Source organism: Falco biarmicus, chromosome 7, assembly GCF_023638135.1.
Source record: "Falco biarmicus isolate bFalBia1 chromosome 7, bFalBia1.pri, whole genome shotgun sequence".
NCBI lineage: Eukaryota > Metazoa > Chordata > Aves > Falconiformes > Falconidae > Falco > Falco biarmicus.
The window spans coordinates 3,785,762-3,856,879 of NC_079294.1; the positions used below are offsets into that span (position 1 = coordinate 3,785,762).

General features: G+C 41.0%; 2 protein-coding genes across 5 annotated transcripts; one reads left to right on the forward strand and one right to left on the reverse strand.

Moving 5' to 3' along the window:
- Positions 1-2,203: 2,203 nt before the first annotated feature.
- On the reverse strand, positions 2,204-8,862 carry GPR65 (G protein-coupled receptor 65). 3 transcript variants are annotated; one of them, XM_056346958.1, is made up of 3 exons: positions 8,770-8,819; positions 6,669-6,758; positions 2,204-3,773 (listed from the first exon to the last, which is right to left on the reverse strand). In XM_056346958.1, the coding sequence occupies exon 3, from the start codon at positions 3,650-3,652 to the stop codon at positions 2,612-2,614; it is 1,041 nt and encodes a 346-aa protein (XP_056202933.1). In that variant the 5' UTR covers positions 3,653-3,773; positions 6,669-6,758; positions 8,770-8,819; the 3' UTR covers positions 2,204-2,611. The 3 variants fall into 3 exon arrangements, with proteins under 3 accessions (XP_056202933.1, XP_056202932.1, XP_056202934.1); XM_056346957.1 differs by lacking the exon at positions 6,669-6,758 and having other exon boundaries at positions 8,770-8,862; XM_056346959.1 differs by lacking the exon at positions 6,669-6,758 and having other exon boundaries at positions 2,204-3,770; positions 8,764-8,852.
- Positions 8,863-12,398: 3,536 nt separating this feature from the next.
- Positions 12,399-49,395, forward strand: GALC (galactosylceramidase). Of its 2 annotated transcripts, XM_056346205.1 has the most exons (17): positions 12,400-12,637; positions 13,620-13,688; positions 16,255-16,318; positions 17,734-17,847; positions 19,242-19,381; positions 21,629-21,667; positions 26,196-26,323; positions 35,177-35,332; positions 37,116-37,240; positions 38,450-38,577; positions 39,050-39,139; positions 40,401-40,490; positions 40,833-40,977; positions 41,471-41,651; positions 43,056-43,219; positions 44,956-45,032; positions 46,770-49,395. In XM_056346205.1, exons 1-17 carry the CDS (start codon positions 12,470-12,472, stop codon positions 46,911-46,913), a joined length of 2,022 nt encoding a protein of 673 aa, XP_056202180.1. In that variant the 5' UTR covers positions 12,400-12,469; the 3' UTR covers positions 46,914-49,395. The 2 variants fall into 2 exon arrangements, with proteins under 2 accessions (XP_056202181.1, XP_056202180.1); XM_056346206.1 differs by lacking the exons at positions 26,196-26,323; positions 44,956-45,032; positions 46,770-49,395 and adding an exon at positions 30,061-30,191 and having other exon boundaries at positions 12,399-12,637; positions 43,124-43,219.
- Positions 49,396-71,118: the final 21,723 nt, after the last annotated feature.

Sequence of the window (71,118 nt, forward strand, 5' to 3'; positions counted from 1 at the left end):
ACGGGACTGCCTGGCTTCTTGGTGAGGATGCTGCCCAGCCAGCCTGGCTGTCACCCCCAGCTCCTGCCTCCCCATCCCTTGCACAGCACTCGGCTCTCACTACTCCCTAACACACAAGGTAAATTTGACTCAGTTTTGTTGCTTAGTTTTCATTATTCTTTATTTGAAATAAATTAAAAGTCCAAAAGAATTAACTTTCTAACCTTTCTGGCATATGAAAGGTCTAGAAGTGAACCACTGAGTACTTTTTTTCCATGAAGTTACAGTGAAGCTTGGTTCTGCTTTTATTCCAGTGCTGTAGTGAAATTTCACATTCTGTAGCAAAATATATATATTAGCACAGGAAAAAAAATCTGTGGTGAAGTAACCTGCATGCTGCTTGCATATTTTTTCCTTTGTGATATATAAGAAGGTATTACAGAAAAAAACCCTACATCAAACCAAAGTCCAGCAAATGGAAACAAAGAAGGGAAGCGAAGATGCTTTCTTGGGGAGGATGGCAACAGCCAGAATCGTGACATGCACAGTTCATAGGATCACAGGATAATTCTGGTTGGAAAGGAGCTTAGGAAGTCTCTAGTCAACCTTCTGCTCACAGGAAGGTCAGCTATGTGGCCAAACCAGGTTGCTCAGGGTTTTGTTCAGCTGGGTCTTGAAAACCTGTCAGGATAGAGCATGCAGAACATCTTGGTGCAACCTGCTCTGCTGTTTGGCAGTCCTCATGGTTTGGAAGTTTTTCCTTATATCAACTCTGACCCTTCTTGCTTCAAGTCATGCACATGATTTCTTGTCCTGCTGCTACATGCTCTGGCGAGGAGCTTTCCTGCTGCTACATGCTCTGGCGAGGAGCTTGGCTCCATCTTCTCAATCCCCTTCTTGCAGGTAGCGCAAGGCTGCCCTTAGGTCGCCCAAAGTCTTCTCTTCTCCTGGTTGAACAAGCCCAGCCTCCTCAGCCTCTCAAATTCCCCTCTCAGAATGTGAAATCAAAGTATAAATAGACATAAAGAGGAACTAATGAAAACAACAAAAGTGGCTTTTCGTAACGGAGATGTTCATAATTTACATGCTAAGGGATCTTCTCAGAAGAATTTCCATGTTGCTTGTGACCACTGTATGCTCCCCCTCTAAGTATACTGCCAGACCTAGAAGTAAGTGCTGGTCAAAAATCTTTCCACTACACAGACTTGCTAGAGGGGGATTTTTTTGGTGGTGGTGGTGAAAAAAATAATTTCCTAGGAAACTAGACAACCACCATACCCAAATATTCTTCCTGGCATGACAAAAGGGAAAAGTGGTGAGAGGATTAAAAAAAAAAAAAAAAAAAAAAAAAAGACTTTCCGTGGTGTTTCAAGTCTTTTCAGAGTTTGGGTGCCCGCCGCTAGCAGCAAACCACACAGCCATTGCAGGGGCTGCGCAGGAGCTGGTCCCTGAATTAAGAGCTGTGCTTTTGATGCATGCTGTCTTCAACCCTTTCAAAATGTGTGTGCTTTTGTTGCCGTTCTTACCATTTGTTGGTACACACATGTTCTTTGCTTGTTTGTCAGTATTGCTTGCAGGTTCGTTGTTTGATATTTTTAAAACTGGCAGACTCAGAACCCTGGAACCTTCAGCCGAGGTTAAGTAAACGGATATAAACCTTCTTGCTCAATTGACTCTGCAAACGTAAGCACACTCCAGATTTCAGTCATAATAAGCAAAGTTAAAGGCTGGTCCTTTATGTTGTGGAGCTGTGAAACCTCACCTTTCAATCCTTCTCTTTCCTCCCTGCATCTATCAGGAAAAATTTCATCTGAGTTAAAGCACTGGTGGCTAGATTCCATTCTTTATAGAGTCTTGCAGTAATGAATCTTGCAACTACCTGAAACCCAATATTGATATTGTAACGAAACTGCATGATATGGTTATACATTAGAATGCTATTTTCAATGACAGCAAAAGCTGAAAAGCTTAAGAGCAGGCAAGTACCCGTCCACATGAGGTAAACAGTTTTAAGAAGTGGTTAATTGCCAGGGTATGCAGAAGGAGAACTCGAGTCATTACTGAAAAACAGGAACCATCATAGCAGCATAAATTACACCACAAAATTAGCGAGAAGATTTACCACCCTCCCTCTGCTCCTTTGTCAATCATTTGAATGATCTCTGTGTGTGTGTGTGTTTTATTCATCTCTATCACAGTACTGATTTTTTTTTTTTTTTTAAAAAAAAAAAAACAACCCTTTTGGGACTCCTTCACAGCTAAGATTTAGGTTTCTACTAAAGCTTGAAAACAAATGACTAGGTTAAGAGGACTCCAGCTGAGCATGCCCAGCACCCAGGCTAGCCAGCAAGCTGTGACAGGGGCAGTGCTGTGGGGGGTCCTCAGTCATTTTGTTGTGTGTCACGATCATCTTTGTTGGCTCTGTGTGTGTGTGTTGATGTATGTTTATCTACCACACCTGATTTAAAGATACATGTTGATAGTCCATTGAGTTCATTGATCCTGTGATAAGCTCTCAGTAGCTCCAGCTACTGGTTTCACTTAGATTAGTATCCGTGACTTTTGGGGTATTGTCTAGGTACAGACTGGGGAAGCATTTTTCTTTCTTTCTCCGTTAGGTTATCTGATTTTTCTATGAATGTGCTTGCTCAGTCTCTGTTTCACCTGAAGTTCTGTGGGTGATCAGCACACTGCTCTTTGTAGCAAAACTGCACAGAGCATGGTCTTTTGCTTGGTCTCCCTTCTGCTTTCGTAGGCACAAGCGACACCTGAGCAAATTCAGTATGTCTGTTCGTGCCGTTTCGCTCACGAAGCAGTAAAGAATGGGATCAGCAATGCAATTGAAACTTGTAAAGGCCTGTGTGACTCTGTAAACCTTATACATCAGCTGCAAAAGCTGTGGGTCAGTGCTGTAAGGTTCTTTAATGCTGCGAATAAGCAACATAACGTGATAAGGAGTGAAGCAAACAATGAAAGTAACTGTGATATTCAGAATAAGTTTTCTCACTTTTTTCTTTTCTTCGTCTAGTGTGGCTTGATTACATCTCACTACCTGGTAGATCTTGTGGTAGCAAAACACGATGATTATCAAAGGGACCAGGTACCCTGAACATATCCGGAATAAATTCATCCATGCCTGCCACCATTCTAGGGGGTATTTATCATAGCATAACGTGTGATTAGTGAAATTGCAAGGATCATTGAATACTTCGTTGTTCATCAATATGGCTGAATTCAAGATGCTTTCCAGAAGCCAAACAATTATGCTGACAATCAATGAAAATCTTCTTGTGCGCAAGTGCTGGAGCTTCAAGGGGTGAACTAATGCCAGGTACCTGTCAACAGAGATGCAAGCAAGGAACGCAGTGCTGGTGTAGAAATTCATATACATAAGGAAGGCAGAAATCTGACAAAGCAAGGCAGAGAGCCTCCAGTTATCTCCATTCCAGGCATAATCGATCCATAGGGGCAGAATCAGAGAGTACAAAAGGTCAGCTAGGGACAGGCTGAAGATGTAGACTGCTAACTCATTCTTTTTCCTCACCTGAATGCAAGATGCATACAGGGATATGCAGTTGATGGGAATACTGATCATCATCACAATGCTGTACACACTTGGAAACAAATACTTGTCCAGGGTGTGATCATCATGGCACTTAGCAGTGTTGTTCATCGTTCACCCTGAGTAGTATCTTCCAGCTAATTCCAGCCTGGATGCAGTAAAAAATCCTCTGTACTCTGATGTGTGGTCATCTGTTAGTTCTTCAGGACAGGGTTGGTGAGGTTCCAGCCTTCTGTTACCAAAAAGGAAAAAAGTCAGCTATAACAACATTTTGTTCTTTATTTTTTTTAAATTGTTTTAAAGAACATTTATAAATGTTCTTTAAAGAAGAACATTTTTTATGTTCTTCTTGGTGCATGTCTGGGGTTTTTTTGTTTTTTTGGTTTTTTTTTTAGAAGAAAGAAACTATGTTTCTCGGAGATCAAAGGTTTTAAACACTCCCAGAGTTAGAAGTGCATAGGAAGAGGAACCCAAATGCCTGAGGAGGTCAAGGTCAGTTAGATGCACAGCAAGAGCAGGATGAATAGTTAAGAGACTTTCATAGGGCTAGGGTCCTGCAATCCCAGTTCTCCCCTGTGGGAGAGCCGAATGAGGTCACAGAGTGCACCACAAATAACAGAAGTGCGCTTTTTATTATTCTGGTGAGCAGAATAGGGTTTTGGCCATATGAATATGGCAGATTTCTTATCCCAAATAACCTCCTCCCCTCTAAGTCAGTGGAGACACAAGGCTAGTAAGACAGTGATTCAGGTACCACTAGATGTTGGGATCTGCTCAGAAGAGGAGAAATGTGGTTGGTAGATCTCCCTGTAGTGAATTACTCTCTTGTTGCATTCTCACACTTCCGTGCTTCCCTTCCGCTTCTTTGTATGCAAGCCCCCAAGAACTTCCCATCAACTGTGCCATTCCAGCAAAGCTTGCTGTATGTCCCAGGCACTCTCATGAGTCAGGCTCGTGTGAGGTGGTGACTCTGGGAGTACAATTTTTCATTTACACTTCTTTCCTCTAAGCATTACAGTTGCTGTGCATGAGTTTATAAAGTCATTAGCAATGAAGCTTATCTTAGGCACTATCAGGGCTGTAGGTGTCAACAGCTTCAACATGAAAATACCAGTAAAATGGCAGCCCTGACTAAAGCAGTGGGACTGGAGGAGTCACATGCATGAGCCTTAGAAGCACTCAGGAGAGATGACCTTTTAAGCCTGTACAGCCTTAGCTATGAGACAGCTGGTAGTCACTGATTATATCACAGCTCTAACGCTTGGTAATTCACTTCTCCAAAGATCTAATTGTTAACTTCAGGAGATGCGAGAATAGGGAATATTCATTGTCGTCCAGTTCTACTGCCAAATACACTCACTGCTTCAGAGACTGTCTGCGACAACTCATCTGTGGTTTGAGCCCAGACTGCCGAGGAGGTGAAGAGGTTGTAGAACGATAAGTCTGCAAGATAACACCATCTACAACTGTTCCCACATAGGGAACAGCTTAAACTGAAGACAACTTGGGTGCAGGGAATTTCCCTTGTGGTAGGCAAACTCATTCTGCCTTTTAGGGGTTTGATGCGTGCATGCGTATAGGTTTGTGGGTTTACCAGAGAAACCCAAGTAAGTTTGTTTCTTTTCCATAAAAAAATGCAACCTTAATGCATATTCAGAAAAAAAAAGGAACAATGACAAAAGTAGTCAGAAAGTGCATATTTAATTTTACAAGCCACTGCTTTATTTGAAGTTAGCTAACTTTTCAGTTAGAGCTAAATTCATTCACAGGTTTGAAAGACAAGGAAAATTCTTGAGAAGGACTTGCCAATTTGATCCACTGAGCAGTTTGACTTACATGATGAATAAACAAAAACCTGCAGTGTCTGTATTTAAGAAAAACATAGGATGTCAGCTTTTCAGTGTGGTTTAATAAAACCACACAGTAAATAGGGCATTGTGAGCTTAGCAGTATAGACAGATACCACAAATTAAAAATCTTGCTCTAGAAATTGGACCCAGGGTTTTGCTGACCTACTTCTCACCAAAAGCAAAGTAAACATACGCAGACTGACCAGACAAGGAAAAGATAAAATACCTACCTCTTCCTCTAATGACATTTTAGCAACTTTTTTCCTATGACAGGTCTCTTCATGTCTAACAGGGAAACGTGCCCTTTCAGAAGCATGTGTGTAATGTAGCAAGTGTATGAGGCAATGTTTACTAGTCGCGTGACTGAGAAACTGGAATTCCTTCTTCCTCCCCCACAAACTCTTTTTCCATTGTTATTTGACTTGTATTACAGACTCATCATCCTTATAAGCTCCTGACTTGTCTCCATGCTAGTCACAACAGCTCCTCTCATAGTTACTTTTATCAGATCTTTCACATGTACTCACAGACCAACATGCCAATTTCTTCATACCACCCACCTTTCTTTCTTCAGCTTTCTCTCTTTAGCTGTTTATAAATGTTTTGCTCTGTTGATCTCGCTGATCATAAGGTAAAACACTTGACCTTGTACTGCCCTTGTCTGAATAGACTGCATGTTCTCTGGGGCAAGACCTTGCTTTGTTCTTCTGCCATCTGCCTTAAAGAACTAACACCTTAAGATAAAACTGGGTAATGTCAGGCTGGGACACTGAAGATGGGATTCAAAGATGAGTTGAGACCACACAACATTTGCCACCTCAGCAATTTTTTTCTGTCCTTCATGTTCACGGGTCACCGTACACTGTGGTTTTATTTTTAACCAGTATCATCAATAGCTTCTATGAACAAAGCCCTGGAGGCTGTCTAAAATTCCCCAGGTGATCCACGTCCCAGCTTTGATGGCACAATGATGCTACTTATACAAGGGCATGCTTCCAAAGAGGATAACAACAAGAAGTGTGTCATTCCGGCATGTACTGATGACCTGTCTTGAAGTGTGTCAAAGAGCCAGCAAATGAACTATGCCACAACGTGTGCTGCAGTTCCTCGCACAGAAGCGTAAAAGCAGAAAGCACTGTTTTGGCCCCAATATAACATGCTTCATTACAGTCCCATTCATTACCTGGGGACATATCTCAGGGGAAATGGTCCCTTCCTTGCTTCATTTTTTTTTTTCTGATAATTAGGACTATGGAATGCAAAATGATTTGCCTTACCTGAATGCATGATCTGAAGCATTCCCAGGTTTTCTCTCAGCTACTGAGCGTACTGCTGCTTTTACCCAGGAGGATGGTTTTGGTTTACAGCTAACATAAAAAAGTGTTTCATAATTTTCCCCACTGATTGTTATTTTTTTCTAAAAAAACTCTCGAGGAATTTCTGTTTAACAATATAGTCTATTCACTTGACTTTCATGGTCCAGACCCACTGTGACTAATTTTGTAGACTTGTGACTTATTTTATAGACTTCTTTTGGTATCAGATATATTTCAAATGAAAAAAAAAAAAAACAACTCAACAGTAATATTTTCTTTTAGCCACATCATTCAATTATTATCATTGTCCCTGTCTCTTTCATTTTGCTACAGAAAACCTGCTGTACAAGAACTTTGCAAGAAGTCAGTCAGACATAAAATTTAGAGAAACTGATTAGCAAATGCTACGCTTCAAGTTATGTATGCAAACAAGCCTGTAAAGGAACCTTCAAAAGTTTCTGAAGGAAAGTATCCATTAGAAACTGGTTTTGTATTGATGTATTCCTACTGTATCTTTTTCAGATTCAAAACTAGCTTTATGTTGTCTCTCAATTTATGACATTTTTAAAGCAACAAAGTAAGTGTAAAGTCATGCTTTCATAAGCAAAAATACAACATGATATTCCACACTCTTATCCCTAAAAACTATCTAAGGGAAGAACAAGAGTTTTCTATTTTCCATATAAATGAATGCTACTAGAGTTTGGGAAATTAGGAAAACTAAAGAAGACTGTAAGGATTTTGTTATTAACAGAAAAATTTAGTTGCTAATTAAAAAATATATTATTATTACTACTCTTCCATTAGCTAATAAACACTAGTTTAATTCTGGAAACATCTGCAACTGATACGTTTCACCCTTTATTTCAAACTCAAGGTCATAAAAAGGCAAGTTGCTGTAAACAATTTTCATTATAATGTGGTAAGTTTTTACAAATACTTTGCTTTTTAAGTTAAGTTTCAGGGGAAGAAATGTTGTGCGAGCTAGTGCAGTAGCTGCTACACTGGTCCTATTCTGTATCAGCCATAAGATGGAAGGACAGATGGTTTTCTTGGTTTCTTTTCTCTCTCAAGGCAATTTCAATGAAGTAGATTGCTCTGTGTTCTTAAAGTAACTTATAATGCCTGGTTGATTTCCTCAAGCACAAGGACCTTCCATAGCTGGGATCATTTTTCTGATGAGCAGATCTCAAAACTTAATTCTGAAAAACTTCACAGTTTAGGAGAGTCAAAATATGCCTTTCAGTAACATGGACGTTTTTACCTAAAGAGCATTTTTCCTCATGCAACACTAAATTTCACTCCAATGTCTCCGGAAGACTTTGTACTCTCAAACAGGTCAAAAAGACCTCTGTCTTTTTAGCTTTGAGATACACTTTATGGACTGTTTCATACAGCATAAAAATTTTGTTGACATGAGAAAATAGAAAAAAAAAGATGCTATGTTTTTCTGGTTGTAGGCCACGCAAGAAAGTATTATTTTGCTATATCTTTATGTACATCATGTTTTCTCTACGCACACAGAAAGATGCTGTACAAGATATTTTAATGTACATGATACTTTGTATTCTAAAAAGCTACTTTTAGGACAACATTTTTCTGCTGAATTAAGCATTGTGTATAGTCATATAAATAGCGCTGAGTACCTTGTTAGTGCCATAAAATATTAAAGAACAGTAATAGAAGAGCTACTGGAACCCCCTGTGAGGCCTGAGGCATTTTTCTGCAGTGAAGACAGGACAGCTCAGAATCCTGAAAACTCACCCCCAAATCCTGTTCTTCTCCATCCGCCCCCTTTTCCTATGCAAGATGTATTTTGATCATGGCAATTCCATTACAATAAATCAACCCGGCATGTTTTTCCTAATTCAATCTTTCAATGTCATTTGCCCTTTTGCCTCACATTTCACTTGTGCTGGGAGGGAAATATTCCTTCTCCCAAAGCAAGCTTTTCCAGCCCCTTTTATACCCTTTCTTTTTGTTGTATGATGTGAGCATCACATTAAGAGAGAGCCAGGCTGAAATCTGTACCAATCTGACTCCTCGGATTTTGAACGCTTACCTAGGCAGCCATGTGTCCCCACATTGCAGTTTCGCTGTGATGCCATCGGTAATGTAACGCGTGTCTGCTTCTGAGAAGAAAAACTGTTCCATCAGATAAAGCAACAGGAAGCTGCCCTTGATTACACCAATGAGGCAACAGCTCACACTTCTCTCAATTTTTTTTGACCTTTTTTTTTTTTTTTTAAATGACTTGTTAATCTAAACTTGCCCATGGGAAAAAAGGCAGTTGTGTAGAAGTACGCACAAAGAATGGTACCAACCTTGGTAAATCTAGGAATCTCTTTCGTAAGTTTATGAACTTTTATTGAAAATATTGCCTAATATGGAGCACATTACAAACCTCTTATCTAGGACACAATGCATTTTGCAGACAAACCACTCCACAGAAGTAAAAGACTATGGAGTGTTTATGTATTTTTTTTTGTGTTTACTTATATATGTTCAAAACATACACTTGTTTTTTTTTTTTTCTGACTGAAGGACTTGTCACTTGCCTTTCCTAACAATCACGTAATCAAGTAAGAATCCACCAAAGAAGAGCCCATAAAAATATATCACAATGACTTTAGGAGTTTGTGCAGAAATAATTCATTATTTTCAGAATCTGTATTACTGTTTTTTCCCATTTGCCTACTGAAGGGAGGAAGTTTGTGAACAGATAACAGAATTTTATGCACTGCAACAAGCTGCAATTGATATATTTTTATATAAACTGAATCTGAGGTTAGATGCAGCTTTCAAAGGGGTGATTCTTTTAACAGATAATTCTCTTCAGTTAGACAGGTGGAAAGTTGTTACAAGAGGATAGTTTCTCTTTTCCCACTGTGATCAGAACAATTTATTATGTGCTCTGATTTTTTTATTAAATTCTGTTTGCAATGATTCAATTCTGCTTCTAAGAAAATGGGTACAATTTCACTTTAAATGTACATCTATTGGGCAACACAAAAACTGGCCTGTTTGCTGTTTCAGAAGCTAAGGAGAAATGAAACAGATGAGCAAATTTAAAAGCTCTGAAATAGGACATACTGACTTCCTTGATAACGACATCAAGCAGCTCTATAAGATTTAACCACTGGATGCAGAGATTTGGTTCCTTCTTTTTTTTCCAGCCAGAGCACGACCTTTTCATCCACAGTTTTACTACTGATGTGGTTGTTATATGAAGCCTAAAATTAACTCTGTACTTAGGGTCATTTTTGAACTGGTGTCATAGCCCTCTCCAGTTTGGTGAAAGGGAGGCTTTCTAACCATTTGGTGAGATTAGTTTCTAAAACGAATTTCAGTCAAACCTTTATTTTCACTGAGGGAAAAGTCATTAAGACCTGTTTTAGCACTTTTCACGTGCTCTTTCTTGGTACCTACTGGTGAGCTGGCTCTGTTCTGTTGAGGGTTCCTATACTTAAAAAGCAGTTCTTACCAGTATTAGAAATAGACAAACATAGTTGATACATTTCTGCAGTCCTTCATGCTAAAAATCGATAGTGGGACTGAAAGATCAAAGGAAGCAAGATGGGGGATGATGCATTCTATACATTCTGGAAGTAAAACTATACACAAAAAGAAAATCTTGACTGTGTCCTTATGGAACAGTTTAATTTCTGATGCAAGCAGCACAGTTTTCCAGGTGGGTTTTTTATTATTATTATTTTGAGATCTGGACATACGTAGTATTTCAAATCAGTCATCTTGGAACAAGAGGTGCTCTTTGGGTTGGCTGGCTGAGATTAAAGTACTATTAAGAGTGGAAAACTATCTTATCTACAAAAGAAGCAATGATTAGGTCCTCAATAATTTTATTGGTTATGTTTAGGGTTACAAAGAGTCCAGATCATACATTCTTGGGTCATGGACATAAGTCCAAAGAAAAAAAAAAAGGCAAATCGCAAGGTTGAGATTCCTAATGCAGAATAAAAGTCCTCAGAACCCCACCAAAATATCCTCTTCTTTCCACCAAAACATTCTAAGAATGTTTTTCTATACCAGCTGAACACAGGAGGCACTCAGCACATCATAGGGTGGAAACAGAGTTTTGAAAGCTGGTACTTTTTGGCTCCTATGAGTAAGAGACTGAATTCCACAGCTGAAGCCTTCTACCTGGAATAAACTAATGCATTAACATAAGAAATTATCAAAATTAACCAATTAATAATACATGAAGGTTTTGCAAACCTTCCAGGTATACAGTCTGCTGGAATGAATCTGAATTAGGACTGTGAGCATAATTCTACCTCTGCCACTGACTCATTGTAGCCTTGAGGAAGTCACTCTGTCCTGCATGTAATAATGACATTGTATAGCTCACTTGGGTGTGAGCAGGTTCATTAGTTAATGCTTGATATTGCTGTAAAGTGCAAAATGTTTTGTGTTTGGTATTGTTATTAAAAAAGACATAAACAGGAAACGTTAGTCAGGTATTGTCATCACTGAGACATTAGATCCCTCAATGACCTGGGCAAGACAGGCAGTGGCTCGAATAACAGCATTCTTTATGGACAGAAATGCACAAAACCTGGGCTTTTCCACAGCTCTAACACACTGCCTGCATGATGTCCACCACTGCATTTTGAGGTGCCTCGCTCCTCCTTTAAGCACACAGAGCATTGCCTCTGTAGAACACTGAGGTCAGCAGGCAGACAGTTCCCCTTTAAAGATTTTTATAGGGTATCCAATTTGATTCCTAATCTCTTGATTACTTTTGAGCTGAATGCTTTCATGTGCTGGAGTCTGAGGAGCACCTATCCTCACAGAAACCTTTACTGCATGGCCCAGCACCATCTCAGCTGGTCATGTTTTATGCAGCCGCCTGGCAGCGTGCCCCATGAAGGCTGTCAAACAGAAAGGCTCCTTCAGCCCTGCTAGCGTTGCAGGTCAAAATCCACTTTTAGGATCCCTCTCTGGGGTCCTGCTGACGCAGCTGTGGATCTAACTGGAGCCAACCGTGATCCCCAGGGAAGCCTGCGAGGGAGGCTGCTGTCACCCCTCTCCTTGGCAGGGCCTCTCTGGGCCTGGCCCTGTGCTGCAGGGCCACTCCCTGCCTGTTCCTGTACAGGCGATCAAAGGTCTTTCTCACAGCAACGGGCTCGAGTTTTCTCCTCCAAAGTGCCCATTTTTGCCTGTTTTCCAAGTGATTTGGAGACAGCTGGAGAGCGGACCAAAACCAGGGAAATGGCTGGTGGGTGCTGGCAAGGGCCTGGCAGTTACGAGATTCATAGTGAGAGATTCCCTGCGTTCCTCTCCCAGGAAAACTGCTGTGCCTTGCCACAGACCCCGGAAAAAAAGGTTTGTTTGGCGTAGCTCTTGCCCGCTCACGCTGCGCTAACACTTGCCTCGGTGTTCGCAGGAAAACCCTGCCCAGCCGTGACGCCCACACCCCGCCTCCCCTCGCAGCCAGCCACCTTTCCAACACTCAAGATGGCTCCGCAATAGCTTCACTCGCCGTTCAAGTGCCCAATTCCAGCATGGCGGTACGCTTCCCACCAACCGGAACTTGCCTTGCCCTTTCTCAAAATGGCAACCACTAACTTCATCCCGGGCGTGGGTAAGAGCTGCATGGCTTTCCCGTTACCAAAATGGCGGCGAGGGGCGCTCACGCCCCGCCCCTAGGTGGCTACCAGGTGGTGCGGTCACGTGAGGCGCGGCGGCGGGCGGCGGCGCGGTGCAGCAGGGAGGCTGTCGGCGGAGCGGAGCGGAGCGGGATGGGGAGCGCGGCTTTGCTGTGGGGCTGGCTTCTCCTTGGCTGCAGCTGTGCGCCGGGCCCCCCCGGGATCGATGCTGCTGCGCTCTTGACGGCTACCTACGTGCTGGATGATGCCGGCGGGCTGGGCAGGACGTTTGATGGGATCGGGGCTGTCAGCGGCGGCGGGGTGAGCGACGCTGGAGGGCGTGGGGGCATGAGCGCCGGAGGGGGGTCTCCGAGGGGAGCCGTGAGGGCTGGGGGGCGTCTCTGAGGGGAGCCGTGAGGGCTGGGAGGTGTGTGTCTCCCAGGGGAGCCCTGAGGGTTGGGGGGGTGTCTCCTAGGGAGGCCTGAGGGCTGGGAGGGGATTTCCGAGGAAAGCTGTGAGGGCTGGGGGGGTCTCTGAGGGGAGCCGTGAGGGGGAAGGCGGGATATGTGAGTGGGGCCCTGAGGGGGGCTCCTGGGGGCCCCGAGGGGCGCTGTGTGGGCAGTGGTCCCGGCAGCTTCGTGCCTGCCCTGCGGCCACCTGCGCTGTGGCTCCTGCTCATCAGGCTGCTTGGGGTGCTGAGGGTCGGCCAGGGCCTTGGTGCTGTTGGAGGAGAGCCGAGCCAGGGTGGTTTTTTTCAGTAGAGGGTCTTCCTAGCGACTTGTCCCTGTGAGTTTTAAAATGTGAGACGAACCAACAGCTGGTTGTATGCTTTCCTGGGGTCCAGCCAGCGGAGCCGTGAGATCCTGCAAGTTCTTACCCACTGCAGGACCTGCTGTGCTGCTTGCCTTGCCCTCCTGCCTGTGCACCCCGTGAGCTCCCGTTGCCTTTGGTGTACGGTGAGCCAAAGCAGGGGGGTTCAAGCAGAGTGGGACAAACGGTGCTGGGAGGGAGTTGCATTTTCCTTATTATATGTCTGTGAGATCTTTTTGTTTCTCTGTTCTTTGGACTCTCTTTCAGTAAATTGCAGGTAACTGGAGTACAAGGCAGATGCAATTTATGAAACCAGGAAGGTACAATTGCAGGGTTAGAAAAGACTTTTTGTAGGGCCTTAGCTGAGATCCTGGTGATATTATTATTTTTGTATGTTTATTAGCTATGTGAAAGTCCTAGATTGACAAACTGGGATGTACTTATATGTTTGAAAGTTAGGTGTTCATATTTTAATATTTTCTTTCCATTTTAGGCCACATCTAGACTCCTGGTGAACTACCAAGAACCTTATCGCTCCCAGATTTTAGATTATCTGTTCAAGGTAAAGTTGGTTTCACTGCTAAAATAATGTCTAATTTCACACAGAATTTCTTGTGTGATCTTGGAACTCCTGTAGTATATTCAGTACTATTTGTAATAAGGCAAAATCCCATCATTTAAAGTGTCAACTTTAATGTTGATTTTTATCAGAACCTTGAAGTATAAGCTGTTGTTTTTGACAGCCTGCATGTTGTTCAGGAGCCTGTTACCCACAGGATGCTTCAGGCTTGGGGCAGAGTGGCTGGAAAGCTGCCCGGTGGGAAAGCACCTGGAGGTGGCTGGCTGACAGCCAGCTGAATATGAGCTGGCAGTGTGACCGGGTGGCCCAGGAGGCCAGCAGCGCCCTGGCTGGTGTCCCACACGGCGTGGCCAGCGGGGCCGGGGCAGTGCCTGTCCCCCTGCGCTCGGCACGGGTGAGGCCGCCCCTCGAGCCCTGGGCTCAGCTCTGGGCCCCTCACGGCCAGAGGGACACTGAGGGGCTGGAGCGTGTCCAGAGCCGGGCGGGGGCTGGGGGGGCTCAGCCTGGAGAGGAGGGGGCTGGGGGGGCCTGGTCGCTCCCTGCAGCTGCCTGACAGGGGCTGTGGGCAGGGGGGGTCGGTCTCTGCTCCCAGGGAACAAGTGACAGGACCAGAGTAAACAGCCTCCAGCTGCCCCAGGGGAGGTTTAGATCAGATATGAGGAACAACTCCTTCACAGGAAGGGTGGTCAAGCACTGGAACAGGCTGCCCAGGGAGTTGTTCAAAAAAACTTGTAGCTGGGGTGCTTGGGGACATGGTTTAGGGGTGGGCTTGGCAGTGCTAGGTTAACAGTTGGTCTTGATGATTTTAAAGGTCTTCTCCAACCAAAATGGTTCTATGCTTCCTCAGATTATTATGAAAATCTCTTTTATGTTTTCACAATATGTTTTAAAAAATGTTTTCAACATATTTGACCATCCCTGTGGGCTTAATGAGGATTGAATAATTTTTGTGTCTAAAGTGGGAGGTTTAGTTGTTCATAGTGATTGCAGGAAGTAGGTCTTTGAGACAGTTTTGAATTTTTTGGAATACAGATAGATTCACATAATATGAAAACAGCTGTGCAAACTGCATCATTTCAGCAGCATATCTATTCCAGATTAGTCTACTAGTTCCAAGTGTAAGTGCAGTTACGCTAGAAGGTGTGTGAACATTACTGGTTTGTAAGTGGCTCTAGTTTAGCAAGTGTGACCTGTGGAGTTACCCAACTTAATATATGGTAAGATTATTGTGCTGGACAGTAATAATTTGCTTTGCTTTTAGCACTGTAAATTACTCTGCTGGAAGAGGATGTCATGTCACTTTCAAGCAGTGTAATCCAGATGGCTGGAGGGGAATAGTTTACTATGTAGTTTAAGGAATTGGTTTTAAAGTGTAGAGTAAGGCATATAACGTGTGACTGGGGAATCAAAACCTATGGATTTTGGATACTGAAACTGTGTTTTACAAATATGAGTTTTCTGAAGGAATCAGTAGGTATGTGGTAAAAGAATCTAGCCAAGAGACTGTGATTTTCAAAGATTTTTTTACATGTTCTTTCACCAAAACTGCTTAAGCTGTCATGAGATGCCTGTGGAGGGGTATACCTTGCCTCACTCTCCTTGTCTTTTAGTGTCAGTCAACTTTCATGATGGAAATGGGAGAGCAAATGTGCTAGAGGTTTAAAATCAGAAATGTCAGGAAGAGAAATGGTGAATTGGGAATACTTGCTTCTTATTTAAAAACAAATAAAACCTGCAAAACTTGTAAGCCAAGCAAACTATTGTCTGTGCAGCATATTTTTTAATCAAACTGCATTCTTACATCTTAGACCTTTTTTTTTTGATACCAAAATTGTACTTAGGTAATTCCATGGAGGGGGCCAGCTCATTAGCGGTTATTAAAATAATGAGTAGTTGTAACTTCTAGCTTGAGTAACTTGTAAGCCACTAATGACTGCAAGAACAGACTAGGAGTAGGATCCACTTGTATGAGCTTGAATTTTATATTCTGCTCCACCAGTCAGATACCAGGGAAAAAGGGTAGTGGACTAGGTGGCCATTTGTTTTCCAGTATGGTAGTTCTTTCTTGCTTTTCCGCCTGTAGTTAGCAGTTTATTAGTTAGCAGACCTGTATGTATGCTCTTTCACATAAGCAGTGTAACCCTTTACACCAAAGAATAAATTATTTATGGAAATAGTAAGTTCAATAATTTGATTTTAAAAGAAAATCCACTTGACTTGTAATAACATTGAAAATACTGTTGTATTGCTCATGTAGCCCATGTTCTAACTAAGAGTGCTTCAGTATTTTCTTGAGCATAACCAATTTGGAATCTGCACAGCTGGGGAGAAATGTGGTTAATGGTGCAAAAGCTGGTGAAACTGACTAAAGATAAGTGTGAGTTATCTCACTCAATTTCCTTTTTGAAGCAGACTTGTACAATTTCTATAATGGGTGTCTAAAAAAAAAAAGTATTGAATTTTTAGCATCCTCAAAATTGTACACGTACTGCATTCTTCTTGTTAACAGCAGGATTCTGTTTGTTTTTCTGTCTCTCTTTTTTTCTAGCCAAATTTTGGTGCTTCTTTACATATCCTCAAAGTAGAGATTGGAGGTGATGGACAATCAACAGGTATGGATTTTGTGAGCAGGGTTTAACTACTTGTTGCAGTGATGCCCTGTGTAACATGTCCTACATGTCCTTTAGCTGAGGCTTGGAGATGCATTCTGTAGTTGTCCTGAAGTTGCAGAAAAACATTAACAATGTCTGTTGACTTGTAGAAGAGAAATTTATACTTAATGTTCTCTAGAGACAGTTCTCACTATCATATGGTTGATAGGTTGCATTCTAGAGAAAGTGTTTTCTTCCCCCCCCCCCCCCCCCCCCGTCCAGATTAAGACATCTCTAGTAGCTTTCTGAATTGCAGTGCATTTCTCAAACACCGGTTTTGCAAAACTTGTGTAGGACTAGGTGGTTATGTCTTAAAAGCATGAAAATGCCAAAGACAGCAGGTCAGAAGCAATTATGTTCCTTTGGTTTAGTCAACTGCTACATTTGACTGGAGTGGTGGTGTCTGTAGGCACTGTTTTTTCTTGCCTGGCCACAATTGAAAATGTCTTTGTGTAATTTGCCTAGTTAGGTGTTAGTAAGATAAAAAGTTATCAGTCCTATTTTCTGTAATGAAATGTGCTGTTTCAGCAGTCTTCATTTAAAAAAAAAAGTCTCATCAGAAGAGATGTCTGGAACAATTAAGCATATAGTTTAGTGTAAGTAATTGTTGCAGCTGCATGCACAAATTATTAATTGGCTTTTGTGTGTAGTGACTTCCCATGCAACACTGATTCTTTTCCACCTTTCTGGTTTGTTTACCTTTGCCTGAGGGAATTCAGTGCCATAGCCTTCAGTTTCAGAGACGCTTCCTGCAAGTCATGGAACACCATCGAAATTATAAACTAGATCTTTTACTATTAAAAAAAAAAATATATCTTTCCTGTCACTGGAAAACTTCATGGCAGTTCCTTTCTTTTTTCTCCCTGGACTTGCCTTGCACAGAAGAGACAAACTATTACCTTCTTTTGTTTGCTTTTTGGTTTAGATATAACTTGCTTCTACAAGTGTGGTGGTTTTTTTGTTGTTGTTTTTTTTTTTGTTCTTCCCCGCCCCCTCCAGATCTTAATGCTGTAACTTTCCTAGTGGTTTTTGGGACCAAGATAATCATGAATATAGCTTCAGTATTACCATAGCTAGGGATAGAAAATGACCAGTAGCTAATCACATTCTGATGTTAAAAGCAGGCATAGTTCCTTAAAAATAAAAATCACTAAATTAGTGCTAAGTTAATACGCTAAGAACGAAGGGTGGCAAGTCTTGCATGTTCCCTCCTGCTGCTCATTTTGCTTTAAAATACATACGTACCAAAGAACGTGAACCATGTTGGAGGTATGTGCTTGCATACTATGGCAGTGAGCAATACAGAAAACTTTAGAATGTGTAACAGCTTATGACACAGAAGATAATTGTGAGCTATCTGTCTCTTTCCTTCCTAGATGGTACTGAACCCTCCCATATGCACTATGAAAATGACGAGAACTACTTCCGGGGCTATGAATGGTGGCTGATGAAAGAAGCTAAAAAGAGGAACCCCAAAATTAAACTGATTGGTAAATTGCTGCAAGCATTAGGATTTATATGCTTTTTCCCCCCTTAACTAAAGTGCATTTCTTACCCTTAATTAGCATATTATTTTCAATAGGCAAATGTTTTGATGTTGCAGTAGACAAACTAGAATGTCTAATATTTGGTAATGTTGCCTTGATGCTTCACTTAAACTTACTGTGTTTTCCTTTGTTACTTTCTTTTATTGTGCTATAACATAGGATAAGAAATGACTCTAATAATTTGTTTGTATCAAGTAAAATTAATGCTTAAGCTCTATCACAGCAATGAATTTGATTTATCATGAGAGCTGAATTTTTGAACAACAGAATAAAAAAATCGGGGAGATAAAGTGAAATTACAGGAAGTGTAGATCTGTGAACCTTATACATGCTAAATTCAATGATGTGTTCTTACTACAAACCCATCAGCCCTTCCCCACTATGGTGGTTCTTGTCTTCTGATTTGTCTAACGTATGTAGTTGTGTTATAAGAGGACTTTCCTGTCTCCCTGTTTTGATTGTGGGTTGTGTGTGTGTTGTGACAGTACAAATGTGGAAGCCTAAACTTTAACTGAAGCACTTCACAAAATTTATGTCACATGAAACAAGAAATCTATTGATTGAAGTTTCTAATCCCATCCTCTTCCTGGGATTAGGCTGGGTGGATTTGCTGGTCAGGTTCTTAGACAGGCACTGTGACAAGGAGTAATCTATGACTAATTGTGGTTATTAATAAACCTTCCTCTTCCCTCAGATCAAGCTCTCAACAAAGGAAAGAGGGTTTGCCTTTGAATTAGCTCACGGTATCTTATACAATGCCAGCTGAAAATTTAGCAGAATCTGGTTAGGTTAATTTCTTGTTCTCATTTAAAAGACCCAGTAAACAGCTCAGACGCGGAAATGCTTTCTCATGATCCTAGTCTTTCTTCCTCTATTATGATGAGATCATCACTTCTTCTGAAATTAATATTCAGGAGATTAACAATTTTTGGTGTTCAGTATTGATCCTTTGTCTATAAATCTGTGACTTTTTATCCTAAAATCTTTGAAATTTTAGATTTTTTAGAGCTAATTCCACACAATTGGAAGATTGTACATAGTCAGTTGTATTCTAGTAATGAAGGCTTTCTAGCTTAAAAAAAGGGAAGCTATTAATATATTTGATCACAATTTATATTAGAGCATACTCTCCAGTTTTATTTTCTGTTTCGTAATGAAACAGTTTCAGTTTCATAATGAAAGTTATGTTTCATTGTTTCTCTGGAACAATGTGAATTTGAAGTGCATATGTGCTCCTTCTTTTTAGGTAGAACAAATTACAGCTTGCTGTTGAAGCTTGCTGAATAATGTAAACCAACCGCTTACCCAATTCATTTGTTTTTCTTCTCTCTTTCCAGGATTACCTTGGACATTTCCAGCATGGGTGGGGAAGGGTGAAAACTGGCCCTATGACTATCCAGATGTCACTGCTTACTATGTTGTTTCTTGGATATTAGGAGCTAAACAGTATCATGATTTGGATATTGATTATGTTGGGGTCAGTAAAGCAAAACCTCCTGTGTATTTTATTTATAGTCATTCTTAAGATCTTGGTCTTGCCTCTCCTTGTTGATTACTGGAGGAGGGGGATGGGAGGAGAAATTGTTATGTAATTGCAGTTTTGGCTTTTTCTGTTGCAAGGGGAAATGTTAGTTTACAGTCTTTCTGCAATAATGGCCGTTAAAATAGAATCTGTAAAATAGCTAGTGTCCTGCCTTCCCAGTTCTAGAATGAAGTTACCAGAGAAACTGAGAATTCTGGAATCTGTTTGAGTCTTGGGCTTGCGTGTTCTGCTTGGGTTTCAACAGTTACCAGCTAACAAAAAGCATTAGTTAAGACAGAGTGCGTGAAAGTCTGCTAATGTGACTTCTGGGCATGAAGTATGGTCACTGTTTTGTGGAAGGGCAATCCTCTACAAATTCTTCCATTTTTGCCTGTATCATTTATAGTAGTTAAGGTAAAGCTGCATGTGTTACAGTACATTATAACTACTGTATTGTGGTGCAGTGCAATATATGGAAGTAGTGAATGAATGTCTGTGAAAAGTGTCATGATTTGGAGATGAGAGGGAGAAGCAGACAATCTGGAAAAACACGTTTCAAGTTTACTGTTTGACTGAGAATCAACTTTTTATTTTTGTCTTCTGATTAAGAAAATACATGGCAAGGATTCCTCTAAAATCAGTCCTATACTTACTGAAACAGTTACTTTGGACTTGTGTTTTGATATAAGACAGTTGTTTAACTTTAGAAAAGCTGAAAATCACTTCAGCAGTCCAGAGCAAAGCTGCTAAAACTATGGTTCCGATCCTTCAAAGGAAGCCTGACCTTTCTGCTGTAATGTGGGAAGGTAGATCTGATTTTTCTCCCCTCTGGATTGCACCCCCCTTGGTGGGGGTGACTTATTTCAGCTGTGTCTGTCTTGCATTTGTGGCAATGCAGTGATGCTTCAGCACTTTGGTTGTGGGGGACAGGGAGAACAACTGCTGTTAAATATTCTCCTTGTTATGCTGTTATACTAGAAGGCGAGTTCTGCATTTTATGTGTTTGAGCTATGTCTGGCTGCTGTGTTGTTACTTCACGGTGACTGGCCTTCTGAATTCTGTACTTCTAAGAAAAGGCAATTTTCTGCTTTTGCAGGCAATGTGGTGACATAGCATGTTGTCTGATTTCTTTGTGGGTATAATCTGAAATACAGGAAAGGAGTGAGGTCTGTGAAGGCTCAGAAACAGTCAAAACAATTTTAATGCTGTTCTGATTCTACTTTGTTAGCCTTTGCTGCTGTTTTGGTTTGTAACGTGTTATATGTCATTATTTGCTTTATGGTGAAATGAGCCTTTCAGGAAATAGCTTTTTGGTTGGCTCATTTTTGAAGTCACATATGAGCACTTATGGAAAGATCTAGAAATACCGAAATCAAATGGACATATCTCACCTGCAAGAAACTGCTCGTACACGGTTGGCTAATCTACACCTACAGGGATATACTGTGACTTTTACTGGGGGATGTGAGTCACAGTGTTCGTGTTGTGGTTAGAAAGACAGTAAAAAGGTTTCTGACTGTGCATTTCGTTGGCTAGGGTTATTGGTAGAAAGGAAGACCAGCATTCCAGCTTTTGATTTTTGAGCAGTGTTTAGCTTAAATGCTGTTTCCGTAAAAGACGGGACAATCCAGAGCAACAGAAATTAGATGATGTTGTGTCTGATCTGCTGGATCGAGATCTCTTGTGTTGAAGTATGCATATAGCCCTGTGTAAATTAGAAGGAACTGTAACAGAATTCGCTGTTGTTGAATAACCCCCTGCAGCGGTAGGCAGTTGTTTGATACAGAACTTCCTCTAGCTCTTCTGTGTCAGTGCATGGCAACAGGGCCCCTTCATTAGGACCACACCGTGAGGCCACAATGTGTTTCTCAACGATTCCTAACGAACTGTAGGCCCATTAGCAATTATGTCCTGTGTAATACTGCTACCCTTGTAGAGCTCAAGAACTCTAGAGTTCTTTACAGCAAGAAGGCAGTTAGTAGACCTTAGAGACAGATGAACAAACAGGTATTTTGCACCTTCATACAGAATTGTCTCCTGAAGAGCTGATAACAAAACCAGCCAGAGCAATTTCCTCTAGCAAACTGAAACCATGAAGTTAATTAATGAATTGTATAATCTTCCATGTACATAAATAAAATCTTTCATTATGCATTGACATATGCTGATTTTTCTAAATGGCTTTTTATTTTTCCTTTATAGATATGGAATGAAAGGGCATTTAGTAGCAAATACATTAAGGTATGTATTTTTTCCTGTTTATCTAAAGTGAAATGTTTGTTACCATATGTAAACAATTAGCTTTTCGGAATCTCCCTAGAAAAGGGACCTTAATCCTGCAGCTACTTCACTTACTGAACTCCATTTCTTGTAGTTGCAGGCATGGAATGCCCACAAGGTCAGATCTCTAGATCTTTTTTTTTGTGTGTCAGAGACTGTTATTTTGAAGTTTAAGTGTGTCACTGTATCCTAAGCGTTTAGGACCTCTAAATTTTAATGGAAACTCCAGTTGATGCTACTGAAACTGTATAAATTAATCATCTTTATACTGGCTTGGATATAGTTATAAGTCTGAGATCTGTAATTACTTAAAACTCTGTACAGTGTTCCAGTGGATATAATACCCTTAAATTATTGCTATAAAACTAGAGTTTCTGATTTTATGGAAAACATAAGAAAGGCTCTGTGTTTGTAGCAGTGCAACATTTGGTACCTCCTGTTCTAAAAGAGTTGGAGGAATACAGTGTTTCACATAAGCAACCTTGAGATACTTCTAATATCTCACAGCTGCCTGCTCCTGCTGCCCCACGCCCTTTTTTGAAAACCTTTTTTGTTATGTTATGCTGAAGTGGAATCTTAAGTACGAGCTTCTGCTTTGTTAATTTCCTTGTTGCTGCTTTGAGGCTAAGAAGCAATAGCATTGCCACTTCTTAAAAGCAAATAAGAGTTAAATTGAGTGCATAGAAAAACTGCTGATTTTTTTGTTCTTTTAGAACTCAGCAGGGATTGGATCCCGTCTGCTTAAAATTAGTCGATTAGTGGCTATTAGAAAAGTTTCAGTTCTTACAGTTTATGTGCATTGGAAGAGGTTAGTCACATCATTTGTCCTTGGTAACTTCTGCAGTTATTTTGTTCAATGGTTACTTTTAGTACAGGGAATGGCATACAACCGTTAAACTTGACGCTGCAGTAAGAGGAAAAAAAAGTAAGTATCTTTCATGAGGCTGGCATATATAAAATTCTTCCTACTCCTGAAAACTGAGAAAGCTCTCCTATAAAGAATTTCTTTTAAAAATTATATTTCCTAGAATATAGAATTAGATGAATACCCTTACAGCTGTTTCCTGTGATTTGTGCACAGCTTTGATTGAGGGAGAGCAGGAAGCACTGGCAGAAAGCTCTGTGCTGGTCATATACCTTGTACAAAGAAAAAAGAATACCCTATATACAGCTTTATGGGTTTTTTTGTTAACAAATATGTTAATCAACCATGTATTTTAAACTTATTTACTGGGTCCCCTGCCACCACAGTAACTTAGTTTCCAAGTCTTATTGCATCTTAGAGCAAATTCTGTTACGTATACTTCACAGGTAATTTCATTAAAGGTATTTTCTAGACTCTCACTGTTGTAGGCTGCTAAGCCACTAGTTCCTTTTGGACACAAGTTTGGCACTAGAGTTTGAGTGACTTACAAAATCCATTCCAGAGAAAATAAAAATACACTGAAGGGTGAAACAGCAAGATGTCTTTGCATCTGTGTCAGAGTGTCTTATTTCTTTGGGCACGTTAAGTAACAAAACTGGTGGGTGTTTAGATGCTTCAGGTTTTGCTATTGAAGCTACTGAAATCTGTCTAAACTTGTTCAGTGGGTGTGCTTAGTTTCCTCTTAAAATATCCCATCCCAATGTGTGTTCAGCACAAACCATAGCCTAACTTTTTTTAAAGCTAGGAAATGAGTTTATAGGGTACTGTCTTCATTCCAAAAAACACCTCAGGATCTTGAAAATTTCTGTTACATTTGGCCTCAGGCAAAGAGGGTTCCAGATTTTTCTTTTTAAAAACAGAAAAGCATTTTGCTAATTGGGTATAGGCGAATGGAGAAATCATTCTAGTAAGGATACTGGTAGTCTTCCAAAGGATAATCCTAACCATAGGCAAGGTATGCTGGTAGGGGAGGAGTGAGAAAGGGGTGTGTGTGTGGACTTCCAAGTAGAAATCTCTAGTTGTACAGTGTGTGTCATGAAAGCAAGACCAAACAGAACTGAAGTGCTTGTTTGCAGGCTGGAATAAAACAATGCAAGTGAGATAGAAGATAAATAGTGAGAAATCTTTTTTGTTTTTTTTGAGCTGCAAATTTTATTTTTTCACTGACTAGATGTTATGTTGCTTGGAACATCTGAGACTGAATTGTTTGTAAAAAGAATCATCAGGGAGAGAAGGCAGGTATTACTGTAAATAAAATGCTCATTTTTTTCCCTATATCACTTATTGGCTTTTTTTAAGACTGGTTTTCTGGCTTTCTGTATGTCTTGTAGGAAATAAAAATGTTTTACTTTGCTCAGTCCTATGTCATGTCACAAGGAGGCTTTCTCGGCTGTCTTGGCTTCCTAATGTGGGGAGAATGAATGTGGAGAACGAACTGTTGAGTATGTGGCATTCTGTTTGTGAGGGTTTTAACTGCTGTTGAAGTGAGACTAAGCTTTTGGCTTCTAGAGCTAAATGTTTAGTTTAAAATTTGGTCGTAAATTCACCCAGATATTTGCTGAAAAGTGTCAGCCTTCCCTCCACTGTATGTTAGTTCATATAGGGCTTTTTATTTAATACCTGTTTTACCATTCATTCTCTTACACTTTGCAGTGTCACATTGCATCTATTCTCTACTGGCACGATAGTTCTATTTGCAGTCTGCCTTTCGAAAAAGGTCTCTATGCTGAAGTGTGCTGTTGCACACCAAACATTTTGTGTGATGTCTGACATATAGATGACATAGATTTTAGTCGTGACATAATTTTAGTTACTTCATCCCCAAAGGCACTAGTTATGTTTCTTAAGTAGAAAAATGAAAACAGAAATGTTGACTCTGTTGCTTAGGAATTCTTATTCAAGAAGATCCTGTTCTTCCAATTATATTTTAAAATACTGTCGTCTTAAAGTAACATTAAAATTTAATGAGTATTGGTGTATAAATATGAATGCTGAGTATGGGGGAACCATTCTGCATATGTTACTATGGAGTGCATTTTGAGTCTATTCTGTGTCCTTGGTACTCATCTAACAACATGGAAATTCTGTAACCTTTCTAGTAATTTTGTTCTTCTGAACTGTCTCTATGGTTAAGCTATTTTCCCAAATTATAGATAGCTAGAAAGCTTTAAATTGCAAGGACCTACCTGCAAGTATTTCTACCATCATGAATTTTTCTTCTGGTAAACTTTGTGCTTCAAAGGTTTCAAGTAGCTGAACAGAACTTCATTACTACTTTTCTTCTTAATCTTCCTAATAAGCTTTATGTCCTTTAGGTCTAGGCTTTTGTTATCACCAACATTTGGACTTTACTTTGTATCCTTATTTGACTACACATCAGAAGAGAAATGCTTACTATTCTTCAGTTTGCTGGAGGGCTGTTAGAAGCACTTGTTTAAGGATTCATGCCTACTGGTCTTCAAAGGGTTGGAAAAATCTTTCTCATGCATGCATACATACAGCACATAGTACATAATTCCTTTATATCCAAGGTTGAAAAAAGGATTTTGGACTGTGGACTGATGTCCTTTCTCAGAGCAACTGTATGTGGAAGCTGCTGGAAATGCTTTATTATTTTTTTTATTGTTATTCAGTGTTCAAATAAAACATTCTTGTATAATACCAGCCCTCTATAAACCTGGTTCATTCTTAACTGTTAGAGCTGGCTATATTTTGCCTGGGTAGATGTGAGCGGTTGATCATCTTTGACAGTGAAACAGTAAGGAGAAGCTGGAAAGACAGAATAGGAATTCTTTTCTGAGTTGACTGCCCTCAGTTTTGTTGTAAATATGACAATTCCAGTTTTATGCATTATGTTCCTAAAAATTAGACATATGAGAGCCAAGTAGTGTGTAAAGTTAAATATTAGACACCTACAACATCAAGGATTTTTTTTGTTCTGTAAAACAGCCTGTGAAAAGAATGCAGAGGTGTTCTTTGCCTACAGATGTTTGGCAGGCATTTCTGTTCTTGTGGAGAACTGCATGGTTACAAGGTCTTCTCTATTTTAAAACTTCAGTCCCTGTTTTCTCAATATACTTTTTGAGGGATCAGGTTAACTTTCACTTCTGATCACTTGTGGAGGTATGTCCACTTCCACTTTCCATTCAGTCATCATTTTTAGATCAACTTAGCATGACTGACTATGATAAATCCATTAGTCATATGTAGTGTATTACATGCATGTGCTTGATGGAGTCAGTATGTTGAGAGTGTTTGAGAGGAGTACGCATATGGACATGGGGTGTCAAAAGTAATCCAAATGATGAGAAGCCCATTTTTGTGTAATGGCTATCTGAATGCCATAGATAAACCTTCAGTATTAAAAATACCTATCATTAACTTTGTCTTAGTTGTCATTATGGCTCTTCTTTTGAGAAGTGAGAGCTTCTCTTACCCGTCTTGGTCTGAAGAAAAATGCTTCCAATGATTCCCCCTACAGTTCTGAAATGTTTTCAGTCTTAAAGTTTTCATGTTGCCTAGTTGACGAAGGCTGTACTTTAAGTGATGTTATCTGTTACTAAGGTACTTCGACAATCTTTGGACAGACTGGGTCTAAGGAACATTGGCATCATCGCTGCGGATGGAGATTGGAACGTTTCAAAGGAGATGATAGTTGATCCCTATCTTAATGATGCTGTTGAGGTAGTCGGGTAAGTGTGGGAGAAGGGAGGAGTTTTAAATATTGCTTATTGCTTTATTTCTGTAAGTAAGTCTTCATCTCCATTTTGAGAAGTCTTATGTTCTTATTTCATACTTCCTAGCCATTCCCAGCTCTTTCATCATCATGTACAGTGGTGACTGATCGCTCTTCCCCGTCTTCCTCTCTTCTTTCAGTTCAGTACACGTGTTAGGTAACCTTACTGCTCTTCCATCATTTCTTTCAGGTGTTCAGGAGCTATGTCTTAGGCTTCTTATCTGGGCAGTAGTGAATGATGGGAGACTTCTAGCTAATCTGCATGTGCATCTTCAGTCAGAAAAACCTTAGGACTAATTTCTTTGGTCTGCAGTTAGTTTTAATTTCAGGTGAACTTGAACTTTCACACTGGAACTTATCACCCTGGGACTTTCCATGCTTGCAGCATTCACTGTTACATGTCCTTTGCCTGAGATTTTTCTGGTCATGTCCTAAAGCTAGGAGTTTGTTTGTTGCTTATGCCTGATAACAGATAGTATTAGAAGAACACACACAGACAGTAAAATAGAAGTAAAGACATGCATCCAGGGTTTGTTTGTAAACTAATGCAATGTGTATCAATTTTAGCAGCTAGGAACGCCCACTGTTCACACTTTTCTTACTACCTTGCTTCTGTCAAGTGGCTTGATACTTACTATGCTGCTCTTACTTTCTTGTTAGTCTCTGATTTCTCAAAACTATAAATAGGTTTTTAAAACTTAAAGCATGTTCCCACTGGAAATGGCCTATACATGTATAAATTGTTCACTTGTGCTATATTTGTTAACTTTTTTTACCTCTGTTGTTAATGCTACTGTGGTAAGAACATACTTGTAGTCACTAGTGTACCATTTATCCTCATTTATATGTAAGGGGGTGTGGTATGCTCATAATTGTTTGAACTAATGCATGGTCCAAAGGTTATAGCAAGTCAGTTAAGCAGGGATTTTATAAAGAAACTGCTTTCATATGTGGTGAGCTTGTAAACACTGATCGCCTGGAAGTGACTGCCTGAGTAATACCAACTACAATGCCAGCATTGGCTAACTCATTTGGTTTAAAAACTTAGATTAGGCAAGACTTGCACCTCAGCAAGTTATAGTGCATTAAGAAATGTCTTAATTATGATTTCCATGCCAATGGAACTTGCAGAATGAGTGCACTGAGTATGTATGGTTCTTACTTGTTGAAGAGCTTGACAGAATCAAGGTTAGGAGTACCTTTTTTTGTTTGTAGCCTTCAGGATCATAAACGTGTTTTCTTTGTTCTTTAAGATGAAAGTTCTTTTTGTCAGAGGTTTTTCCTGAATGTCATACAGATTTTTCCCCAATTTCCCCACTCCTGCTGATCACAAAAAAACCCGAAGAGTTATGAGAATATTTTCTGTTCAGTAGTGTTGTTATCTATCAGAAATTAAGGTTAGTACAAAATGAGAACACCGTGTTTCTCAGCCAATGCTGACTTTAAGGCACCAACTATGAGAGTTCTTGCTGACCTAGAAGAAAGTAATAGCATTTAGGTGTCTGTTCTTCAAATGCTCAGGTTCAGAAAGCTGCTGAAAGTACACTGTATCCATATGTCTCTTAGATAACAGTGTCTAGTTGTTTGCAAAATCTGCTAGACAGATATCTTTTCCTAAACAGTCTTAAATTCTATTCTCAGAAACCCTTTCCTGTACATTATTCTATAATCTTTTTTCAAGTATAACCCTCTCTGTGGCTTTTTCTTAGTTCTTCTATTTTGGAATTGGAACCTGGAATAAAATTTACATTGTTTTATTTGGAAATTATCAAGACAATTGAGGTGATTACTTTGGCATCCAGCCACAAAAAGTAACTGACTTTTCATTGTGTTTCCTTTAATTTTCCTTTCTTTCCTTTCTCACATCAGGTAAATTTTACCTTGATACCATGGCTCCCCATGATGCTTTGTCCCTGCCTAAAATACCGTTTGCAATTTGAAGCATATATAAGGTAGATTTAAGGTTTCTATGTCCGTTTTCTCCCTTGTACTTTTGCTGTCATCTAGCTTGATTGTCTGGCTTGAGACTTGAAAGATAGAGGACTATCTTAACAGGAGGCTGCACAGCCACTTGTTCACTCCCCTCTGTGGGGTGGGAGGGGGAGAGTCAGAAGGGTAAAAGTGAAAAAACTCACAAGTTGAGGTAAAGACAGCTTAACAGGGAAAACAAAAGCTGTGTGTGCAAGCAAAGCAAAATGTGAACTTTCTGAGTACTGGACCTGATACCATCTTACGGGGACATCGCTTGCAGTCTTGCACCCTGCTTGGACTTTTCTGTCCACCTTGGTGGGAGACTTTACTAAAATCAAGATATATCTACTGATTTCACCTTGCCTGCACAAGTAGTCATCTTGCCGTAGAAAGCAGTTGTTTGTCAGGCATGACTGGCCCTTGGTAAATCCATGCTGCCATTCCCAAGCATCCTCCTATCCTTCTTGTGCTTGGAAATGACTGCCAGGAAGAGTTGCTCTGTAACCTCCCTGGGGACTGAGGCTAGATTGTTGGGCCTGTAGTTTCTTAGATCATCATTCTTGAAGACTGTCATTAAAACTGCTTCTCTGTAATCATCAGGAACTTCCCCTAACCGCTAAACGCTTTAGCCTTTGTATGTATGCTAAGTCTGCATATCTATTCTAATGCAAGATGTAACAGGAAAATACAGTGCAGCAGTAATACTAACATAGTGTTCAGACAAATTTCTGAGGACTTGAAGGCAAAAAATTTTCATGTTTCAGGCTACCGTCAAACTGCACATCAGCAAGTTCAGATACTGACCTGTGTGTATGTAAATAAGATATCTTGCAGCACTGTTTCCTGCAGATCGTGTTCCCTGTTAGGGAAGATTATGTATGGTAGAAATAGACAGAATGATTTAAAGATAGTTAGGCACTTGATGTTATCTGAATTTGCAAGTACAGCAAACACTGTTTAGGGCACCTGTGGACTTCAAGAAAAGACATCATTAGACTCAGTCTTACGTGACGCTTTAAATTTGTTGCATTGACTTTCAAGGCCTTAAAATGTCCCTAGGGAAAAGTACAGTGGTTGCAATTTTAAAATTTGAAATAAAGTGCAGTTGAATAATAAGGTGTGTATGTGTCTGAGTTTTTTCTTGCTTCTTGTGTTGGCTGTGTTTAGAAAGAGCTGATCTCATTTGTTTTGCTTCACTGTTAAACTGAAATAGTTGATTATCAGAGAGAATAAGGGGAATCAACTCCTTAATTAAATGTTTACTGTACTTTCACAAGGTTTCTAAGTTGTACTTCAGTTGTCCTTGCCTTGGATGTGATCCTTGTAGCCGTAACCTTAACACTGTAACATCTAAGTGGCTGATCTGTAAATAGAGTATCTTGCATGAAATGTGATATACTTTGCCTTTATCTGCAGTTTTAAGTAAGAAAATAAGAACCAGACATTTTTAATTTTTCCTTTTGTGATGTATTTTGAGGTTTGGCATGATAGAGGAAGAAGGTGTCCTCTTTTGAAGGCACTTTTGTTCTTCACAACCTATTCTGTTTTTTTTGGTGTAACAGTTGTAAAAACAAGAATTGGAATATGATTTGTTTTTGAAATATGCTCAAATAGTGCTGAAGAAGATGCTGCCTTTCCCAATATAAATTTTAGACAATCTGAAAAACATTTTTTTATTTGTCCCTTCTCTCTCTTCTTTGCTCTTTTTTTTCCCTCCCAAAGCTGTTGAGATACACATTGGATAAGCATGGTCTGCAGCAGGTGAGGATCATAGCCAGCGATAGACTGTGGGAGCCCATTTCCTTTGTCTTGCTGCTTGACTCTGAGCTCCACGGAGTGGTCGATGTGATTGGGTAGGGGGTTCTCTCTGTTTTTCTTTCTTGGTAGTCTGTTCATAGTTTGACTTCATCTTGCTTGTCTATAACACAGCCAAAACTTTACCTCTGTACTCTGACTTGCAATGAAGGGATTGATACTATAATATTTTTTTTTTTACTAACACCATCAAATCACACGGGTGACAACTTGAACCCTTGATAGAATACTCACGATTCAATTATAATGGAGAAGATTCCTGTTGGCTGTGGTTGCACTTTGGGTGGATTGAACGTTTTTTGGACAACCCTGTTTATTCTGAGGGTTGTTTTGGTTCAGTAGTTGGTATGCAAAAAGTGCTTTACCTTTACAGCTTTGTATACAGCCTTGTATTACTGACTTCTGCTAGTCTCTTACAGAAATGGGTGTGATCCAGTAATGAATTTGGGCTGTGATTCTTTTTTTAGTTAAAATAATGTCTTGATTATTAGTTCCCATTTTGTTTTGATGAGAAGGTTGTGTTTGGAAAGCATACAGCCAGCTGACTTGTGTTTCTAGTTCTGGGTTTCATCATATGATGCTGATATTTTGCAAAAGCAGTAGTCTAAATTTGGGATTGATTACTGACTTTGCTGAATGGAATTGTGTGTATGTGTAATGTGTAATGACTTGCTCATTACCTTTCTTTTTACAGTAGCTCTAAATTTTAATTATTAGGTTCCATAAACTTGCCTGACCCAATCACGTGCTTCAAATGTGGGTGTTCCTCGCTTCAACTTGAGTCTTGTTCATTCATTTTTATAGATCTGACCCACAGGAGATGTAGAAATGAAAGCTTTCCCTCCACATATGGATAGGCAGTTAGTTCTCCACCCCCCGCCCCCCACCCCCCCCCCAATCAATTCCTCCTCCTGTTCTGAACAACAAAAAGTATCCTGACAGTTTTTTGCAAGTGGAGCCTTGGATCATGTGTGGATCAACAAGTGAACACAACTGGGAACTCACTGACCAGACACAAATCCACTGTGATTACCATCATCCCAACGCAGGGACCAGGGACTGTGCTTCCTTTCTGTTTTTTGGCAGCTACAAATATGCACCCAGAGTCCTGAAGTTCAGCTGTTTTTACACAATCTCAGTAAGCTGTAGTTGCTTAACTTTTTGCAAGTGTAAGTTTTACGTCCCTAATCTGATTCAATCTTAATAGGGAGATGAAATACTCTCTTGTGTAATGAATAATCAGTTGGCTACTGGACATTTAGTGGTGCACATCTCATCATGGTATTTTAAAAAAAGAATTGTTGGCTTTCTTTTTTATTTGAAACCATAAAAAGTATTTCAGATAGCCATACTTTTACATAAATGTACATTAAATCAATTTTGGACTTGGTAATGTACTTTTTGATCTGTGACATTTCTCATCAGAGGAGCTAGATGGCAGATTAGTTAAAGCTGCTGCTTTTGTTTTATTTTGCACTATATGCATCCAGGCTTCATCTGAAAGATATTGTAATGGCTAGAAATTAGAGGGAACCCTGAAGATGCACTGTAAAACTATTAATGGAAGTTCACCCGCGTAGGAATGACCCAGGTCACCAAAGCTCTTTCTTTATAATGTGTATTTCCAAACAAACTTTTCAGAGCTATTACTATTGCATCAATTTTAGTAGTGAAATTAAATATGATTAATTATAAACAAGCATTACTCTTACTTTGAACGCATTTAAATTATATTGTAGCTCTTGAAAACAGTGTTTTTCAAGGATGGGCTTGCAAATTCCATGGCCACTCATAGGGATACTTTAGATGTGCTACTTGTTTGTAACACAGTTAAACCAGTTAGATTTTTGCATGCTGTAGGGTTAGAGACCAAGCAATTCTGTGTTGAAAATCCTTATCCTCCGTGCCCCCCCTGCTGTTAATTGAAAGAAAACAGCAAGTCTTTAGAAAGAGTCAGTGGGATTAAGTGTAACAACTTCAATTTTCACCTAATATAAATTTAGTATGCCATTAGGTGGCAGCCCAGTCTTCTTGGTTAGAAGCATTTTAATCAGATCTATTCTAAACGCACATCTGGCTGGCTGAAAGTGTTGCAGAAAACCAAGACTTTTAAAGAATTTTTTTAGACCTAATTATGCCCAAGTTAACAACCTAAGAAAAACAAGATGAAGTTGTGACATTACCACATGATGGAATCGTGATGTGGTGCCTGTACTAGTGGGAATTTAAACTGTCCCAAGTCCCTCTCGGGCCTGTGTGCCAATACAGAATGAGAAGTAGGAAAGACAGGGTTGTTTAGCTGGTGATTTCTGTTTTCTAGAGGTATTTTTGAGAACTATATTTTGAGAGTTTCACAAGTAGTGCTTTCCTGCAAAGCTTCATTGGAGTGATGGTATAGTACAGGATGATCTTTTTTAAAGATTTATTTAGTTGCTGCTGCCTTGTACTGATGCATGAGAGAGAAGTTGTGGAAAACCTTGCTATTTCTATCCTGATTTTCCCCTTCTACCCCTTTGGGCCATTGCTATATGGAAAACAAAAAATAACACAGTTAGTTAACTGACTTGAAGTCACTGTGGGCAACTGTGTGAAACAACATTTGCAATCCATAAGTAGAAAAGCTTTTCTAATTTAATGCCACTTTCTTAACATCTGATTCAGTTCAGTTGCCCTACACAGGCAACTATGAATTTTTTTTCCCCATTGAAGTCATATTGCTTCATCATCTACTGTGTAAAGCACACGTAATCTTGTGATAGTTAATATTGCAAAAATCCTTTCTTACCACTCTTAACAGATAGAGGCCCTGATGATGAATCAAGCATCTGCTGGTTCCAGAGAGATTGAAAGGAAGAGGGAACAATGAAAATGCTTTTTCAGTAAATGACAGTGATTTGCAGAATTACTATCACTACAGCAGTGATAGTAAATAGGTGTTGGTAAATTCCCTTGCAGTGATAAGAGGTTTAAACTTCTGTGTCACTTCTATTGTAATTCTGTTCCCACTATTCCTTTCATTACCTTTTTTCCACCAAGATCCATTCCTTTTCCCCCTTTTGCGATATACGTCACTTTCCTCTCTCTTTGCAATGGTCTTCTGTTATAGTGTGCCAGTCTCTGCTTTTTGAGCAGAGAATCCAAAATCCCACTGCTTCTGCTGAATTCTCTAAGAATGATGCTGCCTGAAAACTGGAGTAGAGTTTATGCAAGAAGGAAAGGTGTTTAGGAGTCTGTTTTTTCCTGAAATTTTGACCAGGATACTTGAGTCTCTCCAAATGGTAGTGGTCCTTGAGTGGACCAATTACTTCCTGAGGGTAATTGCACTAAGAAAGTAAAGCAGAACCCCTTGGTTAACAGCAATATAAGTGAAAAGCAAAGGCAGTGTAAATTGTGTTCAGTAACAGTAATTGAAATTGCATCGAAGAGCAAAATGATTCATTTCTCAACTGGCAGTGAGACTGCTTTACCTGATTGCTTATTAGTGGGAAAAAATGAGAATTAAGTGTGTGGGCTTTAAGTGGAGCAAAGCTGCTGGTAAAGGTTCTCTTCCTTTAGAACCCGATTGTTCTCCCTGTAACTTTAATCCTGTTTGTCATCCCTATTTTCCAATATAAATTTTTACAATTTATTTCTACAGCTTTAGTGTCTTTGCACTGAATTATTTCTCTTTCCTCTAATGCTGATAAAGGCAGCCCTCTGTCTTGGTGCAGGAAATCAGAGCTCTTTAGATCTTATTACTGTGTAATCTTAACGTAAAGCTCTCTATAGCATCTCCCTGCTTCCCTCCTGCCCACCCCCCAACCCCCCTTGTTGTAAAGTGCGGTTTGTATTTGGCAGGAATGTTGACTCCTAATATTTAAGAAAGAGCTCTTCAGGATATGGAGTGTAGAGAGACAAATTATTCCTTCTTTGTAAGCTACATGCTTTACGCCGTTACAAAAACCTCTGCTTGGTATTGGTGTTTCCAAGCCAGAGGGGAAATACACAGTAACCTGTGTGGTAGAGAAGAATGCAGCTAAAATCTCTGCTCTCTGTTACATTATCAGTAGTGAAGCTATCATATGAATGACTACAGCACATGACCCGTTGTCCAGTATGGGGAAAATAATGAGAAAAAAACCCCACCCCAACAGTCAGCCTAGAAAAACGGGTATTTCTTGTATCCTTGTCACAAATGTATCAGCTGGTCAAGTTTCAGGCTGATAGTAAAGGAAATATTGATGTCTTCCTGCCCAGTGCTGACCGTTTCATTTTAGTCTATGTATTTGGTTTGTTCAATGAGTGTGCTAAGTGAGGGGAAAATCATGGCCCTGTTTTCTGCTCTTGATTTGAAAAGATTTGTTTTCAGTTAGACTAATCTGGTACAGTGAATCAGTGTTGCGATTGAGTGTAATCAGTTGTCTTTATTTGGGAGAAAGCATATCATCATATTGAGGAAGATCTTGGAAAGAAAATTAGCTTTCATTGTATGTTTCAACTATTTTCATTTTACACCTCTGTAACTTTTATAGTCCAGCTAGCGTGCCTTTCTGAAATCTGAGTTTATTAAAAAGGTGTGCAGAATTAGCCAGGTTCATGTTTAGGTCCCAAGACAGTCATGCAGTTAAGTTCTTAGAATAATTTCTAGTACTGTATATTACTGTTGATTTTATAATTATTTAAGTTTGTTTTTTTTAAGATAGTACATTTATTTCGCACATTTATGAAAATCTTTAAGCTCAGTTTCAGGATGAAGTTTTGCTTTAGCAAGCTGCAGAATTCCATGCTGTATTTAAAGCTAGGTTTGCTTATATGCTTGGCATGTAACAGAAGAAATAATCTTCTACTGATGCAAATACAATAAGCTACAGGATTTATAGTGCTCTGTCTTCCCATTTTCTTCTATTCTATTAGTACTATTCAAAAGAAAGCTTGTTTTTCATTTTCAATTTGGGGGAGGTGAATAATTTCTGCTGTATGTACTTTTCAGGCTTTGATTTTTCGTTCTGTGGTAAGTGCTCGCTCTTTTCATAATATTGTGTAGGGCTCACTATCCTGGAACAAAAACAGTGCCAAACGCCATATTAACTAAGAAGAAACTGTGGTCTTCAGAAGATTACAGTACTTTCAATGATGAAGGAGGTGCAGGCTGCTGGGCTCGGATCCTGAACCAAAACTACGTGAATGGAAACATGACCTCGTAAGTGTTGTGTTGCTTGCTTTCACAGCTTCTTTAAAACAGTTCTTACATATGTACTATATGACACATCCATCTGCTATGGTAAGGTAGTAAATAAACTGAAACCACTGTCACTCTGAATTCAAATATAATAGGTTATGAAGTCTATTGTCCTTAGTTTTTTCTGGGGTGGAAGTCCCACAAGTTTTAGTGTATTCTTGAATTACTGTTCCACAGTATCCAGTGGCTTAGGCAGCTGAATTCAGATGCCTTTGAGACTCTGATATTTGTTAAAAAGGGCATGTTCTTAAGAAGAACTAACAACATGAAAAACATTGGAGGAGAATAACAATAAAGCTGATTTATCTGTATTTTTCTTAAGGTCTTAATCAGGTGGTTAGTCTTCAGTAGTAGGTATGTATGTAATTATCTAGTTTTTCCATACAACTTCTTTCTCAGAGTGCATTCTAAAACATATTGTGGTCTTTTGATATGTTTACTGTCTATTGTAGATGTTCTTTCCAAACTGAGATCTGGAAGAAAGCTGTTCTATAAATTTTCTGTCTCCATCTCTGCAAGCTGAAATTTTTTGACAGATTAGTATTTCCTACACGGATACTTGGCCATTCTGGTTGCCTCTTGATCCTCATATGCTTTAATATCTTACTTCAGGGTCTTTCTTTTCCCATCATTTTTCTTTTTTACAAGGCCTTTGTAATTATATATGCCCCATTTGTTTAACAACCTGACAGACAGACCTATGTATCATATTTAGAAATTCTTGTCAAATACTTTCAAGTCCATGTATTCAATATTGAAGTTACCTTGGCTTTTATATTGAGAACAGAGTCTTCCTGATGAAAGGCAGGATACCTTTCTGCTAAGCTTGTTTCCTTTGAACGTGAGTTCCCTACATTCCTTTTCTAAGTTTGAACGTCTGCAGAACAATTTTAATGTGAGCAAGCTGAGTTTATAACCCAAGAGCTGTTTATTTTTTTGGGCACCTTTTTTGTAGGATTTCTTTATCTTTTCTGAAATGCATGTATAGTGTGATAGATCTATGGCAATGGCTTTGGAATGAGGCCTTTTTCTCATTTATATGCAATAGCGGAACAGCCTGCCAGCTTTTGCTTTCTACATAACTGCCTTATTAAGCTGTATTTGCATACTTATGGCACACAGGTCTTAAGTTTAAAGTCCTAGTGAAACATTTTCATTGAGGACCAAATCAAAAGTTCTGAAGTAATGAACCTTGTCAGTATCCTGACAACTTCTTGAAATAACAGTAACTCCTGGAGGATGGGTGGTTTTCTGTTCATTATTTACAAGGATAAAGGAAGGATATTTTTTTTTGTAGTGGTGCATAACTGCTTCCCCAAACCCTTTCCCCAAATAAACCTACTGCCCATACCAACCAACCAACCAACCAAACCGCATCTCAAACAGCATCCCATCAGAAAGCTGTAAATCTTGATAACTTAATTTTTTCCCCTTCAATACAGGGAAAAAACTCCATCAAATGAGGTGATTGCCCTCAGAACACATTTCCTTTCATGTGTGACTTTTAATGGTGATATAGCTGGAGAATGTCTCATCAGTTTCTTAAGAGTTCTCTCAACATTGGAGGTTAATTTGTTTTATTTTCCTCTCCTGTGGTTTTTTTCCTTTAGTGGGGAAGATTTTTTTTTTCCTTAAACTTCCTTTCATTGTATGCTGAAAGAAAAAAAAGAGGAATAAATTCTTGTACTAAATTAATCTAATCCCACCCATATGAATGGAACAAATAGACCTGTTTTTCTTCCAGAACCATCGCATGGAACTTGGTGGCTAGTTATTATGAAGAGTTGCCCTTTGGTCGATGTGGATTAATGACAGCGCAAGAGCCATGGAGTGGCCACTACAAAGTAGAAGCTCCTATTTGGATTACAGGTAAAAAGTTTGCAGTTAAAAGAAAGTTTGGTGATCAAGCACAGGGCGTAACTGTATTTTCTGAGTCCTTTATTTAGTGGTTTTATTCAAGTAGATTTGTGGAAAATTTTGTGAATGCTTTAAAGAAAGAGGGGGGAAAATGCTCCTTGTAATAGAAATTGGAAAGATCTAGTAGCAAGCGAAATCTTAATACTTGGTCATTAGATACAGCAGAAATGAATAAGCTACTGTCTTTTATAGTTGTTACTATTAAAATATTTTGACATGCGGTACCCGTGAAGGTTAGTGTGCTTTCCTTGTTCCTTTCCCTCTTCTTTTTTTAAATCCTTAAGTAGACATTTGATGCCTCTCAATTTGAGAAAATGGAACAAAGAACCTCTGTGTTCTTGTCCTGCTTGAGTTGCTTGGCCTATGTAAGTCAGAATTTCTTTGCGCTTGGGGAAAGCGGAGCATGCTCACATAGTGTCTATGGACATGTGGTTTCACTGGCCGCTCTGTAGTCCTTCTGTAATATTTTACTGACTTTGCCACAGTTCAGTAGAGCAGGTAGCATATGCAATGTCATGGAGGAGGAACAAGGCAAATGCCTTCGTTTTTATTCTTCTGCTAGTTAGCTGTACATGTAAAAGCATTAAAAATCCCTGAAGGCCATACTGTCATATGAACCATTCTGAATAACTGAGCAGTTGTTCCTGCTTCCACGTTGCTCAGGGCTTTCATGATCCATTTCTTTTTCTTCTTTCATACTCTCTCATATGCTGAAAACCCTACTTATTTTGTTATTCCTCGTGGAGATACCCATATATACTTACTGTGGCTCAACTGTTTATTTAAGAAAAAAGAAAAAAAAAAAGGTCTGGGAAAATCTAAACTGTGATGAATGTTCATATTGCATGTAATGATTGACTTGTATAGTAGCATAACAGCTTTTTCTTCCTGTCTAAATAATCGTTATAATTTTAACTGTTTTGTCTGCCACAGAGCTGATGTTCTTAATTGTGCCATAGTATAATTCTGTAATCTTTCTTCTTGTATAGGTAGAATTTATTTTGGAAGTTCCATTACTTTGTTCCCAAAATCAAGTTTTTGTTGTGTAAACATGCATGAGAGAGAAATTTAATTCAGACTACAAATGGTGGTATTTTTCATGAGGACAATTATTTTCTTCTGATATTTTTTTTCCTCTTTTTTTTTTCTGTTTTGTCTCAGCACACACAACGCAGTTTACTCAGCCAGGCTGGTCATACTTGCAAGTGGATGGGCACTTAGAAGGAGGTGGCAGTTTTGTAGCTTTAACAGATGGCCTAGGAAACCTTACCATCATTGTTGAAACTATGGTATGTGCATCTACATTTCCAGTGAACTAGGAAAGATAAAGGAAATGTTTTGTTATGAAGAACCTGACTTGGTTTATGTAGTTTAACACCTGTGAATATGTTCTGTGATGCTTGTAGATTTGTTAGTGAGACTACTAGAGGTCCTTTTTTCTAGCTAAACTTTAAATAGCTAGTTGAATCTTCCTGGAGACCAACGCATGTGTCATCTTTAGATCACAAATTACCTTGAATTTGTTGACACACTCTTGGAGGAAATTAAATCATATGCTTTATTAAACAGTATTCAAAATAAATTTTTTAAGCTAGTATAATTGCAGTTAGTAGATAGAAGTGAAATAAATAGTTGCAAATTGATCCTATGTTGCTTTTTTATTTTCAGTTTATGCTGTATGTTTTTCATGAACCATTGCCATGTGATGCATTCCAGTAACGTATGTATGTTCCTTCTGTTACATTTACTTTTTTTCTTCAGACTCATAATCACTCTCAGTGTATCAGGCCTCCGCTGCCTCATTTTGATGTGAAACCTCAGAGAGCAACTTTCTACCTCAAAGGGTCATTTGTAAGTAGATCTTGAATACCTTTGATTATTCTGGTAAAATTAGTTTAATCAAATACCTGCAAAACAACGTCACAAGTTAGGAGGAAACTGGAATTCTTTACCTCCAATACTAGAGGCTGTTATACATCTGGCAGTTTGAAGCATTCTAGTTCTGCTTTTAGCATGAGATGTGATGCCATAACTGAATTTGTAGAATTACTACATCCCAGTCTAATCATCAAAGAAGAAATTCCCAAGAACAGAAATGCAGTCGGATTTTTTTTTTTAGGATTTATTCCAAGGCTGGGTGCTGTGACATGCTGACATAGTCTGAGCAGCCAGCATGGCTGTGACCTTTCTAGTTGGTACCAGCTCCTTGCCAGGGCAGTAACTGCAGTTGATTGTATCCTGTAGGTTATGTTCTTCCATCCTGTGAAGAGATATTCTGAGAATCTCCCAGTTTTGTTTTTTTTTTTGTAATCTTGCTGAATTGAATTTCCCTCTGAAATGTGAACATTACTTTGACATTGTAAACTGGAGTGAGTCTTTGTTAGTTGATTTGGATGATTGCTTCTCAGAAGCTGAAAGTGTTTACTTATTTGGAATTTGATTTTTGGTAGCATTAATTTAATTTTGGAGGTGGTAGTTTGGACAATACTTTTGACAATATAATGTTTTGCTTTGGAAAAGTAGTTCAGTGTAATACACAGCTACCTTTGAGGAAGTATCAAACTGCTTATCCAAACCAAACTCTAGCTTGCTTTCTTTGTTGTTCATCTGGGTAACTAAAAAAATTATAGGGGTTAGATATGATTAAAATCTGTAACTGATGTAGTTGATATAACATAGTATTGCAGAAGTTTGGAGGTCTGTAAGCAAAGTACTTTGGTCAGGAATGGATATCAAAGAATCAGCAACTAAACTAAAGGTCCCATTAAAGCAAAATTAGCAGGAGGTTATTTCAGCCTTGTTGCTCCTAGGCAGAGAGCTTCTAGTAAAGAGATACTGTGTTAGTAATTGAGAAGCTAAATATTGTATATGTGATTGCAATGCTTTCTGTCTTTATAAGCAACATTACTGCATGTTAGGACAATGGCTTATTGACATAAAATCTGTAGAAGGATAAGCTGTATGTAACGGCTAGCTGAACAGGGTGGTGGCCTTTAATGTGATAAACAGTCTAAAATAACAAAAATGGACACCCTTAGAGGATTGATATATCTTAAGGTGAATATTCAAGGTGAGGGGGTTTTTTTGTTTTAAATATTGTGTTTCTTTATAGTATATGGTGGAAACCCTTCAAGTGTGGCATTCTAGACTTGGTTTTGAATCTGGAAACACTAGTCTGTTCCAGCAACTCTGTCCTGTAAAGGTAAGTTGATTGATTTTAATTATAGTCTCAGCAATTTCAGGTGTTTCTTCCCCCTTTGCTGGAAATCCTGGACTTTCATGCCTAAACTACATAATTAGGGCATATTTTACTAGCTCCATTTGACTACAATTTTACTAGCTGTATAGAAGCTTACCTGGAGGTAATAAAGAGTTTGGGGGAAAGGGGTTTTCAATGTAGCTCAGAGATACTATATGCTGAGGCAAGATGACAAGATTTTGGCCTTAAATCAGGACTTTAGAGGATCTTCTTTAATTCAGGAAATTGGGTATTTTGTTATTTAGTTGTTTGATTTTTTGCAGCTTGAGCTTTCTTCAATTCCAGGTGTGGAAGGGAAGTTTTTCTTTAGATCTAAATGTGGATGAAGTCTACACTTTAACCACACTCAAGACAGGGCAGAAATGTGGTTGCCCAAAGCCTCCACCACCTCATCCCTTTCCTTCAAATTACAAAGATGATTTCAATATTCGTAAGTCAGAATTCTCTCATCCAAAAACTTAATTCACACACAAATGTAGTCTTAATGTAGGAAGGCAATAACAATTATGTTGAGTCCTTTAATGTAAGTGACATGAAGTAGTCTGAATATGTGTTTTATTTTTATTTATAACTACTTCTCTTGTAACTTACACCTGTATACTTAGTTGCAGTGAGGTATATTTAATTCTATGTTTTAACTGGGCGGTCACTAACAGTCTTAAAATTCTTGATGGAAATGCTATAGCTCATAATTATAGTGAACTAGTTTTTAGAAGGAAGGTAGAGAAGAAGGTAATTTACTGGGGTCTGCTTAAAAACAAAAGCAAAACTAAAACCTCCTTCCAACTCCCAAAACTTCAGTTTTGGAGACTGTGCTTTGATAGTCAAAATTCTGGAGATTATTTTCAGAGGAAATTTCTGAAAACAAGTACACAGAAGAAAATTAATGTTTTGGTGTTATTTGTATTTTACTTTCTGAACAGGTAATCCACCTTTCAGTGAAGCCCCAAATTTTGCGGATCAGACAGGTGTGTTTGAATACTTCATAAATGCTTCTGACCCAGGAGATCATGTGTTCACACTCCGCCAGGTGGTGGTTCAGCGACCCATCACTTGGGCTTCTGATGCAGACCAGACCATCAGCGTCATAGGAAATTTTCAGTGGTATGTAAATACTATTTTCTAGTGACATGTGGGGAAACGTCCTCCTTACCAGTGTGAATTATAACCAGTTTATCTGTCTCAAGTCTCATTTCTCTTGGACAGAAGGATTTTCCGTTCAGACTCTGTAGAAATTATGACTTAAAGGGGCTTAGAGAAGTCATTGAGCCCTGCTTAGAACTATTGCCAGCTCTAGGAGATCACCTTTGTCTTTATCTAAATGAGTTTTAAAAGCATCCAAGGGTGGAGAGTCTGCCACATCTCTTGGTAGCCTGGCCTACTGCTGCATTAGTCTTGGAAATTTCTTTTCCCCTAATGTCCTGCTGGGCATATTTATTCAAGCTGATTTTTCAGAATAATGGATCTGGGTTAGAGTACTGGAAAGACAGAGTCAGAATCCTAATTCCAAGTGTGCACTGAGTTTCATTGTGTTTTTAAATGGGACAAAAAAATTGATTCCGTTTGAATCACTTGGTTTTGAGTTGTCTGATTGCTAGCAAGTTGATCAGTCTCTTATCAGTGAAATAGTCTGGGAGTTAATGCAGTTACCGCTGTTGCAGACTGCCACCTTCTGAGCCGTTCCTAGAATTGTGTGGATCTGGTTCAACTGCTACTTAAAACAGTTTCATTTCTGGGTAAATGTAACAGATTGGCAGGTTTGATAAGAGTATGGTTAGGACTGAAGATCTTTCTAGGAGATATAATGATGGTAATTTGGAATCAAGCAACATATTTTAGCATAAAGTTTATTTAAAACTAAAAAACATTTGGGAGAGATCATGTTGACTAATTGGTTCAGTACTAGTAAGTAATAATAAACGTTATGCTTAATTTTTTTTCTTGTCTTTGGAAGTCTAGCTTAAATCTTTTGATAGAACAGGCATTTTAAAGAATATATCATTTTTTTTTTCACTTTGATTAGATGATTGATCACCCAAATGCTTTTTCAGAACATGCTTCTAATTTCTGGCTTGGATGAGTGAGTGAATCACTTAGCTCTGAAGGCCGGAATGCCACTTTATGTAACTGGAGGTTGTTCTTCAGTTACCTGATGTTTTCTTCTGTAGCCCTCTGTTAAGCAGTCCTTTGTAGTGTTGTTTTTTGGTTTGGTTTTTTATTATTTTTTAGGAATTGAAAGTTGCTGACCATACATTTCATTTTGTTGTTGGTTTCTGGGAAGAATTGCTCTTCCTAAAAAAAACCATAAAAAAAAATATCTATGAACTCACAGGTGGGAAACAACCAGTCTAGACAAATCCTGTGCATCTGGCACCTGTAGGTCACAATTTGGATTGCTAAATCTTTCCTTTAAAAAGTTGCTGTACTACATAGGGAATACTCTTCTACCTACTGCCTCCTCAAAAAAACCAATTCCTTGCTTGTTAAAACGCTGAACTTGCCTTATAGGGTAAACATGACAGTCACTTGTGACATCTACATAGAAAAACAACGTGATGGGGGCGTGTTTATTGCAGGAAGAGTTGACAATGGTGGGATATACGTTCGACGTACCAAAGGAGTTTTCTTCTGGGTTTTTGCAGATGGCACCTACAGAGTCACTGGAGACCTAGGTAAGCAGCTCTGCTACAGTGGATGCTGACATATGGATGTGTCATTTTGATAGTCTTCCAAATATGACTAACATTCAGATTTTGTAATTCACTTCTTATCGCTATGAATTTAATCTATTCTGCTCTAATGGTGGCCACATTTTGTATATGAAGAGAGCATCTGAAGGCTACTGGCTTGTCCACTTCTCAGATTTCTGGATATTTTTTTTTCTGCTGTCAAAACCTATTTTACACTAGCAAATATAAATTATTTTGCTTTTCATAAATACTCTGATACAATATTAATTACACAAAGGTTTGATCTGTATTCTTATACTACATCTAAAAAGAAAATTCTGTCTGAAATGCAGTGGCTGTCTTGTAGAAAAGTGCAAGTCAATGTACGTACATCTGGCTCAGGTGATGCTGATGAGTGGCCTGCTGTTTCCACAAATTATGCATTGTTAGTGGTCTAGCTCAGTGGAGTGAGAGCAAATTCTGCTTGTGATGCTAACACTCGTATGTGTTCATCTATAGAGCACACAAAAGTGTGTTATAATGCTTCAATAGCTAGAAGTTAATTTGCTTTGAAATAGTGGCAGGTTTTGTTGTTTAAATGCATTTTCTCTCACTTCATGAATATAAATTAAAATTTTCAATGGTTTCTGATGAGTCAAGTGCAACTTCTAGATCTACAGTATATCTAATACGAAAACAGCCTATAATGACCCATTTTACTCTACTGGACCTTAAAAATAGTCTCAATTTCTATGTTGTACCTGTAGCTTCTCATTTCTCCTAATTTTTGGGGGTGGGTGTAGAGGCGTTGGTTTTTTGTTTGTTTTTTTTAATTATTATTTTATTTTCCATTTTTACCATGGATGGGTAGCATAAAGTAGGCTTTACATGAGCTTCTCTTAACGTAGTGGTGCTCCCTACAGAAACTTTGCAATGTCTAACTCCATAACAACTTAAGTTTCAGCTGTATGTAAAAACATACTGATGTTCAGAATCAGTTCCAATATTTATTTTTAATAAGACATAACAACACTACCCAATTAGTTTCTCAGGCTGTCAGAAGTAGTTTTTCCTAGATGAAATGAGAGGATTTTGATTAACCACCTCATTATTTCAGACTGAGATACTTGTTACACAATATGGTAATTTTTTCTGTACAGATATTTTTAGTGGTCTTTATATTTTTCTAGAAGGGAGCCTGAATGTTAAATTAACTTGCAGCTAAAGCTGTCTACTGAATAATTGAAGATTCTACTTGTTGCACTTCATTTTTAAATCTTTTTTCAGGTCTTCCATCCAGGTGTCGGTCACACCCAATTTTTGCTTAGTTTAAATTTTCACTAGAACAAAGCAACATGATGATGTGGCAGTTGAAACCCTCTGATTTAAAAAATATCCAATACATAAAGAAGCAGATCTATAGAACAAGCAGAGCAATAGCTACTGTCACACTTCATGAACCCATATGTTTATTAGAGAGGGAATCCTTATCTCAGGCCAGATACCCAAGAGCATTGGAGATTTCAGTGGAGAAGCAGTCCTGGCAAAACAGGATAATGCACTGATAATGTAGAGACCAGGCTTGTGTGTTAAGGCTTCCATGGTGCAGTTGAAATTGGTAAGATGTCAGTCCTGAATACTTCTGAAAAATAGGTATTATGTTCCTTTGGCTTGGTGTATTTATCAGTCTCAGCAAAGGGGTGAAGTAACACTTTGCTAACTTTAAGTGTGTTTTGCAGCTGGAGAAGAAATATTAATGAAAGGACTTTCTGGTGTCCGGGATAACGTGTGGCACACGCTTACTCTCAACATCCAGGTAAAGACACAAGCAAAAAGCTAGAAAACCAGTTATGAAACTTCCAGTCTTAAGTTGCTTAGACAAAACTGTGCTATAGTATTGACTGTCTACTTGGATTAGTTTGCCCTATCTAAAACATAAATAATATCTATGTTATTTTAAACCAATATTAAAATACCATGCCAAGTTCTGCTGCCTGTATTTTTAAAGACATCTCGAGAAACTGGAGAGGATATAGAAAATAACTGGAAAGATGAGTTGACAGCTGGAGGGAGGTAAGAGGGCTAGAGAGGCAAATCTTTTGTTTAATCTAATGAAGAGATCATGACCTGACTTCCTGATCTGAAGACTGTCAGTAAACTAATAAATAGCCTGTTTTACAAGTCTGGCTCCCACAGATTCCTTTTGCATGCTAAGGCCTTGTATGGGAGCTAGTTAAGGACTGGGGAACTCAAGATGAGCTGCCACCCCTCTTTCCTATACTGAAAAAGCATGGGCATAGTGCTATAAAAATGGGCCACAGTTAATAAGAAGCCTGTCCACATTCCGCCCCCACCCCTCGCTGCTGGCAGTCGTCATTTGGTGAGGAAAGTAGTCCCAAGCTCTACTTTAAATATACCTGTGCACTTAGCTGGGTGTGACATTAGTGCAAGTCACTAAACGGCTTTAAGTTCCTCCGCTGAATGCCTAATCCTTTTGCTTAACATAACCCTTGCAACTGTAATGTGGCCTGAAGTGTGGGGAAGCTTGAATCTTAGCTGGAGAGATCTGCGGAAGCAAACTGTCTTAAAATTATGCACGGAGTCTTTCCCTCATCCTGAAATGTCAGTGAGTATTAGCAGCTGTCATTTGTGCTTTCACGTTGGGAGACAAAGGGACGCTCACACCTGAGGCATTCACTGGAATGGACATAGGTTGCCTTTGGCTTCTCTACACCCATGCTTATGACAGTGATTGCCATCTTTAAAACGGGCCAAGACATTTGCTAACCTGAATGGGGTGCTGAAGATGAACATAAATCATTTAAAACACAAAACGTTGGTGGCGATTTAAAAATGACGCAACAAACTTCCATCTGTGCTGTTAAAGTATTTTGTACCAAATATGCCTGTGATGTCATGAGAAGAATGTGGAGCTCTCTTTAAAGAATTCTTGTGCTGACTCCTTCTTGAAAGGCATTCTTTGCTTTTACCTGTGCCTGTCTTTCAGATTAAGAAATACAAGTAAAAACACTTTTTTTCTAAATTTGTTTAGTGGAACACTGGCAAGATAAATCATAACTTTTCCTGACGCAGTGTTTAATTTTAATGGCTTGAATGATACTTGAAAGTTCTGCTGTCCCTTCTTCCTCTCAGCTTAACGACTAAAATACATCTCTCTCCTTTTGACTTTTGCCTAATTTTGCAGAATCAGTACCAGGTTGGCACTGATAGTTGGCTTGTTTGAGGGAGCCTGACACAAAGAGAAGAGGAAAACCAGTTTACCTTTCAGATTCTACACTGAGTTTGCAAAGCTGTGAGTTAGATGAGCCTTTTATATATTCACTGTAAAGGCATCAGATCTGTTTCACAGGGCTGATAGGCACTGGAGGTTTCTATGCAGTATTTAAATGTGCTCCTGCATGGAAAATGCATGAAATGTAGTTGAAAGCTGATTTGACATCTTTCTGCCCTGTCTCTTCTCCCATGTGAATAGGCTCAGTGTCAACACAATCACTGGATTTTACAAAGCTAACTTTCTCCTTTTTTTTGACAGGGCACTTCTGCCTCAGGACTGTTAAATGGTTATCCACTCTGGGAGAATGTCACCGTTTCTGAACCAAGTAACGGCTGGGCTGCTATGGGAACTCGCTCGTTTGAGTTTGCACAGTTTGACAACTTTCACGTTGAAGCTAGCTGAGGTGGCTTTTGTATTTGGAGAGCCCGCTTCTCATATTACTTTGAATAAGAGCCAGTTCAGACTTTGAGGACAACTTAATGCTATGCTGAGATTGATCTGTTGGCAAGGAATCTGAATTCTGTCCTTGTTACTTGTTAAAGGTTTACTTGAATAGGTGTCAACCTGACTGTAACTTTATCCCCTGATTCCTATGGGATTTTTGTCCTTTGAGTTTTGGGGGGTAAAATTTAGTTCAAGGTAATGATGAAAACAAAATAATGCATTTAAATCTCTTTTAATAACATCTTAACTTCCCAGCTCACTTTTAAGATAACTTCAGAAGTTAACAGAAAACAGAGCATCTGAAGCTGCATTTTTAAGTTACATGATTGTGTCCATTCCTTTCACTCTGAAAGAAAGAATTAAATGCCATTAAACCCTATGAGCCAGTGGCCCCAGAGTGTTGCAGGTCTGTCATTCTCAAATTTCATTTGAAGTACCAAGTTTTTCTATAGGGATATAAAAAAAATATTTTTTGGTCAGATTTTCTGCTACAGTCTGAGGCTAGACGTTACATTTGATTATTTCTTCCTGATTGCTTCTTCCAGCTTCCATTGCGAGCCCTAAAATAGATCATATCTTCTGTGGAACGGAAATGTGCCTTGTGGCTGGTTAGGCAGTGCAGGTTGTGCCTTACTTCGAAACTACCTCCTCTTTCCGATGAAAGGGTTGAAATGGACGTAGAGATACCGTAAGTTGCTCGTTAATGATAGTTTTGTGGGTTTCTTTGGTGTTACAAAGAATAAAAACTTTGCGTGGTGGATGCTCCAAGTGAGGTCACATGTGGAAAAACTGGCCTTTTTTTCCTAGAAACTTGGGCAAAGACCTCTCGCTTTTGATGGGTCTAAAGCTTAGAGCAGAAAATAATGAAAGCATAACAATGTTGTTTAGCCTGTTATTACTGTAGCACAGAGGAGATGTGGATACTGTCACATCCTGTTATAAAAGAAAATAAAAAATAGCCTTTGCCCTTAAGAGCTTGCAGTCTGTTCATGAGGTGAGTGACAGCAGGTGGATGCAGACAGAATTGTTTAGTGTGCCAGGCGGTAGTAAGGACACAATAGCAGCTGTTCTTAAACTTTTCTTAGGTGTTACAGAGTAAAGTTCAGAGGCGATTTCAGATCCTTGGGAAAGGAGGGATTCTGTTTTGCTGTTGCTTCATTATTTTTTTTCCCAAGTGCAACCCCCCAAAAAATAATAATTGAGAATATAATGAGGTACTGAATGGGATTTTCGTCACACACATTCCAAACTCGGTTGGTTTCTGATTTTTTCTTGTTTGCTGTTGGTTGGAATGAAGATGATGTCTGTTAGCGTAATGAAACACTCCCTCTGTGTCCGTCTACTTTTCACATTCACATCCAATTTAATTGACAAGCAAGTAGTCCCACAGACTTGATAAGGCCTCTGTAGCAGGTGATATCTTGAGAAACAGATTTGCAGGGTACTTTGATTTATACAGATTATTACTTTGATCCACTGTATTTTGGAGGCTGTTTCAAGTGTGAACTTCAGTCATTGAAGTTGTCATCTAATACAGAGTTAGAGTAATACGAATCATTATTGGAAAACTTTTATAAAGGTTATCTTCCAAAGTAGCTTTTGGAGAAGAGTTATCAAAATTCCATCTCTAATAAGTAAAGTATTTTTTATCTTTTAGCTATTATACTGATATTGCTATTGACTGGTTAGGAGTCAGTCATACGTGCAAGTTCCATACATGCTAGTAACCTTGAAAAATGGTCCAAACCACTAAACTTTAACACTCCTGTGGAAGGCTTCCAAATATTAAGTAACTATTTACTTAGCTGGGTGAAAAATGAAAGCCATTTTTCCACTGCAGTTTCATTTGATGGTTGAAGCATGGATGCAAATCTGTCATTACTTGCTTGATTTCTGAAGGGATGTCACTGGTAACTCCAGATGTGAAGGAATCTAACTTTAGGTCCTCATATTCAAGTAATATGAGTATAGGAGAAGTATTTCTCAGAATAAGCTTATTTTAGCTGTGATGGATTTTTCCCAGTAGGATACTTCTTGGACTTCCTGGTAGCTTGTGTGGCTGCAAGCAGTGTTTGTGTAAGAGAGAGATCAGCAATGATGCAGTTATTCCAAAGGAGCTGTCCAGGTGTTTTTTACTTTTTAATGCACTAGTGTAATAAACTGCACTGTTTAAACACAATGTACTTTATCACTGGAAGTGTTGATTTTTTTTCCTAATCTTTTAATTTATAATGTTAGAGGATTAAACTGTTATGAACAGTGTGATTTAATGCTGATATAATGTTATTCATCTTTATATGTCTGTAATTCTTCACCCTTCAGCTGGCTGCAATATGTTTGGCAATAACAAGCTGTCAGGTCTTTCACTGAGGGGTGGATTTATGTTGTTGATTATAAATACTAATCATTCCAAATGGACAAATAAAACACTTAAACCCCCTTTATTTGTGCAGAATCCTTCTCTAAATGCGTCTTGGTTTTCTCCAGTAAGAAAGCTGACAGTTTTTCCATTGTGATTCTTGATAAATATGCTTGGCATTAACTTAATTGGCTTGGAAGAGTTTTTCTGACACTGTATAGCCAAACAGTCCTCATTAACAAATATCTCAAAATCCATATGCATTATCACTTGTGCTGTTGATAAAATGAATTTTTTTTTATAGCGCTCAATATATGTTTTGCTGCTTTGTTTGTTTTTTGGTTTTTTTTTGTTTGGTTTTTTTTTTTTTTTTTTGCATTTAGTTAAGGGAATTCAATTGTATTTGAGGGCCAGTCATGCAAAACTGCTGAGTATTAAGGTCTTGTGAGATCTAGCTGAAAGTCTTGTTCCTAGGTATGGAAGCAGACAGTGCTGTACGGGTGTACTTTTAAAGCTCAGATGAGGTTTTATGGAATATACTTTTGAATCTAGCTTCAAATGTGCTCCATCCCTCCACTCCCTCCCCACCCCCAAACTTATGGGTTCACCTTTAAAAGGGGGGCAGAAATTCCATAGAGCTTGTCGTGTTTTCCAGGCCATCACGCCGGTACATACAAATTACCGTGGAAATACTGTCTTCCAGTACCAGGTATGTGTTACCACCTGCACAAACACTGCATCCAGATCAGTTCTGCCCCTTCTCTGCCACCCCACCTTTGAGGTTAGACACAATTAGCGGTTCTTGGGATTTTCAAATTCCTGCAGAACACCAGGACTTCCTAGCTTTAAAATTGCAGGAGACTCTATACCTTTAGGCTACTGATGATGGTTCCTTTGGCAGCCGCCTCCTGGTTTCACTGTATCACAAGTAAATTTCTAGTTCAGAATTTGATTTGGAGTGCTAGTGGTTTTCTCCTTCCTTATTGAATTAGTTTTATTGCACAGTAGCAGCAGGTAGGTTGTTTTCACTTAGTAATTTTTCATCGGTTTACCTGAAATTTCTATTTGCAGTTCATTTTCTGGAGGGGTGCGCATAAAATGTGTGTGGTGAAAATAGCCACCATAATTATTGCTGTCTTTGATTTCAGCAGCATGGGCGAAGAGGGATGGTGCTTGGAGATGTTCGTATCCTCCCTTAGATGTTTTGGGTTTGTTGTGTTCTTGTTTGGTTGGGTTTTTTTAACCCCCTTGTAAGTACTACATTCATACAAATCTAGCGTATGCTGGGAGTGGTGGGCAGAGGCAAGGTTGTGGAAAAAAAAAAAAGAAAAACAAAACCACCAACAAAATCCAGCCAAACCCCTAATCTTAAAAGACTTGCTGGGCTTGTAGGGGAGTCATCAGGTAGCTATTTTAAGGTTTTGACTATACTATGATATTTGACGAGGGGAAATATCATGTGCCAATTAATGTCAGGGCTTGCTGAAACAGAGAGGTAAAATGCAAATGGTTATCCATTTTCTTAACAAAGAGAACTTAGCCAAAGGTTAGATGCTTTTTGTGTGTGGCTGGAGCCTTAGCAGTCATCCTGTCTGTACTGGTAATGCATGAAAAGTTAGCATAAGCAAGTTCCTCTTGCCACTAGATATGTTCCCTCCATTTATGCTCAAGTGCCACTGAAACAATAAAGGTGTTGTTTCTTGAACCTGCATTTTAAAAAAAACCCAAAACACCTACTGGCAATTGAGGAGTGGAAAATGTGTGTTGCAGCAGTGTTGCCAAGCTTTCACAGTGTGCCAAGATACTTCTGTGTGGTTTTCATAGTGGCTAAGACAAACAACCTTGAAATGCTATTTTTTCCCCTCAAGGAATTATGTTTGGCTAAGGTTAGAAACAGATCCAGAACCCAAACATCAATTTTGTCAAGGGGCTCCAAGTAACTTTGCAACTACCACGTGAAACCTGTCCTTTACTTTTGAGCACCCCAGGCTAAACTCAGACGTATCGCTGGAAAGTGGAGATGAAAGTAACCTAAAAGTATTTGTTAGAGTGCGTGGACTTTTTTTTTTTTAAATTCTTTTTCTGTTAGTTTCAAGTGTACCTGACTGAGAGTGAAAACTTAGAGCAGGAAAATGGTAATTTTCATTTTACTGTGCTCACAGATGCATGTCAAAACGTGTAACTGTAGTAGGGGATGGCTCAGGACAGCACTAACTTTTGAGGGTTTGCAGGAGAAAACAGAACCTAGTACGCCAGGCTGGTGTGCAGCTGTGGTCTGGGAGACCTTGGTGGTCCAAGAGAAGATAACACCAAAATGTCTCTTTAAAAAAATAACAACAAACAACCCCCCCAACAAACTGTGTGCATGTGTACCCAAATAATTTGGGGAAAAGGAAAGAACAAGCCAGGTTTAGCCTGACTTTGTTCAGTTCCTGCTGGGAAGTGTCATCTTCCTTGCTGTTCTCCATGAACAATAATTTAATTCAAATGCCCATAGAGAATACAAGACTTCATTGCTGCTAAGAAGCAAATGTTGTTCAGCTAATTAGAGACTGCCGTTCTCCAAGAACGCTAGGATTAGAAAAGGGTAGAAAACATGACAACAGGTTCTGTGGCTGAAAGGCATGCCTGTGATGTGTGAATCAGGCCTGCTCCTGGCTGTGGAAAGTCTCCTTACTAGCATAGCAGCAGAGTTGGAAGAAAGGGGAAAATGTTTCTCTGTTATTGCTACCGTCCTTCCAAGGTTTGAGGAAGCTTTGTGTCACACTGGCCAGTCAGAGGTTGCACGGGAGCAGCTCTGTAGCTCTTAGCTTGATTATACAGTTAACAGAGTCATTTGAAAGGGTACGCAGCAACGAGGAGGAGCAAATCCTGTTAAGGATGTCCGTATTCCCTTCTGATGTGATTGCTCCCGTAGTGGGAGCAGTAAGTGGTAGTGTTCGTTAGCAGGAGGTCAGGCGGCTTTTGTGCAGAGCTGAGGTGCACGCTAATGCCTTGGTGCAGAGGTCTGTAAAGCTGCATTGGGATGCACGATGCATCTGGCATAAGCTCCCTGTTTCCTTTCAGTCTAAGATCGCAGTTTAATGGTTCAACAAGTTTTTTCTCACTGCTCAGCTAATACTTTATAAAAAAAAAAAAAAAAAAGTTTTGCCAGCGTTAATGGGGAGTTTGCTCAACGCAGCGGGGCAAGTCTGTACCAGGAGGAGGAGGCTGGGGATACCCTGATGATCACTCAGCCCATCTCCTTGCCAAGCAAGATAATTTTTTTTTCCTGTTGTACATTTTTGGAGCCTGCCTTAGATGAGTGCTGAGACAGAAGGGTGGGAGAGCTTCCACTTCTCTTTTGCAGGCGGCTATTCTGCTATTGATTTTTAAAACAACATTAAACAACATTACTTTTGCTTATGATCTGTGTAAGGAGTGGAGGGAGATAGTTCAGCTTTTCTTCCCAATTCATGATATAAACGAGGTCGATACTGCATAATGTGTCTAACTTTTATTGAACTCTAGTACTTACTTTTGGGGTGCCTTGGGTCCTTCATGAGATGCCTATGATTCTACCTGGAGAGACAAAATGCTTTGATTAGGTGAATGCTTTCATACAGGTTCATGGGCTATGAATGCCCGCTTCCCAAGCCTGCACGCCCCCCCTGCCCCCGCCAACGACCCCCATGCAGAAAGGGTGCTGGCTCGCTTTTATTACGTTAAAACCTAATTAAAGCAATTCTGTGTTTAGTGACCTCCCCAACGAGCACATAGTGCATCCTCAGATGCCTATGAAGTCTTCTGCTGGGGGGTAACCATTTCAGAAAGCAGTTTCTCTGCAAAACTTGCTAGTTTCCACCAATGTGCTGCTTATAAGTGTGATGATGATGACGTTCTTCCCTGTGAGGCTTTAGCCTTGCATTGTCTAACTGAAATGTCTTTTTCTCCCTGTGCCTTCTTGTTTCAAAAGATTATGGACCACATCCCACTTCTTGAATCCTGCAAGGAGCTCAGTACCATGTAAATATTACCAGTACCCTCTACTGCAGATAAGAGAAGTGTGTGTTGCATGCTGTACATTTCTGATGACCTGGAGATTCTCTATTTTTATCCCTTTTGGGGACAGTGCTCTGAATGCAGAATATAATGAATTTACCTGCTTTTCAAAATGTACTGTTTTGCTTTTAAGTGACTATGGAGCATTGCTTGCAGTCCTGGGTAGTGTTTTTTTTTTTTTTTAATAACACTTAAATTCACTACAGTTACCAGAGCTTTAAGTGAGTGGTGGCTGGAGATTTGGAGTGTATCAGTCAAAGGACAGAAAACTGCAACTGTTGTTCCAATTACCTATGCAACCTAGAATGAATATGAGCAATGTGAAGAGTTAAGTGAGTCTTGGGTGCCACAATATGGTATTTGTTCCTAACGTGGTGTCCTGAGTTTACTCCATGCCTCAGTTTCCTCATTGGAAAACAGGTGCAACACAGGGATGTAGTGGCACTGAGCACTTTGCTTAATGGTTTAAAAACAGAGATGTCGCTTTAACTTCCTTCCTGCAGAGACTAAAAGCACTGATGGAAAGCTCAGTGTCACCTCCTATGGAAAGGGTAAAGTGGGAAACCTGTGCTCGGAAGCCAGCTGCTGCAGATCTGCCTCTGCTTGGCAGCTCTGCGTTAGTGATGGGGGAACTGGGAGGGGTGACTTTATTTCCTTTTGAATCCGCTGTCAAACATGCCGCCTTCTTATATTCTTCGTGTCAACTACAGTGATGATGCTCTGCCTCTACTGACAGTCATGCTATGGGCGTGTGTCTTTCCACAGGGGTTGCATTCTGTGTACCACCAAGTATGTTGGTGTCCTCTGGTTTCTCTGTCCAGCAGTCCCACAGTAGCGAAAAAACAGGGAAAAGTGGTGGAGTCAAGCAAGCTGAAACACAACTCACCAACAGATGCCACTGCCTGCAAGGAAATCTGAAGGAGGTAAGGCAACGTGCAGTGTGCTTCACAGCTGCCTTTTTAATAGAACCAGTAGAATGGAGTTGGGTAGGAGAGGTTGGAAATGACCTTGTTTGGTATAGAAACACATAAGGGAGTGGTGTAAAGCTCTCCCTGGAGTTGTGTCAGGCCCTGTGTACTTACCATGACTTAACAAGATAGGAGGGGTTGTGTTAACGCCTCTATAAAAAGCCTGAGGCCATAATATGTCCTCAGAAATACTCACCTCCAGGCTCTCTCCCTTCTTTTCATTGAAAAAAATGCTGTAAGTCGTACCTAGAAAAAGAGCAGAATAGTACGAGAGGAAAACAAAGCCAAATCCACTTGTTTTATCTGCAGCCACCTCTTAATTCCTGAAGCTAATGAGCACTGTTCACTTTATTGCTTAACTATAGCTACTGCCTTTTCTCCAGAGACCTCATTCCCTGGGAAAAGTCTCTGGGTCCTAACCAAAACCAGATAAACAGGAATGCTATTCCTGTTCACCGAGTGTGACCGACACGGTATTTGAAAGCCCGGCTCAGCGCAGAGAGGAGGGGTAGCTCATCCGTCAGCCTACACACACACACCCCCAAACCCCCCACCTCATTACAGCAAGTCTGATCTGTGCTCAGGAAAAATCTATAGCGGTATCACAAGGATTGGTTTCCGAATGAAAAATCGGGGTTTGCCAGGAACCTTAGGACCGTTTCTGCAGCTGGCAGAGCCGGAGGCGCGGCGGTGGCACTAGGTGGCACTGGCAGCTCGGCTAAACCGCTGCCCGCCCGGCTGGGGACAGCCCCCGGCCCCCGGTCCCCGGCCCCGCGGGGCGTGCGGGCAGCTCTGGCCAGGGGAAGGGCAGGCTGAGGCTGTGCCCTGCTGCCGTACAGCGCACCCAAGGCTTCCCTGACAACGGACACTAGTTTGTCTTTTAATACTTTTTGCGTCTGCTTTAAGCAGATGAACCGTTATACAACCCAAACCGCGCTGTAAAGTGTCTGTTACCCACAGTGGTTTGTCCAGACCAAAGCCGTTAAACCAAGAAAAAGCCCCGAATGTCCAACGGCGGCCAGTGACGTAGCTTTCCCCTGAGTCTCCGTAGTCTTTAACTCGTGCATTTAACAACGAAAGGATCTGCGATGGTTATTGTTAGCGCAGGATGAGTTTGCTCCTCACTGATTGTCGTGCTGCTGCAGCCCGTATCCTCAAAGCCTTTCAGACACCGTGGCCCCACTGGTGGCCAGTGTCCCGCTGGGAGCACGCGTGTGCCACTGCCTGCAGCCATGTGTGCCCTGCTGGGACGGCGCACCGCGGAGCCCTGCGTGTGCATGGATGAAACCCCAGACTATGTCTGACAGGGAATGGGAAAGGTCTGCAGGAGCTTTTTACACCGTACAGCTGCAAGATTGTTATTTCCCATCCCTTGGATGTTTTACTGATGTGTGGGGCTTATATTTGCTCTTTAATTCTAAAATACCGGATTGATAGCAAGGGACTGAGGCACTTTGTGAGAGGGAAGCAGCATGTTGGCACTGGTGATGGGATTGTCACCCAGCTTACCCTTGAACAAGGCAGCTCTTTTGCTTAAAGAGGGCTGGAGACAAGGCAAGGCATCGGCCCTGTAAACGTGTGAAGGGGGGACGTGAAGAGCACGTCAGGAATTGGAACTGCTGACTTTGGGGTGATTGAGGAACTTATAAAAGCAAAGGGGTCAACAGTGTGAAAGCAGAAAGGGAGGGAGGCTTTGGCCATTAGCAAGTGTCTCAGAACAGCATAATCAGAGATATGGGAGAGGTAAATGAGCAGTGATTACCAGGAAAGCAATTCACTCCCTCGTGCCAGGTTTTCAAAAGCTTTATGTGCCGTAGGTTAATAGCCAGCTATTTGTTTTCGCTCTGGATTAAGCCCCAGACTTCCTGAGGTGATGTCCTTCCCTGTCCCTCGCAGGCCACCAATGTCAGGCAGCTGAACGCTGTCTGCTGCTACAGCGCAAGTCTGTCTGCTAACACCTTGCTCAAGGAAATCCTTAGTTACAGGGTCGCAGGGTTGTTTTTTTCTGTGCCCTTTGGGTTGCCCCAGAAAGGGCCTACCCAGATGTGCATAGGGGCTGGGAAGCAAAAGGACTTTGTGGAATTGCAAACAAAGATACAAGATGCTGATGTGATAACACATCGCTCTGCCTTGCCTCCTGGGAAGCAAAGCGAGCAACGATGCTGATCTTGATGGAGGTTACAGCAATACCCAGAGGATGTGTGAAACTGAAGTGGGGACTGTTCCTCTTTAGTCCAGCTTTGACCTAAGGCATCCATAAGGTCTGCATGGCTGAAGGGTGGATGTGTCATTGGTGTGGCGGGGGGAAGGCGCGAGGCAGGGACCTCGTGCTTATTTGTCTGAAGTGGCTCTTAGGGCCAGCATTTTGCAGGAGTTCCTGTGGAGGAGGAAGGTAATGTTTTCTGTGGAAGCGTTGTGTCCCTCTGTCTACTGAGAGGGAATGTCTTCAAAGAACTACATAAATTTTACTTATTGGTTTATAACCTTAGTACTGTCTGTGTATTAATTTTTTTGTCTCCATTTTCTTGATGAAATTCCTCCAAGTGTTGGTTATCTCTGGAGGTCCTTAGGCACGCTCTGGGTCATGGCTTTTTCCCTTGTAGTTTCCTCTGACAGAACGTGATCTTCGGGACCATCCCAGGTTTTCATTTTGCCTTTCCTTGCTCTAACTTTAGCTTCTGGTGCGAAAGTGAGAAAGAAACCTTTCCCTGAGGCGCTAAGGGACCGGAATGTGATTCTTAAGCCTTGATAGGTTTTCCCTGTCACCCACAGTACTTTGGAAGAAAGTTGCTTACCAACAGATGTGCTTGGAGAGGTGAAGGATGTACAGGGAATTGGAAGAGAGATCCTGAGGTACCGTATGGCCTGTAGAGGACAGTGGTTATTTACCAGTCTCTTTGGAGCAGGTGAGTTCTATGGCCCTGCCTTGCTGGCGAGATAACACCAGGACAACCTGCGTGGTGAGCGCAGGCGTGCGGCTTGGCAGCCTGTTTGCAATGCTTGGAGTCATTTTGAAAAGTTCCTTCTGGATTATTTAGTGAGTGAATTTACTTAAGACAGAGCCTTTAGCTCCTGAGAGAGAAGGAAGAGCCTGGGTGAGCTGCTGTTGTAAATCTGTGCTTGCCAGTTGCTGGCCATAGCTTCTGTTCCTGGTGTCCCCCCCACCTCGCAGTGACAAACCCCTGGTCTGGCTGCAGCGCTGGTGGGTGCGCAGGCTGCTTGGTGCTGTAATGCATAGCGCAGAGCAGTAAAGTTAATAAGAAGGTGCCCTAGTAAGAGAGCTGAGCTATAATCTGGTGCCTGTGGGAGCCATACATAACGCTCGGCAAAGCACAGTCTGCTGAGAGCTGGAAGGTAGAAAATGCCACATCAGGTGGGGGCTCGCGGCAGCCCCTGGCCTGAGGGAGTGAGGCAGGGTACCTGGGAACAGCTAGCTGGGAAGCAGCCCTCTGGGAGCTAGGAGATGTTTGAAGGCAGGGAATGGACCTAATGGCCAGAGGACGTGAAGATGCGGAACTGGGTGACCCCCAGCTGGAGCTGTGGGTGTGTAGCCCTTCTGCAGATCAGGTCCATGAAGGTTTCTGGTTAGGCTTCCCTCCTGCCTCTGTCCTTGCAACTCGGTGAGAAGACGGTGAGGCTACTCAGATGGTTAAGAAGGTAGGATTTCACCTTCAGACCAAGGGGACAGAATGCCACCATCTTAACCTGCCGGTGGCTTTTAGTCCTGCTGGTACTCCTGTAGATAGGGCGACCCCAAAAGTGTCATCAGCCTGTTGGTAGAGTTCTGTCAGAGAGAAGAAACCCTTGTGTACCTGAAATTGGGATGTTTGTGAATTACTGAAGAATGGCCCAGTCTTGCCACTGGTCCTGGATTTTGTGGAGTCTTTTGCCACTGATGTGAGTTTCTTGTATTTGAGATTCCTTGTCTGTCAAATGGTGTGCCAGTGACATGATTCCATTTTTCCAGCCTTGACACCTATTCATAAAAACGCTATCACAAATAAAAAAGTATGATTATAACTCAAACAAAAAACACAAGAATTACAGCTCCTGCCTTTTAAAATTCCTTCCCCTCCCCCCCCCGCCCCGGCCCCGAAATAATAGTGTGCATTCTAGGAAGTCAGCATCATATAATGGAATTTACCCTGGAGAACTGGAATGCTAAAACTTGGACTTGTAGTTAGGTAATGGCAACGCAACAACTGAGAAATGAAAGATCAGTTGCTATGTACACAAAAGCAATTTAAGCCAAGCTCTGGACACTGGGACTTGATTCAGGCAGAGAATTGTAGCTAAGACCTAAGAGGCATTCATCTGCTGTGTAAAGTATGCCTAAATATTTAACTTTATTTGGATGAATTCAATGATAAGGCTTCCTTTTCATATTTTTGTAACTGTCATGGAAAAATGGAATTTCCATCCTTTGGCAAAAGATGTTTTTGGTATGGGAAAAAATTAATCTTGGAAAATTCTAGGGAAAAATTCCACTTGGAGAGAGCAATGACACAACATGATTCTGATTTCTTCCTAGCTTCTGTCAGGGTAGCCAGATCTCTGGAAAAAAAATGAGGAGGCTGAAGAAATGAGAAACAGCTTCTCACAAATAAATGATGGTTTTTATCGAGTACCTGATGGCATAGCAAAGGGATAGCAATGAGTTCCTTGTGATGTTTTCAAAATTACTTCTGCAAGAGCAGAGAAAGACCCACCAATGGGCAACTTGCAAAGCCATCTCATTGCTGCGGCATCCTCTTAAGCATAATACAGGGCATGTGTGACCTCTGCCTGTGGCTGGAATGGGAGAGGAAAGGGTATCAAGGCAGTGACATTTTTTGTTGTGATTATAAGAAAAAGGAGTTTATAATTTGCAATGAAATTGTAGCTTCGGTCACCTCTTTGTTTGAGCTTCCATTGATTGCATAGAGATCAGGATTCTAAGTCTAGGGGAATTCAGATTGAGAAGCTACACTAGATTCATTATGTTCATGAAAAATGTGTGAAAGTGGGGTAAGAGGTCTACTGACTCCCCTGGATCTGTTGCTTGAGGAGCATAAGAACTTCAAAGGAAGAGTCTTTCAGTACGGTCCTTTCTTGAATCCACTTGAATGTGTCTGGCATGTCTCCTTGTCTTGGATTCAACCAAAAGCTCCAAAACAAGTGACTTCAAGCCAGATTTCAGTGCTTCCTATGTGTATTTCATGGTTTATAGTAGATACAGGCAGCCTTTCATAATGCTGGTTCTGAAAGAATATATTATTTCTGGAGCAGATCAGGATTTTTCAGATAGAACAAAAAGAGTTCACACTTCAGAACAACACACAGCCTGGCAGCCAGGTTGGTGGATCTGGATTTGGAATAAAAATATTCAGACCCTTGCTCTCCCTGATTAAGTCCTGGAAATTAATTTGTTTTTCCCTAACGGTGAGGTGGTTTGCTATTTTGACGGGGATACATGAGGGTTTGCCCTGGACTCAGACTTATCCTATGGTGGTTTACAATTGCTGTCAGATGAATTATGGCATTTGAGCTGAGCCATTGTAAAAACATATGTATGTTCTTAGCTTGCAACAAATTCTAGTAGTTTAATGATGCTTAAGACAGCTCCAGCACAGAGAAGTCATCCTATTAAAAACAGTAAATCAAGCTTTGCAAACATGATAGCTGAATTGGAGTTTGAGCTATTCCATTGTCTTTACATTCTGCTTCTTCCCCGGTGTGTGCATACACAGACATATAAACTATTTACATTTATAGTTTTGCAATTCAGTGGGTTGCTTACAGCCACAATACATTTTAAGAAAACAGCACCAATTTTGAGATCTTCACAACACTGGACCAGCTATCACCGACAATGTTAGTTTTGCTTTATGAAGTCCTCCTCGGTACATTCCTTCTTGTCCAAACTGAGTATCTTCATAAAGCACATTTGTGAGGTGTCTTGAGAAAGACTAAATACCTGAATAGTGACAAAATCTGTTTCCCATTTCCCACTGTCTGATGGATGCGGAAGGGGGTGTGGGTCAGGGTGTAGAGGGGAAAAGCTGTTTTTCGTGGTTCTGCACTGAATGATTCTAGCAGTATCCTTATCGTAACAAAATGGACATGGGAAAAAATCTCAGCAAAGGCACTGTGACGTGAGCAGGCATCTTGAGCTGTGCACAACCATGAGTTCTAGATTATTTTATGGAATACAGATGTCAAACACCAATCCCAGTTCACTCTGACAGATGAGGTTTGACTGATGGGCTCTCTGGATGGGAGGTTGGTACCCGTATTATCTCTGGCTCCAGAACATGCTTCGTAGCTGCTTCCTCTCCTCCCGCCTTCAGCTTCTTGTGTTCTCTTTGCATCTCAGACTACAGGTACGCAAAGTCCTTCCATCTTTTGCCTTTCAACTGGGCAAGGCAACACTGCTTAAAATTCCAGAGGCCTGCCCTTCATATTCCATGAGCCCCTGGGAAGTCAATAAATGTCAAAGAAAAGTTGGATTATTTATTTATTTATTAGGTCTCTGCTACGTTTCTGAGAAGGCCTTTTGGCTTTTGGTCATCACATCCTTAAAAGGCATAACATAGGGTAACAGCACTGTAAATATATCAAAAGAACCCCAGCATTTCCCACAGTATGATAAATCTGTATCATTCTTGAGATATATTGTGTTGAAAAAGCACTTCCCTCTTCATCATTTCCTTTGTCAAATGACTTGCTCAGTTCTCTATTTTTTTATGCTTCTTTAAGGATCCGTAATCAACTGTTTAGTGTGAGAAGGAGCCAAGCTGGTCTTGGACTTTGCATATTTCACATAATGTTTCTCTGAATGAGTTCCAGGTCGCGAGTGCTCTCTTGTAACATATGCAAAGAGAAGAATCTTATCAGGATGATGCTTAAGCCCTTCGGTAGGAATCAGGTGAAGATGTATGGCCATTTGTGGTAACATCTTTCTAGCTGCACAGCTTGCAGCCTGTGACGCACTGTGGTCCCTGCTGCCACTGTTTGGCCAGGCACACTCTGTCACTCAGCTTCAGCTGGTTACAGGTAGGGTCAGCACCGTCTGCCCCATGGCACTTGAATCAAACGGTGCAGACAGCAACTTTCCCTTAAATCTGGATGTCCCACCCATGGACCTGACAAGCACTCCATTGTCATGCCCTGCTGTGACCTCTCTGGAAGTCGCACAGCTACAACAGTCTTTGAATTGGAAATTATTTGTAGAGACTAGAGAACCCAGCCCTGGTGTCAGGGGGTCCCAGGGGCTCCCCTCTCTCCCTCCTTTCCTTCCCCTCCCCCTTTCCCTGTCTGCCCCTTATTTCGACTGTGGGATAGATTTTAGAGTTCGACGGAATTTGGCTTATAGGTTGTCTTTCAACCCTCATGGGGAAAAACAAAATAACACCTTCTCTATTGGGGGTGTTAGTTAAGGTCTGGTCTGGTAAATGAAATGGAAAGCCAGCACCTGTAGCTTCCGTGGTCTGCACTAAGTTTTCAGATCAGTGTGACAAGGCAAGGGACTGCACAGAAACAGAAATAAACGGTTATGCATAAAATAAAAAGCTGCCGCCCGCAGCTTTGCAGTGGACAGAAATATAGGAGTCATGCCCAGCATGCTCATGCTGGACTTGAGAAGACTGGCCAAGGACACTGTTGACTAATTCTTTTCCTTTAATGAAAAGCTAATATGTGATTGTTATTATCTTGGCAGGGGAGCCTGATTTCTAAGTCTTATCGGCATTCAGTAAACATCCTGATATGTGGCCTATCATCCGTAAAGGGACAAAAGGTTGTGCTCATGCCTGGATTCAAACCAGCTTTTTGTGGGCATTCAAATGCTTTGAACCCCTTGTGCTTCGACTACTGAGGCAGGTCTTCTGGAATCCAGCGCCTGCCATGGTGTGATAGTTAAAGCTGGTAAACTGGTAATACTCATTTAATGAATTCTAATCACTTCTCTGTAAGACTAATCTTTCAATAGGCTTTGTTTTCTTTATGCATTTGTCCATCGATCGGTTTACGTGAACAGCTTTCACTCTGTTACTTACAAATTATTCTCTGGCTTTGCTGACAGCTGAGTGGACAAGATGCTGGTTTTGATCAGATAATCAATGACCAGATCATTTATGCCTAACAAGAAGTAAATCAAAGGCCTTTCAAAATGGTCCCACGGACATTACTGGCTATTGGCATTTTTGGTAGCATGTTTATTCGCCACAATTGCTCGTGTGCACAATACATCACTTGTGGCTACTCATTAAAGTAGTAGGAAAAGCTGACATCATGATAGAAGTGAACAAATATCCACACACACAAAAAAATCTATTCTTTTTCTGTATTATCTTTAAGGCTCCTGAACATGTGTTGGCTGCTTTGCAGGCCAGACAGGGATGTGAGCACAGGTTGTCCAGATGATTCTGCAATAAGACATTGTGTAAGTAACGTCTGGAGCAGCGTGGCAGAGAACAGTAAAGGAGGATAAAGGTTACCTCTAAGATATTGGATTCAGGTAGGTCCGCAGCTTGATGGCTTACTCACTTGGATGCAAACATTCATTCACCTAAGTGTGCATAAAGTCTTATTACTTTTTTAATGTGGCAATTTAGGAGTAAGCCCAAGAATTCTAAGGTCAATTATTTGTATTTTTCATTACTGTAGATAATAAATACGATGGCTGCCAATGTCATTGGGGTACCATTTTATTGAGTATCAAGGTGGAGTGCTATAGGATCTGCAAGGGGGTGATAATTTTTGGCAGCACAGGTCTGCAATCAACTGGGAAAGGAGTTTATTACTGTCAGATTTTTTATTATACTGGCTGTAAGTTTATTAAGCACTATACTGCGTAATTTCTGTCAGCATATTGTATCATTTTCTGAGCCATATAATAATATTGCTTTGAACTTCTACAGTGCCTTCCATTTCTGTAGCTTCCTAAAAAGTTATACCCGTCTTAACTGCCACGGTACCTCAGAGAGGCAAAGAAATATTCTCCTCCTCTTGGGATAATCAGTACTGCTTTTAGCAGTGAAAGTGAAGTGAAATGACAGGCTCAAAATCAAACGGTAAGTTTGTCAGGGCTGGGCTTGCAAAGGGGAGGAGCAGCTTGTGCTTTGGCTGTTAGACTGAAAGGTCTCAAAGCAGCTGGTCTCGGCCACAGGCTGCTTGCATGACAGTTAGGAAATCCCTTTGGCGTCTGTCCTGCGGATGTGACTGTATTTGCTGCTCCTGGTCTCTGTCGTGGCTTTTATAGGAACTGGCTCTTCGGGTCAGTGTGCTTTCTGGAGTGTCCTTTACTCAGTGAAGGTGGCTGGGTTCTTTGGACCACTCTATTAATTACCAAAAAACCCCCTCCCAGAATAACAGTATATATTTACAGGAGTGTAATTTCCCCCTAAACAGCGATAGTAAGGCTTTCCCGGTATAGTACAGCGCAACCATAGTTCCTGCTGTGATAGCTGGTGGAGTCAGCTGAAGGGTGGAACCAAGTGTCCTTGATTTTCCCAGCATATGCCCCGAGCACCAGGCACCGACATGCAGGGACCCTGAGCCCATCAGTCTTCATGGCCAGAACTTGGAGAGGAAACCTCTGATGCTCTGGGCTGCTGCACAGGAGGCTTCTCTCACCAGCCCATGCATCAGCCAGAGGCACACAGGGACGTTCAGATACACGGTGCCTCCTCTGCAGCAGCTGCCTTTTAGATGTGGTATGAGATAAGGTCTGGTTGGTGTCCTGGCTGGTGTCCCACACGGCGTGGCCAGCGGGGCCGGGGCAGTGCCCGTCCCCCTGCGCTCGGCACGGGTGAGGCCGCCCCTCGAGCCCTGGGCTCAGCTCTGGGCCCCTCACGGCCAGAGGGACACTGAGGGGCTGGAGCGTGTCCAGAGCCGGGCGGGGGCTGGGGGGGCTCAGCCTGGAGAGGAGGGGGCTGGGGGGGCCTGGTCGCTCCCTGCAGCTGCCTGACAGGGGCTGTGGGCAGGGGGGGGTCGGTCTCTGCTCCCAGGGAACAAGCGACAGGACAAGGGGACACGGCCTCCAGCTGCCCCAGGGGAGGTTCAGGTGGGGTACCGGGAACAATTCCTTCATGGACAGGGTGGTCACGCACTGACAGGCTGCCCAGGGACATGGTGGCCTCGCCATCCCTGGAGGTGTTCAGAAACCACGCAGCTGCGGCGCTTGGGGACACGGGTTAGGGGTGGGCTGGGCACTGCTGGGGTGACGGTTGGGCTCGATGATCTTAAGGGTCTTTTCCAACTGAAATGATTCTGTGATTATTCGTACAACTTAATTAGGCAGCGTCAGGCTTTGCAACACGGAGGCCATGAGCCCTGTGGCACCGTGTGCTGTGCTCTGCCTGCCCACACTGGTCCTGGTCACTAGCATGCTGTCCCGCATCTCTGCCCTCGGCAGCGCGGCTGCGTTTCAGCGATGGGTGCAGCGGGCAGGACTGGTTTCACACAGCATGCCGGGATCACATGTGCGCTGCTGGGTAAGGCTTTGTTCCAAATCACAGAAACAACTTGCCCACTTCAGCATGAAACAGTCTCACTTGCTTTTCATGGCTGAGCAGGTGACTCAGCACAGAGGGGAAAAAAATAATAATTTCCCCTTCTGCATCCTTCTTATCCTGTTGCCATAGCAGCTGCAGGCAAAGTTGCTGCGGGAGAGGACTAGGTCTTTCATCCCAGAGCAGCAGATCTTTTAGTCCCTGGCTTGACTCTCCCACAAGTGCTGCGGCTCCCTGCCTGCGGTGCATAGGGACAGCCAAGGGCTCTGAGCCCCGCTGCCTGCTGCTCCCCAAGTAAGCACTTCTGTCTGCAGAGCCTTCTACTCCTGCTACAGAGGAGAGAAGTAAAAGAGGATTAGTGTTTGACTTCTGTTTATTGTAGGATTCTTTAAACCACCGCCCCCCCGTAGACATAAATCCCAGAAAACATGTATTCCTTTCTTCCTTCATCTAAACTCTTTCAGCTTTTGTGATGGGCTTAGAGCTGTAAACACGTTAGTGGGACCAGTTCTGTGCACAGGACAGCAGATAACCATCTTTTGCAGGGTCACCGACACCCTTGCGGCGATTATTTAGTCAGGACTGTAAGGGTGACCTGCAGAATCATATTTCTCCTCTTTATCATATCTTTATCTGAGGGCAGAAACAACTCAAAAGGTTTTTATCAAGAAAAAAAAAAAAAAGAAAGGATTTTTCCCTACATTTCTTTTCCACCTCTGTCAGTGCTGGGAACATTAAGATTAGGTTTTCTGGTTTGGCTGGGATTTTCATGGAGGGCTAAAGGAGGGATAAGCAGGGCCTGAGCAGTCCTAGAACAGTCCTAGTTGAAGAGGTGAGGTCTGGTTCTCTAATGACGAGTTCTTAACTTTCAGGATTTTGCCTTCCAAGATACTCTCTCACGAGTGTTGTTGACCCCTGCTTTTATGTGAACGGAGCAGCCAGCAGCTATGGTTCTGCTCTGGGATATCAGAGTGATAGGGAAATCTTGAGGACTTTGGAAAATTAGGTCAAATTGGATTCATGAGCTATTTTTGGGATTAATCAAAAAGATAAGTTGAACATCCACAACTCAAGTAGACTTGAGGGAGAGTTTTGGGGTGAACAGCACCTCGGAATCTATTCCTGTCAAGCTGTAGGAACTATACCGCAACAGACTGATGCCTTGCCCTTTTGTCATCACCTTTACTCTGCTGATTCTACCTATTTATCTCTTTTTATTCTAGAGAGGACTATTGCAAAACCTGCGTGAAAATAGTTCTTTATTTTTGATAGGTCTTGTATAAGCAGTGCCCGTGTTTAATGTCACCACAGAAGACAAAGGAAAAAGGCAATGGGACCTGCTGTTTACCCATCAAAACAAAGAACAAGCCAATTCCAGAGAGAGTTACTCCAATTAATAGTCCTGCTTTTTACAGAAGGCAGAACTCACCAGCCCGCAAAGGGGGAAATACTCTCGGCAGATCGCTGGTGGAATAAGCGAGTGAAGGAGATTGAACCGAGCCTTGAGGATGAATCACCTACACTGATGAGAAATAGGTTAACTAATACTATGCTTTTCAATTATGTTAGAGCTGTAGGTGCTGAAGCCTGCTCATTAGCTGAGGCTATAAAATGTCACATTTATTGTGCCATTACTCTTTCAAATATTTGCCTGATGGGCTTGTGAGACGTTTAGCTCTCACTTCCTGAAATTCCCGCTGGTTCTACAAAGAAACCTCACTGCTAGGCTCTATATTGAGAAATGTCAAATCCTCACCTGGTAGCTCCCCCTCTATTAAACCAGTGCTTAGTACTAACCCCTTCTGCCTAGTCCTTGTAAGAGAGACATCATGTCCTGCCCACTGTCCTGCTGACCTTCAGAGCTGAGCTGACTCTGTGGGTCCATGCCCAGGTAGCCCCCCAGGTCAGTCTCTCCTAGCTTCCTACTCCTCGCTGAACTCTCCAACTGCCTGAGGCTATATCTGAGTCAGTTTTTCTCCACAAAATGAGCATGTGGCAGCTTGGCTTTATTTCAGGACCTGAGCTATTGCTTTATTAATCAAACAGTAACTCTATTTGCCTTACATTTAGTACTTGTCTAAGTCAATCTCCATTAGTCTTCCAGCACTTTTACCCTAAACCATCTTCAAACTGTCACGTTTTGCTTTGCTAGTCACAAGGTATCAGGACTTCTTGTCCTGGTACTTGGAGAACTCAAACAACAGCAAGTCTCCGTAGTGGTCTATGCCTCTCTCCCAATTACACGTGAGCATCCTTTCTATGGTGTCAAAGGGTTGTCTTGAGGGGTTCATACTTGATTCGGGCTTGAGATGTAAGAATGTGACTTGTTGCTTTTTGCAAGCTGTCCCTTCAATTATCCAAGAGTTTCCACCCAAATGACAATGACGATGAGTTTCTGTAACAAGCTGTGCGACAAGTTACCTGCTGGACAGCGTACGTACTGTACGTTCAGTACATTCCCAGTTCCATTGAAAACTGATAACTGGCTTCATAGTCAAGATATGTTTCCTTCCTGCTGATATTTTCACCTATTATGGGTTATAGACTAGCTGAATATTATCCTTTAGCCTTTAATTCTTGCCTTTTATTTGCTGGATAATAATTGAGTGAATTCAGACAACCCCATGAAGTAAGAAACAAAGAGCTAAAAGCATTGCAACGCCGCCTCCATCTGTCACCTGATATTTTTCCTGGTCTGATCATTAATGCAGTAACAGAGAAACAGTCAGAGCTGTTGCATGAGGCTACTTGTGAATGTAATTTTGCAGCTCATTTTTGGCATGTCATGTATATAATCTCCTGGCAATGGATATTTGCATTTCATTCCTATGATTTAGGATATTTTTTTATTACTTTTTTTGGCCTCTGCTTGAAATTGCTTTCACTGCTCTTCGCAAAATGTGCTTTGCAGCAATGCAGTGTATTTTTTGAGTTTGTTTTGGGAGTGTGATTTTGGTCTTCCCCTATGCTTCTGTATCAGTCAGTCTAGCGTAGGGGCAGCCTGAAGGAGGTGGGAGACTAGAAAGGAAGTATGTTGGTAGATGATTTGTAACTTAAAAGAATAAAGAATATGGTTCAGTTTATAATAGCAATGAAAAAAATAAACTTCTCTGCAGGGATTAACATGCAGAGCTTTTCTAACCTGTGTGCTTGTACATGCTCACAGTGAATTACTATTATTATTGAATCTAAGGAGGGGAGGGAAGCGCTGGGGAGGGCACATAGCATTTCCCTGACTCCTCTGGATCTCTGCAAGTACAAACGAGCTCACAGGGCAGACAGCACATGCCGTGAGAGGTGCCCAGAGGTGTCTGTTTTGATAGCTACAGTGCTTGCAGTGTTTTTGTCTTGGAAGCAGCATTAGTACATGAGGCAAACCATATCGCTGGTTTCACTCATCTCACCTCTGAGGCAGTCAGCGCCTTCTGGGGAAAGGCTTTGAACAGAGGAGGCGATGGCAGCATTAGAAGACAAACACAGGATTTAAGTGTGTCTTCAGGGACATCTGTGTGCCAGGCTTGTGCCACTTTAGGGTCAGACAGTGGGCTCCCTTATTTCCAGAGCGGTGAGCCCACATGCTGGGCAGTGCAGACATTGTGTGTCTTAGGGGGTTGTTTATTTTTGCAGACAAATCTCGTATCATCCGTCTAAACTATGGGTATCACTGGTCCTGTATTTCAGGAGATCGATGCCCCAAGGCTGTCAGTGTTTAAGAAGCATTTGGACAACGTCCTTAATAATTTGCTTTAGCTTTTGGTCAGGCAGTCAGACTAGGTGATTGTCGTAGGTCCTTTCCAACTGAAATATTCTATTCTATTCTAATTTGACTCTGAGTTAAATATTTCACAATTTTTCTCTCTTTTCAGAGTTCTCACACCTCTCTGCTTGAGATGAATCACTTTATAGACTAGTTCTAGAAACAAGTCCGGAGAGGTTTGTTATCTATTGTTATACCTATTGACGATAGAAACAACTTCCTTCCTTAAAACCTGAAGTCCAAGCAGTAAATTCAGTCTTTTTTGAGAGCTATTTTCTTTCTTCAGTTTGGAGGGTTTGGTCACTTTGTCTGCTGGCTATTATTAGTGTAAATTGTATGTTTGCAAAGAAATATGTGTCTGTAATTGAAAAGAAGTGCAATGGGAATAATCAACAGCCTAGAGAAACAGGGGTTGTGAGGGAAAAAATTAATGTGTGGCTCTTTGATCTTCTAATATATATAAAAGACTGCTGCAAAGAGGAAGGCAATAATTCATTCTCCACACCCAGGGCACAAGTGGTTACGGTTTTAAGCTGCAGTTCTGCTTCTCTCTGAGCATTCTCCATTGCCTTGTATTTCTTTCCAGTGACTGAGTAGTCACCTATTTGCTATTCTTCTGAAATGTGCTCCAGTCGGAGCTACACGGTGTGATTTCACCTGTGAGCTCTCAGTGACTCTGGCAGCAGAGCTGGGGAGGGAGCCTGGATCTGGGAATCAGGCAAAAGCCTGGTCCAGGGGAGGGCCAAATGTGAGCCTGCAAATGAAATCACTGCTCGGGAGTTTCTTACCTCTGAAAGCCCGACTTCAGCATCTTCCTCTTTCCTTCTTCGTGACCTGGCTGATAACCATCCCTCAGCCTAACTGGCACGACCCTGTTCATGATGTACGTGTGTTCCATGGGCTGCGATGGGTCAGAGAGCAGTTGGGCTACCCGCTCTGATAGCAATACAAATGTTATCTGTGGCTGAGGGGAACTATACAGTTTTTTAATCTCTGGACATCCTGCTTGGAAGGAGGAGTAATTTTTCAGCTGCAGGAAAACCATGAAAAGGAAGTCTTTTGTTGCTGTTTGACTGATTTTCACACTGACAAATGGAAACAATCAATGGAAGTTACCAGCCCAGGAACGTCTGTCTTCACTTTTTCCCATGTGAAAAATTCCCCAGCCTAGAATAAGATCAACTTTATTGGGAAGCTGAAGTAGAATTCAGATGTTTGCACTAATAAGGTGGTCTTTCCCCTCAGACCCCATCACATTTACAGCGTGGCATGAATGCAGAAGCTGAATATTGCTGTCAGTAAGGCACATCTACTTTGTACAGCTTCCAAGACCTGCAATCAGAGCCATCTGGATAATACTGGTACCAGTTTTAGTCTCAGAGAAACTTCTTGGTGTGACAGAGTATGCACTGATTCGTGTAGTCACATCTCCCATGCCTGCAGTCCCAATTTTGAATCTTTTCTCTTTTCCACTTAAAGTGGAATTAAAGTTGGGTTTGTATGTGATGGTCCTGCTCGGGCTACAACACATTCATCTGGCAACACGTGGCAAGAAAAGGTATGAAGGAAAGTGAACTAAAAATGTATGATGGCTTTTCTAAGAATTGTTATCCCCTAAAATATAGTATCTTCTGTAACAACCATTCCGTCTGCTGTAGTATGAAAAATCTCTTAGGCTGCATTTCCCTCGTAATACCAGTACAGATGCAGGTAGTGCTTCCTTGGCGGCAGCTTTGGCTCCCGTTACATTTCCTTTCCATCCCAGTGCCTGGCTCGGTCCCCATGTGGCTCACAGTCCTGGACGTTTGGCCCTCGTGTGCCTCTGCTGCTCTCTCCTTTCTCAGCCGAAGGGGTGGGGGAAGGGGGTTGCCTGTTCTAAATTATTATTTATTTTGCTTTACCCTTGGTCTAAAAAGGAGGCTGTATTTTTTTCGGATGCCAACACGAACTGAAGACACTTTTTCCAGACGGGGAGGAATGCCCAGGCAGGCTTCACAGCATAAGGAGCCAGGCAGGAGGCTCAGCTCCTCTGTCACGCGGCAGGTACTTGAATTTTGGAGTTCACTGGAGCTCCATTTGCTCTTGGCATACCCTTACACAGCTGGCATGTCTCACCAGGCTGAGATCCCTGTTGGTTTCATGCCAGAAGTACCCAAAAACTTGGTGCAGCCTGGTAGCCATAGTCTTCAGGCCAACGCTTCCCAGCACAGTTACGGGTGAGGTAGAAGAGAATGCGGATGAAGGGCTGGAAAGCCAGGCCAGAGGAACAGCGGGGCAGCACTGGCAACGGGTCTGTGCTCTGCAGCTCGCGATTCAGCCGGCGCCTCGTGCTGAGCACTCGCGGACCTGTCTCAGTTGCAGTAGATCCAAGCTCTCCACACAGGAACTAGGGAAAGCTAATACGCACTCATCACATCCCTGTCATCTTACAGAGCCAGGTTTTGCATGTGCTGATGGGGGATTCGAAGCTTAAACCCAGAAAGGTCCTGGGAAAAGAAACACTTCTACAAAATAGTATCTCTGCAACCCTGTAGCTTCCAGCACG

What these genes read in the sequence shown, in the direction of transcription:
- GPR65 (XM_056346957.1), bottom strand. Translation starts at nt 3,652, where the DNA reads ATGAACAACACTGCTAAGTGCCATGATGATCACACCCTGGACAAGTAT.
- GALC (XM_056346205.1), top strand. Translation starts at nt 12,470, where the DNA reads ATGGGGAGCGCGGCTTTGCTGTGGGGCTGGCTTCTCCTTGGCTGCAGC. An exon ending in GGGCTGTCAGCGGCGGCGGG is followed by an intron (nt 12,638 to 13,619) that starts GTGAGCGACGCT and finishes TTTCCATTTTAG; the next exon opens with GCCACATCTAGACTCCTGGT. An exon ending in CAGAGTCACTGGAGACCTAG is followed by an intron (nt 43,220 to 44,955) that starts GTAAGCAGCTCT and finishes TGTGTTTTGCAG; the next exon opens with CTGGAGAAGAAATATTAATG.